At 41.7% G+C, this 60,948-nt stretch overlaps 5 protein-coding genes across 5 annotated transcripts; 4 read left to right on the plus strand and 1 right to left on the minus strand.

The window, feature by feature from the left end:
• Nucleotides 1–22,828: 22,828 nt before the first annotated feature.
• Nucleotides 22,829–23,779, plus strand: LOC136668729 (odorant receptor 131-2-like). The gene has a single exon (XM_066646411.1). It carries the CDS (start codon nt 22,829–22,831, stop codon nt 23,777–23,779), a length of 951 nt encoding a protein of 316 aa, XP_066502508.1.
• A 10,747-nt stretch (nt 23,780–34,526) lies between these two features.
• LOC136668730 (odorant receptor 131-2-like) lies at nt 34,527–35,477 on the plus strand. The gene has a single exon (XM_066646412.1). The coding sequence runs from the start codon at nt 34,527–34,529 to the stop codon at nt 35,475–35,477; it is 951 nt and encodes a 316-aa protein (XP_066502509.1).
• Nucleotides 35,478–37,712: 2,235 nt separating this feature from the next.
• On the minus strand, nt 37,713–39,214 carry LOC136668884 (antifreeze protein Maxi-like). Its single transcript, XM_066646626.1, has 2 exons — nt 38,513–39,214; nt 37,713–37,900 (listed from the first exon to the last, which is right to left on the minus strand). The coding sequence occupies exons 1-2, from the start codon at nt 39,155–39,157 to the stop codon at nt 37,760–37,762; spliced, it is 786 nt and encodes a 261-aa protein (XP_066502723.1). The 5' UTR covers nt 39,158–39,214; the 3' UTR covers nt 37,713–37,759.
• A 1,404-nt stretch (nt 39,215–40,618) lies between these two features.
• LOC136668731 (odorant receptor 131-2-like) lies at nt 40,619–41,461 on the plus strand. Its single transcript, XM_066646413.1, has one exon. The coding sequence runs from the start codon at nt 40,619–40,621 to the stop codon at nt 41,459–41,461; it is 843 nt and encodes a 280-aa protein (XP_066502510.1).
• Nucleotides 41,462–45,017: 3,556 nt separating this feature from the next.
• LOC136668732 (antifreeze protein Maxi-like) lies at nt 45,018–46,369 on the plus strand. Its single transcript, XM_066646414.1, has 2 exons — nt 45,018–45,317; nt 45,836–46,369. The coding sequence occupies exons 1-2, from the start codon at nt 45,018–45,020 to the stop codon at nt 46,367–46,369; spliced, it is 834 nt and encodes a 277-aa protein (XP_066502511.1).
• The last annotated feature ends 14,579 nt before the right edge of the window (nt 46,370–60,948 follow it).

The raw sequence follows: 60,948 nt of genomic DNA on the forward strand, positions 1-60,948 counted from the left end.
TCTTAAACTCTAGAGAAGGGCAGTTTTAGCAATTCTCATAAATTATGGGCATATGGTGGTAATAAAATAATTAAATGTTTAAGATAATAAATGAAAAAAAAACTTTTTTAAAGGTAAATAAATGAGTGCATTTGAAATAGGAGCATTCTAAATGTTTTAAGCAAGTATAAATATTCATCAAAACAATTAGTTAATGATCTGAATGAATTGTGAACAGAATTTATGTTTATGCTTGTCTCAATTCCTCTAAAAGCTTTAGAGTCTAACAGACTGTTGATCGATAACTCTAGCAACCTCCCCTCTGCTTTTTATGACAGTTTATTCCCTCTGCATCATGGTGAGCTGGCCACTCCTGAGCACACTCGTGTGGCCGTGGTGCTGGTGTGGGTCCTGGGCTCCTTCAACGTGCTGACTGATGTCTTGGTGCTCTTTATCATTGCAGAACCTTCCTTCTAAGTGTCACCTTCTGTGTGCACAATTGAGCAGCTGCTGGTGATGCCGTGGCAGCAGGTCAAAGGCATGGCCATCAACACTGTCTTCTTCACAGCAGTTGGGGTCATACTACTTTACACCTACGTGGCCATCCTGAGGCAGGCAAGAGCAGCCTTCACTGACCACTCCTCAGCACAGAAAGCCCTGAGAACGGTCCTGCTGCACACAATTCAGCTTGGCCTTTCACTCATGTCCTTCCTTTATGTCCAGCTGGAGATACTACTGAGCAACCTACCATTGCCAGTGTTTGCACAGCTGCGCTTCCTCATTTTCTTTATGATTCTTATCCTGCCTTGCTGCCTCAGTTCCCTTATTTGTGGCCTGAGAGGAAATAAACTCAGCCCTTAGAATATATAATATATAATATATATATATATATATATATATATATATATATATATATATATATATAAACATAAAAATAATAAATTAATAAAGTATCTTCGGTCACTGAATATCCTTTTTAAGAAATCATACTTTTTTTAAGGGAAAATTGGACATTTCTTCCTTTTGGTTTTGTCATTGCTCGTGGAGGAAATGAGAAATAACTTTTACAGTTTCACAAACTGATCATGAAATTAAAGCAGAGGCGATTGTTCTAAGACTGCAAGGGAAGCTCAAATGCTGGTCTTTCAAGGAGGTGAAGCTCATAAAATTTGTCGGTTTATTTATACGTAAATTCTACCCTCCGTTTCTTTTCAAGAAAATGATCTATTACCCTGTCGTACCAACAATGCGTCTTTTCCAGGGACTTGACTAGTGTCCTCTCAATGGCCAGCAGAACTAGGCTGCTTAAACGGCCTTGGCCCATGTGAACTGTGTCCGCCTGTGAGTGCTTTGTGACGGTGGAGGGGCTCGGCAGCATCCGCTGGACAGAAATAGTCAGAAAGAGTGATAGAAGTCAGTCTCCAAACACAAGCAACTACAAAAAAAAAACACCAGAAATTGAAGCTCGATTTGTCGCTAGTCATTTTTAACAAAGAAAATGCATTTAGAACTAGAGCCGCTAGCGGCTATCTGCGGGTTCAAGCACTAACTGGCTTAATACGGCAGTCAAGTCAAATCTGACAACTCCTGTAGTATGAATTGATCGGGAGAGGATGTATTGACATTTGTGGCTATGGCAAAATTGTTAGACATTGAGCCAAGTAGGTATGTGCAGTGTCAGATTATTTGTAATAGGTGCTTATGTTTGTGACTTGTGTTCTACAGTCTCTGAGGTGTGTTTGTTTCTGAGTGATGTGTGTGATGTAAGAGGGTCTTTCTGTGAGGCTATTATGTGCTATATAATGAGCAGTGCTTACTATAAACTTGAATATTACAGGTGTTGGTCATAAAATTAGAATATCATGAAAAAGTTGATTTATTTCCGTAATTCTATTCAAAGAGTTAAACTTGTATATTATACTCATTCATTACTCACAGACTGATATATGTCAAGTGTTTATTTCTTTTAATTTGATGATTATAAATGACAACAAATGAAAACCCCAAATTCAGTATGTCAGAAAATTTGAATATTGTGAAAAGGTTCAACATTGAAGACAACTGGTGCGACACTCTAATCAGTGAATTAACTCAAAACACCTGCAAAGGCCTTTAAATGGTCTCTTAGTCTAGTTCTGTAGGCTACACAATCATGGGGAAGACTGCTGACTTGACAGTTGTCCAAAAGATGACCATTGACACCTTACACCAGCAGAGCAAGACACAAATGGTCATTGCTAAAAATGCTGGGTGTTCACAGAGCTCTGTGTCCAAGCACATTAATAGTAAGGAGAAGGGAAGGAAAAGATGTGGTAGAGGATTGTTAAATAAAACCCATTAAAAAATGTCAGGGAGATTCTCAAAGACTGGACTGCAGCTGGAGTCAGCGCTTCAAGAACCACCACGCACAGATGTATGCAAGACATGCATTTCAGCGTCGCATTCCTTGTGTGAACCCACGCTTGAACAAGAGACAGCATCAGAAGTGTGTGGCTTGGGCCAGTGTAAAGTTTCCACAGTTAGTGATGGTTTGGGTTGCCATGTCATCTGCTGGAGTTGGTCCACTGTGTTTTCTGAGGGCCAAGATCAATGCAGCCGTCTACCAGGATGTTTTAGGGCATTTCATGCTTCCTGCTCTGACCAATTTTATGGAGATGCAGGTTTCATTTTCCAACAGGACTTGGGACTTGCACACAGTGCCAAAGCTACCAGTACCTGGTTTAAGGACCATGGTCTCACTGTTCTTAATTGGCCAACAAACACGCCTGACCTTAACCCCATTGAAAATCTACAGGGTATTGTGAAGAGTAAGATGCAATACGCCAGACCCAACAATGCAGAAGAGCTGAAGGCCACTATCAGAGCAACCTGTGCTCTGGACAGGCTACTATAGAGTAGTTATATATAAATCTAAAATATTAAAATGCAGGTGGGCATTTAAATGCAGGAGGCGGTGTGGGGGAGGAGGTTGCCTCACACTACAGCCAATCAGAGTGCAGCTCTTGCCTTTTAACATGTCAGGCATTAAATGGGACACTGTACTCTGTGAGAAACAAGTGTAAACATCAGAAACTCAGTACATCAGAGTAAAACACACAATAACAAAGGGTATTTCCTGACTGGTGAGTGTAAATGGCCACTTGAAGAGGTATAGGAGACTTTATAATTTTTAATTATGATAAATATTCATATTCATATGGTATGACCATTAACCTTTGTAGGTGAATAGGATCTTAACCTCCATATAGATCAACAAAACAATATTTAGTTTTGTAGTTCTATCTGGTGGTGAAATAATTTACTACTGTAACATAGTGTTGCTAAGCATTTACAGTCTTTCATGTTAGAACTGTTTAAGGGAGTACTACTCTATGGATATTTTCCTAACATGGACATATGTGGTATCAGTGGAATCTTAAAGACCTGGCCTATAAGAATTATCAATAAAATGTTGAACGTTCATCACTATGTGGCTTACAGTCCCCTCCAAATAATAGAGATCCAGCATGAATTCTAGAAATCACAGATGCATCTATAACTCAAAAACACTTTCCCCAAAAATTTCAAAACTGCACATGCTTGATCAGTATGAGGATCAGATGACATGATTAAATTGTGGTGCCACTGCAATCCTAGATGGCGCTATAACACAAAAAAGCTCATTTAATCAGTTATTGTCCAATTGTAGCGCCCCCTTTTGGTGGGTTGGAGTCATATTGTACTTCTTCATAGTAAGGCCCTACATTTGATGTATGTCAAATTTAGTCTTGATTGGGCTTAATTTGTTTGAGTTACAGCTGAAAGAATGTTTAAAGCTCCACACACTTCGATTTATTGATTTAATTACAACAAAAGTTTGTCCAAATGTTGAACTTTTTTGATAATTATTGACCTACAGGCTCTGCAGATTCTAACAAGGTCAATTATTTGGGAATAGAGCAAAATTCCACGGACTAGTTTGAAAAGGTTCAATTTTAAACAACTGGCGATTGAGAAAATACAATGCATTTTTAGACAACACTTGCAAATATAAAGTCGTGAGGCCCTCTGCAGAGTATACAGAGAAGTAAACTGCGTGTCGATACGCTTAATTTTCGCTGAGAAATATCATATTTTCTTGATATAGCGCCCCCTAGTGGCTATCGTTACGAACATTTTTATGGACTTAGGAAGTGCTCCCAGGAACATACCAGTCAAATCCCATGATGATAGGACCTTGTTTAGGTAGTCAAACAGGTGCTAACATCTGATTGGCCGATGACGATCACAATTTTGCCCGAATCTAATTGTCCTTAATTTTCCACTTATAGCATTGCCCAGAGAAGCAGCATGCCAAACGACGGTCCGATCCGCCTTGCGGATGCTGAGATATACACTTGTAGCATTTACAGCGCTCCCTATATGAACATTGTCTCCTCATTTGATATGCTACCTCAGAATCATATCTGGAAGTAGAATATGAAATTTGAAGACATTGGAGTAAAGTATGAAATTGTTATAAATTTGTAAGTAAAACATACGATAAGCCGAAGAGGTTCATTTGCATATGGTGGCCATATTGAATCGAAATTTAAACTTTTTTTTGATAATTATTAACCTTCAGACTCCTGCGAACATTTTGGCACCAAGCTCAAGAGAATTGGACAAAAATCCCCGTACTAGTTCGCAAAAGTAGATTTTGCAAATTAGCGTGATAATAACATTGCAAAAATGAAATTTTGACTAACCTGTTTTTGATTTGTCAGGACCCAAAAAATCAGTGGAAAAAAAGATTTTGTCTCTACGCCTCACGGTGTAGGAGATATGAACCTAAACGCGTTTCACTTCGCTATAGTGCCACCATTAGGCCAATCAGTGTAATTTTTGTTGTCCTTCGAGATGCACACAAACTACATCTACCCTCCAAGTGGGAAGTCTGTACGACCTACGGTCTCTTCCACACAATGACTTTTACAGGAGAAAAAGAATAATAAGAAAAACTGGTACAAAAACAATAGGGTGCTTGAACCCTAATTAAGAAAGTCTCCGGTTCAACTCAGAACAGAATGAAAATGTAATCACTACACCAAAGGATCGCTGATTCGCTCATTTTGCTGTCAATCAAAAAGGGATTCAGCCTCAGACAGATCATCCAATCATCATGCAGAAGCTGAGCGTCTGGGCCAGCCGAGACCAGCCCACTGCCCCATAGACCCCCAGAGACGCTGAGCGTCCGATGGGCGGGACAAAGCCCAGCATTTATCCAATGACTCGTCTCGTTTCGCTGCACCTCGCTGCTTCACTATTGAACTCTGAGCGTCCACACTGTTTAAATCACTGTGAGAATGATTGAGAGGAAAGCCACATCTTTACCAGGGATAAGAAGATGATTCTGAACAAAAGCTGAGCGCGTTATAGTGCATATTTATTCAATGACATGTACACTGAGGTATATTTAATCAGAAGGCCTCATAAGGCAGTATTAAGGAATGTTCACTGTGTTTTTCATGTTCAGCTCCATGTCTGTGCTCCACAGAGAGGAATGTTTAGGATAAGCTGTAAGTGAGGGCAAGAACTATAAATTTTACCCCTCCCTTAAGAACATGCGAATATTAACCAACCTCTAGATTACCACATTTGGAAAGGTGGGAGAATCTTATAGAGCAGGGTCCTAGCCAGGAGGGGAGAGAGAATTTAGACATGGTAGAGAGACTCTGAGCGCTGAATTGAATACTCCTCTCATGGGATCCTTTAGAACCCGTAAGACACTGTTTTGGTAAATAAAGATTTACACTTTTAACCGTGTCTGCGGAGATTCTTTTCCATCACCTGTCTTCACAACACAGCAAAGGTTAACAACAAAGATGATGGTGTTGGATAAAGTTTCTCCGTTCTAAATTTTAACTATAGTCATAGTAATAGAGAAATGAAAGAAATAAAAGGGAATAATGAAGAAACAGTAAAAAGGAATAGAAGAAAAAGGTTAAAAAGAAACGGAAAGGAAAAGTTAAAGTGTAGAATAGCTGATGATGACATGCACGTTTGGGTAAACAGGGCCTTATTTTTGCTTGAAACTGTAAGACATGAATCACAGTCATTGCGTGAAAGTAAGCTTTGAGGTATTGTAGAATTGGAATATTTTGAAATAGTGAGAAGCCCTGGGCCCAGTGGCATTTGGTTAAAATTTATTTAAGGTTAAAAGGAAAAGGAATATAAAGGTATTTAAGGTTTAAAGGAAAAGGAATATAGATAAATTTAAGGTTTAAAGGAATATAAGGAAAAGGAATAAAAGGAATATATGGAAAAAAGAGGAAAAGAGACAATAAGAGAGTTAAATAAAGAGAGGACGCCCTGATTAGGAAAAAGCCCTCGTGGAGGCGGGGATAGACCGGTTGTAAATCCTGGAAAATTCACTAGGTGATTTTTTGGGTCAGTTTGATGAGAAACTGGAGGTGTGATGCAGAGATTTAATTAGGGGTGCCCACTCGAAACACTGTTGACGAACACTGTATTGATGCTGCCTCTTTTTGAATTATTACACCTCATAAGGTAGCATTAATTAAAAATAAAGGAATAAGGAAATAAAAGGAAGGGCGGCAATAAAAAAGCATGCTGTTAATGTGTGAATGAGTCGATTATGAGAATTGTGTTGAAAGTGATGGATGTGTGTAAGCGCTGTTTGGGGGATGTTGGATGCTGTGTATGTATGTGTGTGCTTAGTGAGTTAAGAAAAAAGGAGTGTCTTGCTGTGGGTGTGTGTGTGCGTCAGTGTGAGTGTGTTTGTCTCACCCCCTCCCTTCTTTGGTTGTTCATGAGTGTGTGTGCGCTGTAAAGAGCCATACATTTTCTGTGGGTGTGTTTAGAGAAAGTAGGGAAAGGACACCTCTGCCCAGGGAGTGTCAGAGAGTAAGACTGTCAGAAAGAGTGACGAAAGTGTTTGAAGAAAGTGTTTAAAGAAAGTGGGAAATGTGATGAAGAATGAGAGATTTAGAAATTAATAGGGAAAGAATTTTGTAATGGTAAAAATTATGAGCTTTGTTCAAGGACAGTTATTTAAAGGATTATGAACCTCAATAAAATGAGGGGTTTGTATATTTATGACAATGAGCCTGAATGGAAGACGTTTTTAAATTAAAAAAAATATAAAGTAAAAATAAATGAGCTTTCTGGGAGACTATACATTAAGAAACTATAGACAATGGGCTGCAGAAAGACGTTTTTAGATGCTGAGAATAGGAGAAAGGAGAGCGAGGTTAAAGCTGAGTAATTAATAGGGCACATTGGGGAAACTGTAAGGTTTAATCATGGGAATTAAAGGGAAATTTGTTATTGAAGAAAAAGGAGAAAAATTTTGAAATCTCCATATGATGGCTTTTATTGGGAGAAAACAAGAGATCACAAGTTTAAAGTTCCTCTCATTTTGTTGAATCTTTGAGATCTTATGCTTTGCAGGGGGGTCTCTTCCGATAAGTGTGTAATGCCTAAAATTCACTCTTGAAAAAGAGAGAAATGGCCGGACTTTGATTTGAGACGTACTGATAAAAGCCACGTTGATTTGATTTAAATAGAAACTAATAGTTATTTGGGCAAATGAAAAAATATGGATGTATAGTGCTGTGCAGGGGTTTGGAACTCCTGAGAATGGGTGCATTGGGTGAGTTTTTATATGGGTGTGGTGCTTGTGTTGTGCTTATGATCTAAAATATAAGGGAATTGGTGGAGCAGTAATTTGTTTGGGTTCTCTTTGAATGCAATAGTTTGATGAAATTGAGACACATTGAATGGGGTAATTGTTTTAGGCCAGTGGAACTGAGGAATGGCCTTATATGTTAAGTTGGAATGTTGAACTTTAATGTTGCTCATTTGGGTTTAAGGAATTAACAATTGTTGCTCAGAAAAAGGGGTTGAATCTTATAGTCTCTGGTGTTCAGATCTCTGTGAAGTACTGTTACTTTATATGAAAAATTTTTTTTAGCTGCCAACTGATAAGTGAAAGTACTGCCAATGTGTGAATATTGGAAAATTTTGAGTGTTTGACATTGGTGCTTTCTGGGGTTTAAACATACCACTGCAATGGTTTATATGTGAAGATTACAACATAGTACATTAATCTTATCTTAGTATATAAGTTTGAAGAACCAAGATGCAGGGTTGAAAATTTACTATCATGTGGTCATAAAATAGTACCGTATTTTCCGCACTATAAGGCGCACCGGATTATAAGGCGCACCTTCATTGAATGACCTATTTTAAAACTTTGTCCATATATAAGGCGCACCGGATTATAAGGCGCATACAATAGACGCTACAGTAGAGGCTGGGGGTTACGTTATGCATCAATTAGATGGAGCTGCGCTAAAGGGAATGTCAACAAAACAGTCAGATAGGTCAGTTCAACTTTATTAATAGATTACAACCCAGCGTAGTTTAAGGTAAAGCATGTAGTGCAATGTTAATATACCCCACATAGTGTGTGTGGGGGGGACTTTTCCTCGATTCAGTAATAATAATAATCACAATATAGTAACACTCGAAATAGTGCAAAGCGATAACAATATATCAATAACTCAACGTTGCTCAAACGTTAAAATCACACAACACACAAAATAAACACGTAAAGCTCACTTTACTAAGTTATTCCTCTATTCCCGTGTTCTTCTGCGTGACTGATCGCCTTGAGTTTAAACTCTGCGTCATATGCGTGTCTCTTAATAGGAGCCATTTTGGGGTCTTTACATAAAAAACAAATGGAAATGAAATATATACCGGTATATATCCAGCATGCACCGCGCGCGGAAGAAAATGAAGTAGGCGGCTGCTTACCGTAGTTGCGAGACCTGGCTCAATATTGGTCCATATATAAGGCGCACCGGATTATAAGACGCACTGTCGGCTTTTGAGATAATTTGAGTTTTTTAGGTGCGCCTTATAGTGCGGAAAATACGGTATGTGACATGTTTATGTTAAACTGGTTAAGCCGGACCAGATGTTAAAGGAAGCTGTATTGAGGATGGACTTAGTTTTGCCATCAATCACTTTAGACCCTTTCTAGGGGGGTTGAGAAAAAGGTCATATAGGCTTTAAGCCAAAGAAGAGATTTGTTGGAGGTGTTTACAATATTGAATGAAGGGTAAAAATGTTATGAATTAACTAAATGTTGGTAAATAAAATACAAATAAGCATATTGAATGTTTAATTACTAAGAAGAAAGCTGAATGTATTACATTTCTATTTGTCTGTTTCTTTTATCCTGTGGGGTGTGTGTGTGTGTGTGAGAGAGAGTCTGTTCCCCTCATCTGTGAGGGTGCGTGAGATGGTGAGACGAGGAGCTGGTTGGGAAAAAGGGGGGTCGAAGATACCCAGAGCAGAGCAGACTGCACAAAGGCCAGTCATTTTATCCACAAACTTCTTTCACAAACACCTGCATTGATACATTTAGATTAAATCATTAATAGGTCTCATTATTAAAAAGTAATAATTGGAAATTCATTGATTTGTTCATCTATTTGCATTTAGTCCATTATTTGTGCTATAGTACATGACATAGACTTCTTCAAAGAAAGCTTGGCAACAGGTTGTTCAATTTTAAGATAATAATTTGATTATAAAGAATTAACAACGAGGTTTATGAAGAAAAATTATTATTTGGAAAGGGGTTTCTGATTTAAGCTTTGCTATAAGTGTGGGGTTAGTATATATAAGTATAAGTGGGGTTGCAAATATTTAGTGATAATCATATTTAGAAGTGCTTGTTGAGCCTTATATAAAGTTGTATATTCTTTAATTACAAGGTAGTTATTGAATGTTTAATAAATCTAAGTGTATGGAGCACTTAGTAGTTATATCACTTATTAAAGGAGATTTAGTGGTGTGAATTGTATTGCATATTAAGGTTTGATTTCTCTGAAGTTGGCAAATTCAATTGGGGTTTAATTTTTATTGATTGTGGTAATATAGTGGCCTATAAACAGAGGAAAAAGGGAGAGAAATAATTAATAAGTCTAAGTTGGGAACATATTTAGTCATTATTATGCCAAAAATGGCACTAATGTTTCAAATAGACCAACCATGGCCGGTAGAGGGGACACTTAACCCATATGTAATTAAAACAATAGAGGTACTTGTATCAACATATAAAGCAAGACAGAAGAATCAAGGGCATCAAGGAGAAAAGCGAAAGGAAAAAAGAGAAATAGAACTTGGCATTCTCCAGTTATTTGAACAAGAGAGTCAGAAACTGATGAAGGCGGCAAAGGAAAAGAGGGAGAAAGGTGCAGAAAAACAGATGGCAGAAGTTAATGTGTCTTCTCCACATGTGGGCTCAGTTAAGACACCACCACCTTATGAGAAGGAAGTGAAAGCTGAGAAAGTCTATCCTCAGCTTCCAGTGATTAGTCAAGGTGGAAATTGTCACATTGAAGACGAAGATGAATGCATCATTGAAACAGGACAAGCAGAGACAACGATAAAACTGTATCTGAGTTCCAAAAACAAGAAGAAAACTCGACGACTGCAGACTAGAGGTGAACTGAGAATGAGAAGGAGGACCTGTCACGGGGGTGTGATGAGAGGACTTACGGAAGGCGGACACACTCGCTACAACACAGACAGTTTAATGTGTAAATAACACAACAAACACGAAATAACATGACTAATAAACATGGGAAAGAGAAGGAAACAACACTAGAGGACTCGGGCAGGAAACAGGCAAGAGAGACGGGTAAGAGCGAGGACAAAAACACAACACATGACAACGAAAACAAAAACAAACAAACAAAATGACCGATACCAGGAAGTGAGGGAAGAGGGCTTAAATAACAGAACAAACTAGACACACCTGACACGGATAACGAGGGACAATGACAAAGAGGCGGAACAAAAGGTGGAGCTAGAGTGAAATGAAGGCGGAGCTAGGAACAATGATAGACGGAAAGAGCCACAGAAGGAGAAAATAAACAAGAAAGTGCCAGGATGTGACAGGACCATTGGAGATGATGATCTGAGTGACCAGGAGGAGGCCATGGGTGGATAAGACCCAGCCATCAGACAAATGCTGGCTAAAGCAGAAAAAAGAGGAGATGTGATTAGAAGGAAAGAGGACTCAAGAGATGGAAGTTCTGATGAAACAGAGAATGAAGAAAGTGATGATGGATGGAAGAGTAAGTTACCGTTCCCAGGTCTGGTCAGATGATTTGGACAATCGGGTTTGAGGGAGTAAAACAGCTGATTCCTCTCACAGAACCAATTGAGCTCTGCTATAAACATCTGAAGACTACAATACCCATACTGGTATCAGAACATACACCTATTGCACTTTTGGGAAGAGATGCTTTGTGCAGACTGAACTGTACAATAAAATGCACACCAGACGGCTGCCTGGTGGAAGTGCCGAGTGAAATGATTGATCAATTGATGATGAAAACAGAGACTGAAGCTTCTTCAGTATTTTGGATTGGAAATCTTAGTGAAGAATTCTTGGAACCAGCCAAGATGTGGGAGAAGTTTATTGTAGCAAACATGCCTGATGCAAAGACTCCAGAGTATCCATTTCATTGCACTGAAAATACACTGAAATACTTTAAGGACGTTGAGCAATCAGTTGCAGAACGATGGCTGAGTCATCAACCAAAGCAAGTTGAATTACGCTCATGTTGCATAATTTTGGGACCACAAGGAGCTGCTATGAAGATAGACAAAAATGATTACTTGCATAAAGAGTTTGAGATGGGAAAAAGTGTACCACATGTGACTTTGATGGTGTCTGAAGATTGTGAGCAGAAACAAATAGGTGAAATGATGGCAGAAGCAGAAGAAGTTGTCTTTAAACCGCTAAAAGAGAATCTTTCCATCTGGAGGAGTGAAGATCAGGGATTCATTAAGATTATGATTACTGCTCAAGGACAAGGACAGCCACAAGTTGTCAGGATGACACATGAATCACTTTACAATGAGAAGATGGATTCAAACTCTCTGAAAGAGGAAATGCTGCGATATGTTCCAAAATGATTATGGTCACAACATAGCACTGACATTGGATTTGTGAAGTCAGCTCAACCAGTGAAAGTTGAACTCCGACCAGGAACAAAACCTCAGTGGAAGTATCCTTTGAATGAAGAAGCAATCAAAGGGATTGAACCACAAATTGAAGGTCTTGTGAAGGCAGATGTTCTGAAGATAACACAGAACTCGCAGAGTAACACACCTTTGTTGCCTGTGAAGAAGCCAGATAACCCTTATCGTTTAGTACATGATTTGAGAGCAGTAAATGAAGTAGTAGCAGACTTTCCAGCAGAAGTCCCATCCGCAAAGTCAAGGGATTTGTGAAAAAATGAATGGTGTCTTGAAAAATCGGATTGTTAAAATCTGTCAGCACACAGGGTTAAATTGGATAGCAGCACTTCCATTAGCATTAATGGTGTGTCGCTCAAGTGAGCTGCGTGATTTACACATGACTCCTCATGAGTTGATGACAGGCAGACGAATGCCAACGCCATGTTTGCGTAAAAGTGGGAAAGGTCCAAGTTTAGCTCTTTTAGAAGATGACATGAGAGCATATGTTTCATACTTAGCTAATTTACATAAAATAATATCCACATTAGATTAGATTAGATTAGATTAGATCGTTTCAGAAAAGCAAAGAAAAGAGGAGGAACAGGAGAGGCTGGATGAGCAAAGGAAGAATACAGTGCAGCCTGGAGACAAGGTGTTTGTAAAGGTATTTAGAAGAAAATGGTATAACGAACGCAGAGAAGGACCTTTTGAAGTTGTTCACAGTACTGGAACAGCAGTTCAAGTTAAGGGGTTTCCAACGTGGTATCATTTATCTCACTGTGTTAAAGCACCGAGTGAAGAGAAGCCTTTCTCAAAGGGAGGAGAGGTTGCAGGTTCAGGAGAGGTTGCAGGTTCAGGAGAACCAAAAGAACATGAGGGAGAACAGGTTGAAAATAACATGCAAGACACAAACCAGAGTAGATCTCCTGAAGAGGAGATTGTCCCTGGTTTGGATGACGCTGTGTATATTTCTGACGATGCTAGACATGACACAGCAGATTGTAAACAAGAGAGTTTGGAGAAATTGAATTTCAATATGTCCCAAAAACAGCAGGTCCCATTCCAGAAAGCAGTAATTCCATTTCAAAACAGTTCAGAGACTTGGATCAAGAAGAGTCCAAGACCAGTTTGAAAAAAGGTTAGACCTAAACGGTATGAGAACTAAAGAGAATGAAACTTTAGAGGATTTTACTTTTCCGGTACTGAAAGTTAGTGTGGAGGTAAATGGATCACATCTAACTACACTAGTCCCTTTGATAATTTCAACAACGTCATCACCTTTCAAGACAGTAGTTAAAGCTAAATTAGGTAAATCAGTTCATCTTCCCTGTAAATGTGGAAGATTTAATACAGGAAGTAATAGTCCTCCTGAGTGGAAAAATAGTCGTGGTGAAGAAGTGGTGTTAACAGGACCTGAAGTTGATCATTTGCCTCGTGACCAGAGAAACACGGCCTGATGCGATGGAAGTAAAATCTGTGGAGACTAAAGACTGTTTTTGTTCCAATGATGCTCACAATGGACAGGGGATGTTTATGGGAATATCTGATTGTGCTCATTATAAGAAGAATTTTAAAGAGCTTAAACCTAAGGATTTTTTGTTTAAAGTGAATTTTCATACACCAGATAGGAAACAGAGTAGAACATTAATGGTGCAGTATGACATTTTGCCTGTAAATGTGACTATAGGAAATTTTAAGGATATTTGGTGGGTTTGTGGAGATAAAGCATACATATTTCTACCATATGGGTGGACAGGCTGTTTTTATATGGCAACATTAAAGCTTCCTTATGAGGTTTATACTCTCCAAAATGTTGAAGCAACTGATGAAGGGAATTCTGAAGGTAATTCTGTGAGAAGAAAGAAAAGGGAAATGGCTCAGTTTCATAGCTTGGAAGCCTACCATTGGAGAATCAGTATAGGAGAAAAATGGGGTATAGGATTATTCCCATGGTATGGTGTGACATTTTTAGCGGATCATATAGATAATATTACGTACACTTTACAAGGGTTTGCCAATGAGACAATAAGAGGGTTTCAGTATTTGTCAAATACACAAAAAAGTCACAGATTAACATTGTTGAAACATCACATGGCTCTGGATTACATTTTAGCTAAGCAAGGAGGTTTATGTGTGGCTTTGAATCTAACAGGGGATGCCTGTTATACTTTGATTCCGGATAATTCGGATAATATGACTAGTGTTATAGAAGCATTGAAGCTTATAAGGGAGGCGTTTGGTCCATCAAAAGGAGCTGGATGGTCTGTGAATGCTTGGTTATTGGAGAAATTAGGACCACTTGGAGCAATGTTGGCTCAAGTTTTTGGAGCAGCTCTTTTAGCAGTGTGTATAATGTTTTGTTTTTGTACACTGTTATTAACTTGTGCAAAAGCTATGATTTTGAAATGGGTTGGAGTTGTAATGCCTGGAGATCAAGTACAGATGCCATTATTAAGTAGAACCGACAAACATGAGGAGGGAATTTTGGAAAACAACCTGGTGGAAAAATATCCATTATCAAATCAAATCAAATTTATTTGTATAGCGCCTTTTACAACTGACGTTGTCACAAAGCAGCTTCACAGTTTCAAAACAGAACATTTAAATCAAAGCCCAATGCAAGCATGCTGAAGGCGACAGTGGCAAGGAAAAACTCCCTGGAGGCTGGAGGAAGAAACCTTGGGAGGAACCAAGACTCACAAAGGGGACCCATCCTCCTCTGATCAAACTATAGATTGAATTTTAAATGATCACCAATGAAGTGTCATTGTGCTACATAATAATAATAAGGTGAGCAGCTGGTCTGGTCTGGTCTGGGTCGCAGGAGAATCCAGCAAACAATTTTCCATCAGTGGGCCACCATTTTCTCAGAAAACAGTAAAACAGTAAAGGGAAGCAGTTAGTTTAGTTGAGTGCAGCAGAGAATAAGAGCATGTGAATATTTTCATTAATGTAGTGACGGATCTGACTGTAACAGGCTGGGAGGAGGGAAACCAGAAGGAGCTCAGGCAAAGACATCCTTTCGCTCCAAACAAGAGAAATTGTAAGCACATCATCCGGGTTTACCCTGATTCTCCATGTCCATGAGTTCCTGAAATGACAATCTTAAACTAGACATAGGTTAGTTGTCAAAGGCTAAACTGAACAAGTGTGTTTTGAGCCTAGACTTAAACATAGTGACTGTGTCTGCGTCCCGAACACTAGCTGGAAGATTGTTCCAGAGCTGAGGGGCTTTGTAGGAGAAGGCTTTCCCCCCTGCTAAAGTCTTATGAATTCTGGGTACTAGTAAGAGGCCGGTGCCCTGAGATCTGAGTAGTCTTGGTGGTTCATAGTGTGTGACGAGGTCTTGCAAGTATTCAGGGGCGAGACCGTGTAGGGATTTATACGTGAGTAAAATAATTTTGTAATCAATACGGAATTTAACTGGAAGCCAGTGAAGGGCCGATAAGACTGGCTGATATGATCAAATTTTCTAGTTTTAGTGAGGACCCTGGCTGCAGCATTTTGAATTAACTGGAGTTTACTCAAGTTTCTACTGGAGCATCCTGATAAAAGTGCATTGCAATAATCTAATCTTGATGAAATAAAAGCGTGAACTAATTTTTCCACATCTGGGAGGGATAAGGAGTTTCTTAACTTAGTGAGGTTTCGAAGATGTAGGAAAGCTGTTTTTGTGATGTTACCTATATGCTGATCAAATGATAGATCTGAACCAATTATAACACCCAGATTTTTAGCTGATGAGCGAGGGAGAACAGGGAAGTCAAAATTATATATTAAGTCTGATACCTTATTTATAGCAGGTTTTGGACCTAGAGGGAGAACCTTGGTTTTGTCGCTGTTTAGCAGAAGGAAATTGTATGACATCCAATGCTTCACTTCTTTAACACAGTCCTCCATTTTCTTTAGTGTAGGTTTGTCATCTGGTTTGGCTGATATGTATAACTGTGTGTCATCTGCGTAACTTTGGAAGGTAATGCCATGCCTGCTAATAACTCTGCCCAGTGGCAGCATGTATAATATGAATAGTAAAGGTCCTAAAATGGAGCCTTGGGGAACTCCAAATCTAATTTTTGTATGAATAGAAGAAACATTATTTACGTTTACAAACTGATAGCGATCTGTGAGGTAAAACTTAAACCATGATAGGGCTGTTCCTGTTATTCCAACCATGTTTTTTAATCTTTCTAGCAGAATAGTATGATCAATTGTATCGAAAGCTGCACTGAGGTCTAGTAGAACTAGCATGGATACGCAGCCTCGATTAGAGGCGAGAAGAAGGTCGTTTATTATCTTAACTAAAGCCGTTTTGGTGCTATGGTGTGGCCTAAAACCAGATTGAAAATTTTCATATATGTTATTCTTATGCAAGTATGACCTAAGTTGTTGGGCCACAACTTTTTCTAAGATCTTAGATATGAAGGGAAGGTTAGAGATGGGTCTGTAATTGGGTAGTACACTAGGATCAAGATTCCGTTTCTTGATCAGGGGTTTAATAACTGCTAGTTTAAATGCTTTGGGTATGTGACCCAGTCTAAGGGACGAATTTATGATTGTTAAAAGGGGATTTATTATGACTGGTAATACTTCTTTAAATAGTTTTTTTGGTATTGCATCAAGTGTGCAGGTCGTACAATTTGACAAGTAGATGATTTTCTCCAGTTCTAGCTGTGGTAGTGGGTCAAAGTCCTCTAATCTTTCTTCTATGTTTTGTTCTATATCATCCACACCAGATGACAGACAGGCTGGATTTAGTAATATGGTATTTATTGTTTGTCTAATATTTTCAATCTTATTGTTAAAAAAGTCCATAAAAGCATTGCTGGTGTGAATGGCTGGGATCTATGGATCAGTAGCTGCCCGATTGTTTGTAAGTTTAGAGATTACATTAAAGAGTGCCTTAGGATTGTCTTTATTATTTTCAATCAGTGAGGACAGATGTGCTGAACGTGCATTGACGAGTGCCCTTCTATATTGGATAAGGCTGTCTTTCGAGGCACAGTGAAATACTTCCAGTTTAGTCGACCGCCATTTCCACTCTAATTTCCTTACAGTTTGTTTTAGGATGAGTGTTTCTTCATTATACCAGGGAGCGAGTTTTTTCTGTTGTAGCTTTTTACGCTTAAGTGGTGCTACACTATCTAAAGTTGATCGAAGTGTGTTATCTAAGTAGACCATCCAGCTCCAGTGGGTCTGCTGGACTACTGACTGAGGTCAATAAATCAATGATGTTTTCAGTAAATTTAGGGGCTGTAGATGGGGTTAGTGAGCGCTTTAGATAATAATGTGAGCATGTACATTTTTTAACATCTAAACTCAGTTCATATGAAATTAGGTAGTGATCTGAGACCATGGAAGACTGAGGGAGAATATTTAGGTTTTTTATGTTCGTGCCCAGGGTCAAAACCAAGTCTAGTGTGTGATTACAATAATGAGTAGGACCTGATACATTTTGTGTGAAACCAACAGAATCTGTGATTGATGTGAATGCCTTTTTAGGGGATCATCACTTTTCTCAAAATTAATGTTAAAGTCTCCTACAATTATTATATTATATTATATTATTATTTATTATACTGCTAAATTAGCAGCTAGTTCACCAAATTCTTTTATAAATTCTGAATAGGGCCCTGATGGTCTATAAATGTTTAATAAGGAGATTGTGTTCTTATTTGTGGTGGGGTTAATTATGTTAATGTACATAATTTCGAAGGAAGTACAGTTGTAACCATGTTTTTGGTTAATAATTAAATTATTTTTGTAAATTATACATAATCCACCCCCTTTGCCCGTCAGTCTGGGGCTGTGTACATATTTATAGCCTGTAGGAGTGGCTTGAATTAGTGCTAAATATTCATCATTTCTGACCCAAGTTTCAGTAAGGCATAAAACATCAAGTTTCTGATCCATTATTATTTCATGTATAATGACTGCTTTAGAGTTAAGTGCTCTTATATTGAGTAGGCCAAACTTTAGGTCTGTGGGGATGATACTACCCTCTGTTTCTGATGGTTTAATAGTGATTAGGTTTTGTGGCACGCTGTTTGATATTTTCTGGGTTTAAGTTTGATTCGGGGGACAGACACAGTCTTGATACTGTAACAAATTTTTATATTTCTTAGAGCAAGCTCTGTAGATATACCCTTACTATTGGCAAATAAATGGCCATTATCTGTAAGTGTATCCTTAAAATCACTTACCTGTTCGCTGTGTAATCTACTTGCCTGGTTTGTGCTGGTGGGTGGGGTTAGTCAAGCCTGGCAAAGAACATCCTTGATGTTCCCAGAGAGAACTGAAGAACCTAGACGACTACGGTGAAGCCCATCCCGGCGGTAGAGGGCAGGACGTTCCCAAAAACACTCCCAGTGGTCGACGTAGTCCACGCCGGCAGTGCCACACCAAACCCGGAGCCAGGAGTGGAGTGCGAAGAGCCTGCTGTACGCCTCACATCCTCGTCTGTAGGTGGGTAGGGGGCCGGAGACGACGATCCTGGCGTCTGTCTTCTTCCGAGCGGTATCCAGAAGTGAACGGTAGTGCTCCTTCAGGACCTCGCTGCGGTGGGCGGAAGTGTCATTCGTCCCCACGTGGAGAACGACGGTGCCGAGTTCCTCACGCTGCTGCAGCGCCAAGGGAAGTCGCCTGGCAACATCCAGGACACGAGCACCTGGAAGACAGGACACAGTAGCGTTACTCTTTGTGCCTGAGACTCTTAAATGTCTGACTATAGAGTCGCCGATAATAAGAACACTGCCCTGTTTAGCTCTTGGTGCCAGTTCCGGTGCAGGTGAGGGCCAGAAGCTGAGCACCTCAAACCGGTTAGTAGAGGTGAAGACTGGCTGTGGTAGAGGGGGAGATGACCTCGGCTTCCCATGCCCACGCTGACACTCCCAGCTCAGGGCTGGAGTGAAGATGGCCGTCCCGGGGAGCCGCCGCGACAGAGGAGCTGGCGTGCCAATGGCCGCGTAGGAAGCATCGCGGGCGGCCTCGAGCCTCGTCTTCTCCCGCTGGAGCTCCGTCTGCTTCTCCAGGAGATGCTGAATTCGGCGGCCCAACTGCTCGATCTCTGTGCTGAGCCTGGAGAGAGATCGTTCGCCATAATCAGGAGAGAAGGAGTTATTAATTGAGAGAAGTTATTAATATGAAAACAACAATAATAAAATGGTAGTGGTATTAACAGTGTACAACTAACACTAAGTACAACTAATAAGGATATGTTAGCAAGGTATTAACAGTAAAGACTTTAAGTAAAGAGCTTAGGAACAGTACTAAACAGCAGCAAGCAAACAAACAAACTGAGCGCGCGAACTGTCAGCCGGAAATGACGACACCCGAAGAGGGTTTGAGATCCTTCCAAACACCCTTATATATTTTTCTATTCAATTATGTCATTGTTCTTTTATTTTGTTAAGTTTATTATTTAGTAATCAATTATAAAGATTGTAGGATGAAGTATACACTGTAGCTTATAAAACGTATTAATCCATTAGTATTACTATTATTAATATTTTATTTAATGTTTATTTGCATCTGTCATTTTTGCAAAAGATACTGGCTGTTGTTTCTTTCTTCCAGAAAGAAAAAAGGGGGGAAGATCACTGTAAGGGTGGATGGTTGTTTGAGATTCCTGAAATGCTACAGGGATCCAAAAACTCAAAAGAGGACAATAAAACAGAAGGACTTTCATACAAGAATGGTGAAGACTTGCTGAAGCTCAATATGTCATCAACATCACATCAGAAGACAAAATTGCTGAAAAGACAATATTATGTCATATGTTCCTATTGAATTGTTTATTATTAGTAATTTTGATATTGATAAACCATTATATGAGGGATATTAAAAATTGTAACAACTGTATATTATGAAGATTTATAGACTGATGAAATGTAATCTGTGTAAGTGTATTGAAATCTCAGAGTTTTTTGTTTTTATCGATGTTAGGGTCAAGGGGTGTGTCAGGTAGGGACAGGTCCATTGGAAGGTCCGATGGGTCGACCAGCCTGAATTTGGACATTTGTTTGATTTATTTTCTTAGATTTTCATATACATTTACTTAAGTCAACTCCCTACACATATAGAATAAATTTAATTGGACTGGAGTACAGTTTGTGATTGCCTAGGCAGAAGGGATCATGAGGGAATTTTTCCTGTCTAAAGTGTTTGAAGGATTTTCAAGAAAGATGGCTGCCTTCTTTTTTCGCCCTCACAATCCATGAAATTTTGTTACATCATAATGCAAGTTATGTTAAAATTGTGTGCAGGAAGGTATCACTTATTTGTTATGACATTAACAGGTATGGGTTGCTTAATTTAACGAGACTTTAACAGTCTCGAAGGGAGGAAATTATGAGGTTTATTTAATCAGAAGGCCTCATAAGGCAGTATTAAGGAATGTTCACTGTGTTTTTCATGTTCAGCCATATGCTCTGTGTCTGTGCTCCACAGAGAGGAATGTTTAGGATAAGCTGTCAGTGAGGGCAAGAACTATAAATTTTACCCCTCCCTTAAGAACATGCGAATGTTAACCAACCTCTAGATTACCATATTTGGAAAGGTGGGAGAATCTTATAGAGCAGGGTCCTAGCCAGGAGGGGAGAGAGAATTTAGACATGGTAGAGAGACTCTGAGCGCTTTGAGAGAATTGAACACTCATCTCACGGGATCCTTAAGAACCCGTAAGACACTGTTTTGGTAAATAAAGATGTATTTACACTTTTAACCGTGTCTGCGGAGATTCTTTTCCATCACCTGTCTTCACAACACAGCAAAGGTTAACAACAACACACAACAGTATTTATTTGATCACTTATTTTTTGACATTTTAGGAGAAACTGAGCTTCCCTTGCAGTCTTAGAACAATTGCCTCTGCTATAATCCTACTCCCTCAGAAATAAAAAATGGTACCATATAAGTCCATTATTGTTCTCAAGGTATAAACTGTGTAAATGTATCTTTAAAAGGTACAACAGTGGTGGTGAAGTCCAGTTGTATTCACTATTACATTCTCTTCTTCAGAAGAATAAGTGATTATTTGTAAACCTTGTAAAATAAAAGAACATAAGACCTGGAGATGAGACGGGGAGTATGAAATCAACACAATTTCCAAATCTACAAATATAATAGAATATGGTACCATTATGCTCCCAAATATATCCCATTGAGTGTATCACCAAAGATCTAGGCAGTGGGCATATATCGGCCCACTGACGTAAAAAGGTTGGCACACCACTGACTGTAGACCACTGCTGGTACACCATCGGACCACTCAGATTACTGTCCTGTACAGGATATAACTCATTTATAATCTCCTCAAACAGATTTTAAATTCACAGAGACTTTTATTCTGGAAAACAAACTAATGCAAATATTACCAACAACTATGAGTATGCCTAATATAAAATGATTGTGTTGAAAATGTTGACATTGTGCTTTATTAAAATTATTTACTAATCTCATTTATAAAGAATAACAAAAGAACCTAATGAAGGGAAAAAATAAATAACATTATGAATGAAAAAGTGCTTAAATATGTCATTGTGTATAAAATTCTGTTTAATCACCAGCTGCCTACCCAGAAAAAAATTCAAAATGCCAGCGGACCTCCAACTTTGCCCTCAGTGAACCAACCGTGGTCCACTATCTCCTTGCTATAAAGATTTTTCTGACAGTGTACTAATCGATTAATTAAAGACAAAAATAGACAGAATAATAAACAACATTAAAAAAAACATTGAGTTCCATTTCTATATTACTGTCTAAAATAAGATTTCATTACACTTCAGTATATGTTCTGTTTTTTATTTTACATATTTGTGACATGAGTGAGAAATATTAGAGAAAAGTGTGAAAAAGAGCATCTGATGGTTGCTAATAAAAACGAACAAACAAAAGACACATCATTAACTTGAACTAGTCAGACTCAGGGGAAAGCGTTGACTGGCAATTAAAATCCTCAAGGCTCCTATGATGTAAGAGAGAGACTTTATCTAAAAAGAAGTTTTTATTACCCAGAGACTCACCTGGGCTTCAATTCTTTCAGTTCTAAAGTTTATTAAAGCCCGTTAACGATACTGTATGTGAATTCTGTGTTCTGCAGTGACTGCTAGACAAAGCAATTGATGTGATTAACTTAAATACAAACTACACCCCAAAATATCATTTAAAACTTCTCTTTTAATGCCTTTAATCAATTGTTTTAATGCGTCTGTTGTGTTTGTATAATGGTAGGAAAGCTGTGGTTTTGTTTTAAATGCTCTGTTATTTCTTGATGTAGAAAGAATAATAGGATCAAATATACATTTTTATTTGCAGTTTATTTAAGTTTATTTAAGAATAAGACTCTGAATGTTATCAGTGTACTTTTTTTAAATAACATTTTAAAGGATCTAATTACTAAATTATAGTCATATGGCTCTAATAACAATAATAGAGTTTAAGAGGTTAAAATGAAAAGAGAACAGGTTGGTTAGATAAAAGAATGCCTTTGAAGTGTCACAGTCATCTACAATAATATGTTAATAATATGAATGAATACTGACCAGAATTTGTGTTTGTGTTTGTTCAGAAACTGTCTAGTGCACCTAACATCAGCAGAGACTGGAACCACACAGTTGATCTGTAACACTAGGAACATATTCTATACTTTTTTTCTGACACAGTTTGAGTTTAAGCAGCATAAGGACCTTTGCATCAGCACTGTTTGCTTGGTCAGTTAAAGTCTTTAGACACTGGTCTAAGCAGCACCAGAGAGGGGTATACTATCATTGTGTGTATTCAAGTCCTGTTGTAGTCTGTTTCTTTCTCTGCAAGACATCTAATGATGGACATGACAAACATGTCTCGACCATTGACCTTAGTGGAGATGCAGGCCATCCCGGTGGCCTTTACAGAGGAGAGAATCCTCAAGATGTTCCTGGCATTGTCCACCCCCACTCTATTCATTTACATCAATCTGGTGATGCTGTTCACACTCAGAACCAAGGTCATTTTCCGAGAGACATCCCGCTACATCCTGTTTGCCCACATGCTGATTAACGACACAATCCACCTAGTGTTGAGTCTGGTGCTGTATGCAGTTGGGGGATTCGTTGTGGTGATTATGAGGGCAGCATGTGCCTTCATTGTGCTGATGACAGCCTCAACTTTCATCAATGCACCTCTCAACCTGGCTGTCATGTCTCTGGAGAGGTACACTGCTATCTGTTTCCCTCTGCGTCATGGTGAGCTGGCCACTCCTGAGCGCACTCGTGTGGCCTTGGTGTTGGTGTGGGTGCTGGGCACCTTCAACGTGCTGACTGATGTCTTTGTGCTCTTTATCCTCACAGAGCCATCCTTCTACTTATCACCTTCTGTTTGCACCTTTGAGCAACTGCTGGTGATGCCATGGCAGCAGGTCAAAAGCATGGCCCTCAATACCCTCTTCTTCACAGTAGTTGGGGCCATACTGCTTTACACATATGTGGCCATCCTTAGACAGGTGAGGACAGCCTCCATTGACCACTCCTCCGGACAGAAAGCCCTTAGGACCGTCCTGCTGCATGCAATTCAGCTCGGTCTGTCTCTCATGTCGTTCTTTTACTCCCCACTGGAATTTCTAATTGCCAAACTTCCATTGCCTTTGTACAAAAAACTGCAAGTCTTCAATTACTTTATGATTCTGGTCCTGCCTCGCTGCCTCAGTTCCCTCATCTATGGCCTTAGAGACGAGACCTTCAGGCCCCTGTTAAAACAATATTTCATGTGCTGCAGAGGAAATAAGGTCAGCCCTTAGCAGATTTTCAGTACATGTCGAATAACCCCAAACAAACAGGAAAACGAGGTATTTTTTATAGATTTTTTTGTTATTGTCAATGGAGAAAATGACAAAAACTTGCGTTTTACAGTATCAGAAACGGATTATCAGAATTTTAAATGTCCTTTATCTTCAACAGCATAGGTAGCAAAACTTTATTTCAAACGCATACACTCCTTGGCACATGGTGGAACATTTTAGGTGTGTGTTGTGGGCCCATGTATATTCTGACAATTGGGTGTTTTATTTTGTATCTAAAAATGAAATAAAGAATAACATTTTCTCTACTGATGTGAAACAAAACAAAAACAGCTGGATATTCGATTCACAATGTTCTTAAAATATGTGTAATGTTAAGTAAATCTCTTTGTTTTTGTACCTGCTTGTTGCACAATAAATGAAAAAAAGTACTTCAGATCAGAAGTACTGAAAACCTTTGTTACAGTTTCTTTTGTTTTCATCTTATCAACATAAAGTTTTTTTATCCAAGCAGGTTTCATTAGCTTAACCTGTGAGTCTTTTTGCCAGACATATATTTCTTACTGTAAAGGCCCAATAATCTCACATTGTTTGAAGTAGTATATTTATTGAATCAATTAAAAAGTATTCAAACTTGAAAGTACATTAAGGGTAGCCCACGATTTAAACTATGCTGAGCAAATCAAAAAATAATTGTATAGTAAAAACTACTGTCAACATAGTTACATCAAGTAACATAGTAACATCAAGCTGTAAATGTTCATTTTATTTCCCAACTTTTCATTTAAACATATATTAATAATGCATTCTATTTGTAAAATATTTTTTTCTATTTCAGGTTCAACACTCTGGTCTTAGAGCACTCCTGTCTTGCATATTTTTTGTGTTTTCCTTGACCTGTCTGATGCAGCTAATGTAATTAACAAGACCTGAGTAAAAGCATCACTAAGTGAAAATTCTTACTTTTGGCCCTTAACTTTTGTTCCCCCGACATTTGCAGAGTATAATTCACATATACAGTACTGTCCTAAAATGAAGGGTGGGGGGTAGATTCTTACCCTCCTCCCAAATTTACATAGTGCTATTTCTGCAGTTCTGTGACACGGTTAGCGGGACAGACTGACGGAGGCGGACGCACTTGATAAAACACTTACTTTTATTTACAACCCAAAGAAACAACACGACTTGAACAGGAAACAAAACGGCATGACTTGGAAAGATCACGACATGACACGACTTGGACTTGGAATAAAGAAAAACCACACGACATGACTTAGGGAGTGAAACGAGAGCGAGAACGACACAGAAACAGAAACAGACGTGGCGGGGACGCTGCCTTCACAGGGACAGGAGCGGCTGAAGAAGCCGCCTTCTCAGGAGCACGAGCAGCCGGGGTAACCGCCTTCACGGAGACAGGAGCGGCTGTGGAAGCCGCCTTCACGGAGACAGGAATGGCGGGCGCCGTGTTCACAGTGACAGGAGCAGCTATGGAAGCTGCCTTCATGGAGACAGGAGCAGTGGGCGCTGCATTCACGGTGACAGGAGTGGCGGGTGCCACATTCACAGTGACAGGAGCGGCAGGCGCCACCTTCTCGGGGACAGGAGCGGCAGGGTGGCATCGCCTTTGATAGACATCCAGAAATGCATAGAGGCTTGCTAAGTGCTCCTGGAGGTCAGGAGGGAGTGCAGAGAGGTCCTTAGGAGCTGAGGGCCCTGCGGCGACGTTCACGGAGGCAGGAGGCCCTGCGACGATGTCCACAGAGGCAGGGGGCCCTGCGACGAAGTCCACGGAGTCAGGGGGCCCTGCGACGACATCCACGGAGGCAGGGAGTCCTGCGACGACGTCCACGGAGGCAGGGGGTCCTGCAACGACGTCCACGGAGGCAGGGGGTCCTGCAACGACATCCACGGAGGCAGGAGGCCCTGCGACAAAGTCCACGGAGGCAGGGGGCCCTGTGACGACGTCCCGCACTGGAGCTGTTAAGGGTTTAGGGGGTCTGATGGGCGCACTCTTGAGGAATTTCTTTAACCATGGATCCCCCAGAGGTGCGCCCCTGTTAGCCTCACTTCCCTTGTCCTGAAGTCGGAGGCTAACAGCCCCCATTCTTACCCCCCCCCCCAAAAAAAATTTCCCTGGACCTGAGGGGGTAATCCACCAGCGAGGGGGTGACTTCAGCACGCTTCTTATGCTGGCTCCTTCGATTCACACTGGAGTAATCACTCAATACATGGGTCGACTCCTCTTGAAGGGGATAAGGAACCGCGCCGGGCATGAGCTGGAGCCGGCTACTCCATTCCGAAGCCGCCTTTAAAACACATTACACAGGATCTTTGGGGCCTGTACGGAATGGCGTCCGGCTAATAACACACCTCGCAAAAGGATTGTCTGTGTTAGCTGCGTCCTTACTTGGGTCGGACATTCTGTCACGGTTAGCCGGACGAACTGACGGAGGCAGACGCACTTGCTAAAACACTTACTTTTATTTACAACACAAAGAAACAACATGACTTGAACAGGAAACAAAACGACACGACACGACTTGGATTTGTAATAAAGAAAAACAACACAACATGACTTAGGAAGTGAAACGAGAGCGAGAACGACACAAAACGACCTGACTTGGAAAAAGGGAGAAACAACACGACTAGGAAAGAGCAAAACAAATGTGAAATGTCCGACCAGAGGAAGTGAGAGAAGGGGGCTTAAATACAAAACACAGACGAGACGCATCTGAGACAGATAACGTGGGGGCAGGGTAACAAATGAAACACAGACGAGGAGGCGGAACAAAGGCGGGACATGGGAGGAGACAAGGACAACAACAGACAGAGCCATATGCAAAGAGAGCACATGGCGAGGAAAACAGGCATGACAGGACGTGGGAGTGACATTCTGAGCCCACAGTAGAAAAGACTGTAGCGTATGTTGGTCATACGCCGATAAATATAAATATTTTTCTATATTTATATTTATAGTTTGTGTTTATAGCGTTGACCTTATCCAAACTCTTATGATCTCTGATATTGACTTAATGATATTAATTAAAGTTTATAATTAGCTTAAACAATTAAAACGTTAATAATTAGTTTGAGAATGGGTAATAATCAAGCTAAGTGAGTACTTCAGGATTTTCAGGAAGATTAATGAACAAACTGCATACACTGTGATTTCAAATAATAAAAGTTTTATTTAACAAAAGAAGGATATTTAATTAACATAGCATAACCTTGTAATCTCACGGCATCACTGCAGGGGAAACCGATTTGACCTTAAGGTGAGCTAGGCACTTCTGGCTTGTGACTAAAATGTTGCTAACTAAGGTTTAATTAATGGTAAATTATAAAGGGACTGAATTAGGCATCAGCTCCTTGAAAAGTGTGAGAGTTGCTAGCTTACTCGTTTGCCGTTTCACCGAGCCGTCGCGTCCTGCTGTTTTAACCTCCGTGTTCTGGGGTTGTTTCTCGTAGTTTCCACGTCGTGAGAGACAGGCCCGCTTGTGAAGGAGATTCCCTTCTGGTTGAGTTAGAAGCTCTCGGCCTCAGGCGGAGCGGCGTCGATCGAGATTTACCCTTTTCGGAGAATTGCAGCCGTGGCTGGTTTCTCACCGGAGTGGAGTGGCTTTTTTCAGAGTGTTAGCTCGTCTCGTTGTTCGGTTTTCCAGAAGTAATGCCCTCAGAAGTCAGCTTATAACGTTAATATATCTGCTATCAACTAATCAAAAAGGTTGATATCTTATTCTGGCCACGAATAAGTTTCGCCTACTTTGATCACTCGTGAGATCACACTTTGATGGGCAATAAAACAAAACACAATTAAAAGAAAAGAATATATTCAAATCACTCGAAGTATTAGTAAGGCTTTATACTCTAGCTAATTCAAGACGTCTCTTGTAAGCTTTGATGAAGTCCCTTTAAGGTTCTTCTTTGTTTCTTTCGTCGGCGTGAAGGAGAAAGCGTCTCGCTTTGGAGAGGTTTTGGAGCTTGAAGCGATGTTCTCTGCTGATCTCTTTGTTGTTTCAAAGTTAACTCTCTTCACTTCTTTTTCAGCTCGCTTCTCTTCGTTTTTCAGAGTCCGTCACTCTGCTCACTGTGCTCACTGTCTGTGTGCCGAGCTGAACTGTTTTTCAAAGCCAGCGCGGTCACGCCCTCATGGGAGGCGTCCTTTTCCGATTGGATGCGAGCTCGAGGCTCACGTGACTCTCACGAGAGAGAGAGAGAGGAGGGGGAGTTTGAATCAGCGATTCACAGAAACGGAATATAAATTTCGCGTATTGAAATTCCTTATATATGTTAGTAATATACAACAATGAGCGTACTGGATTATTAATATCAAACATTTACATAAGATTTCATCTTGGGTACGTTGTGTTTACGTCCCGGTTACAATAATACGTTAGAAGTATTAATTCTGGTGTTAATTCACTTTTCTAATCAGAAACAGAACTTCTTTTCATGGTTGACAACAGCAATACACATCATTTCATTAGTAGGTGGGCGTTCATCTGAGGACACAGAAAGTGACATTAATACATTTGTTTATACACATTAATCAGAATTTGATTTCATTTCCGCTATTGTTTAGGCGACCCCGAGCGAGGCGTAGTTTCGCCAGTGTCCATTTGGGGTCGCTGTTGGTCCATGCCGTTGGTTGTCGTGTAGATGAGTCAACGGAGGTTCAACCGAGGTCACTTTTGGTTAACCATTTGTTGATCCTGTAAGCGATAACAAGCGAGACCCTTAGACGCCCCTGTCGTAAAAGGGGGCAGTAAAAGCTCCCTTCTTTGTTCTGTGTTCCTGTTTCTCACAAACATCATAAACTGGTTATCTCTTTAGTTCCTGAAGAGAGAAAGGGGGTCGGGGCCATGTGTCCCAGTCCGTCTTTTGATGTTTAGATCTTATGCGTGTGCATAAGGTTCTGTGAGTGTGTGGGGGCTGCAGGATCTTTGCATCCCTGTGGTTTGTGGAATGTTGGTTTCGGGACCAGACGAAGGTTCTAGTCAGAGTGAGAAAGATTTAATTCAAAACTTTTCATTTCTTTATTTCTTCATTTTGATTTTTCATTGTCCGGTCCATACTCCACTACAAGACAGAGGCTCTATTCTCCCTTTTAAAAGTCAGTAAAGCATCACAATTATTCTGCAGCTGTAATTGAAAAAATAATTAAATAATAAAAAAAAGGTATTGCCTTGTTTAAATATTCCACAGTCAACTGTCAGTAGTGGAACCAATTGGGAATGACAGAAACAAAGTCGATGCTAAGGGGCATTGTGTGCAGAGGTCACCAAATTTCTGGAGTCGACCACTACAGACCCCCAAACTCATGAGGCATAAAGATTCGCAAATTGAGATTACCATTAGTGAATGTCACTTTTCTATCTGCACTGCACCAAGTGCAAAGTTTGGTGTATGGTTTATTATGGTGCAAGGTTGTTTTTCAGTTGGATTCAGCTCCTTAGTTTCAGTGAAAGGAACTTTCAATGCTTCAGCACACCAAGAGATTTTGGACAATTTCATGCTCCCAACTTGTGGGAACAGTTTGGGAATGACCCCTTCCTTTACCAACTTGACTGCACACCAGAAAATATGGCCCATAAAGACATAGATGAGTGAGTTTGGTGTGGAAGAACTTGACTGGCCTGCACAGAGTCCTGACCTCAACATGATAGAACAGCTTTGGGATGAATTAGAGTGGAGAATGTGAGACAGACCTGAAAATATTATCAATAGATGAATCCATTCTAAAAGAAAATGAATGAGATTAAATGAAAATGAAATGAAATGAAATGAAATGAAAATAATCTTTATTGTCAATGCACATTATACTTGAACAATGAAATTGGGTTACAGCCATCCCCCGTCCACTTCAATTTAGAGAACATTATCTTTAGTTGCATTACTACATCACTGCATATGACTTACAGGACTTTATTACACTTTATGTACTTTCAATTTCTTATATTTGAGAAATGTGACAGAAAAGCATTTTGAATAATCTTTCTTGGGCAATTTATAAATAGACATTAACCATATTCCTAACAATAAACAGACAAGTAACAGGCATCGTTAACCTGAACTACTCAGACTCATGGGTAAAAGTAGATTGACACAGAGACCTGAGGCACCTGACACCCCCAAGATTCCATGATATCAGTGAGAGAAATTATCTATTTAAAAATAGATTTTTTTATCACTCAGAGACTCACCTGAGATTAAAGCTTTTCAGGTCTAGAGCTCATTAAATCACACTAAAATATACTGTATGTATGTGACTTCTGTGTCCCTTGATTACAGCATTGACTTCTTTACAATGCAATATGTGTGATAACAAAAGCCTCTGCTCTGGGTTGGGTTTGGTGTATTCTCCCATCATCCACTTTCCAACCATTAGGGTTACAGTCCGCTTATGGAGCCACTGTCAAGCCCAAATGAAATGTGGAGGTTGCAACAGGAATGGCATTGTGCGAACTTCAGCTTATGGATCTTCAGCTGGGTTAGCAGGTGGTCAGCTGTGGCTAGCCAATGCACGAGGAACTGAAAGTGAAAAAAAAACATTTGCAATTGCAATTTCTTGTCTCACAAACATAACATTTCAAATACTGAGAGATCTATGAAGGGTCTATATAGGAATCATACTCAAAAAAAGGCCTTTAAGATCATAATGGATATCCAACACCCAATGCCCTTGTCAGGAATCACGGATGTCGGATGCACACGCTAATAACACAGACGTTTATTTTAACAAGATATAACAAAACCAACGAGACTGACAAGGATGAGGGCGGAGACACAAACAATAACAAACAGAGCCATGTGCTAAGAGAGCACATGGCGGGGAAAACAGACACGACAGGGCAAGGGCGTGACAGATGCCCCCCCGAATGCGCAACTCCCGGGGCGCGTACTCCTAAACCCCCCCAGGAGTTGGCGCAGGAGAGGGCATGGAAAACGAGACAGACCAAGACAAGACAACTAACCTACGGGTGACAGGACTCAGGACAAGAGGAGGGGACTTGACAGGACCGGAAACTGGGGACTGGACTTGGGACAGGACAGGAGACTGACAAAGGGTAGCAACAGGAGACTGAACAAGAGACTGGACAGGTGACTCATAAATTGGAACAGGAGACAGTACTAGGGACTGGAACGGACTAGACAGGACAGGAGTAGAAACACTTGACTTGACAGAAGACTGGGGTTGCACACTGGGCAGGAACTGAGGCAAGACTGGGGACTGAACATGTTTAGGAACCGGAGACAAGACTGAGGATTGGACAGATCCAGAGACAGAAGATTGGAAAGGGGCATGTGACAAGACAGGGTGTTGGACATTGGACTGGATACTGGACGGGAATCGAGACTGAACAGGCATAGACAATGGAGACAAGACTGAGGACCGAATGGGACTAGAGACAGAAGGCTGGACAGGAGCAGGTGACTGAACAGGGGACAGGACAGTGGACCAGAAGGGAGACAAGATAGGTGACTGAACAGGGGACAGGACATAAGACTGGACACTGGGTGGACACAGGGACTGGACATGATTAAAGACTGTGGACTGGAATGGAGACAGGACAGGTGACGTGACTGAGGCTTGAGACAGGACAGGTGACTGGACTGAGGCTAGGTGCTGGGACTGGACAGGAGGAGAGACAGGTAACGAGACAGGATACAAGACACTAGACTGAAACGGGGACTGGACTGGATTAATAGGGGACTGGACAGGACTTGGCAGGGGAACAGGGACCAGAATGTTTACAGGGACAGACACAAACACAGTGACAGGGACAGAGACAAATGCAGACACAGGTACAGGGACTAGGACAGAAACAGGAACTAGGACAGGGACATACATGGGAACCAAGACAACTGGGAGGTGCACCAGGAGTGGCAAAAGTCTGTGGGACCAGCCTAGGCACAGTTCTGGGAATCGCCTGGAAGTCCTTTGGGCTGATTTAGGGACACAAACTGAAGCGGCCGAAGCCACAGTCACAGGGGCAGAAGCAGCCGACAAGACAAGGTCGAGGGCGGAGACACGAACAATAACAAACAGAGCCACGTGCTAAGAAAGCACATGGTGGGGAAAACATACACGACAGGACAAGGGCGTGACAGATGCCCCACCCCCCCCCCCCCCGAACGCGCAACTCCATAAATGAAGCAGTTACAGGGGCAGAAGTGATGTGGTTTGTCGCCTTCACTGAAACTGAAGTGGCCGGGGGACACCGCCGGCACAGGAACAGAAGCGGCGGGGGACAACGCTGGCGCAAGAACAGAAGTGGCAGGGGACACTGCCGGCGTAGGAACAGAAGCGGTGCGGTTCGCCGCTGTCACGGGAACAGGAGCGTCGGATGTCGCCTTTGTGGGTACAGAAGCGCCGTGGCTCGACGCCATCACGAGAACAGAAGCGGCGGGGGATGCCACCTTCACAGGAGCAGACGATGCGGGGGACGGCACCTTTGCAGGAACAGACGCAGCAGAGGACACCTCCATCGCTGGAACAGAAGGGGCGGGAGATGCCGCCTTCGCAGGAGCAGGTATGGCGGACGGCGTCTTCTCTGGAGCAGGAGTGGCTGAGAAAGCCGCCTTCACGGGGACAGAAGCGGCCTGGGTGACCGCCTTCACGGGGACAGGAGTGGCCTGGGTGGCCACCTTCTCGGGGACAGGAGCAGCCGTGAACGAGGGCGGAGAAGCGAACAGGAACAGAAGCGGCGGGGGACACCGCCGGTGCAGGAACAGAAGCAGCGGGGGACAACGCCGGCGCAGGAACAGAAGCGGCGGGGGACACTGCCGGCGCAGGAACAAAAGCGGCGTAAGACACTGCCTGCACAGGAACAGAAGCGGCGCCGTTCGCTGCCGTCACGGGAACAGGAGCGGCGGATGCCGCCTTCGCGGGGACGGAAGCGCCTCCCATGTCCAACAGCTTGAGGCTAACAGCCGCTACCCTCAACCCCACCCCAAAAAATTTCCCCGGACCTGAGGGGGTAATCATCGGGAGCAGAACGGGAGAATCTTTCGTTTAAGAATTCTAAAAATGTTTCTACAGTAAGATCCTGGGCCTTTTCCTTAATTAATTTTTCTGCCCACTGTAATGCCTCTCCTCTAAGGAGAGATTTAACAAACACGACCTGGATAAAGTCAGGAGGAGTAGGAAAGGTCAAATATTCAAAATAATTTTTGCACTGCAGTATAAATCTTTTACAGTTGGGACCTCCTTCAAATTCCGTAGGTACTCCCAAGAAGGATAGCAAAATAGCAGGTAAATATGGCCAGTAATTCCTCTGCTATTTTAATGGCTTTACACCTTTAAGTAAGTACTAGTGTGGCTCATGTTTACTTCTTTTCCATTTTATCTTCTATTTTGTCTCAACTTGCTCTAATTTGTCTGAAAGTCCAAACCATTCAAGAAGTGCTTTCACAGTGCATATGAACCGAGCCATGGTTCAGTTTGATCCAGACAGAGACCACCTCTTTTGACCACATTTTGGTGCTTTGGTCCAGATTGTCTTTTGAGGCATATTTCACACCTGCATTTATATTTCAGAAACAAAACTGAAAAGTCCGAAAGTCCAAACCACACAAGGTAGGTGTGAAAATGCCCTAAATGTACCTTTAAAGGTACAACCCTGGCTGTAAAATCCAGTTGTGTTCCCTATTTCAATCTCTTCTTCAGAAATAGAGGTAAATACATTTCAGTATACATTCTGTTTTGTATTTTTCATATTTGTGACATGAGTGAGAAATATTAGAGAAAAGTGTGAAAAAGAGCATCTGATAGATTGCCCAAAAGTACTTGTTCAGAAATCAAACATATTCCTAATAAAAAACAAACAAACAAAAGACACATCATTAGCTTGAACAAATCAGACTCAGGGGAAAGCATTGAATGACACAGACAGAAGGCACTTAAAATCCTCAAGGCTCCTATGATGTAAGAGAGAGACTTAATCTATTTAAAAAGAGGTTTTTATTACCCAGAGACTCACCTGGGCTTCAATTCTTCCAGTTCTAACGTTTATTAAAGCCTGTTAACTATACTGTATGTGAATTCTGTGCTCTGCAGTGACTGCTAGACAAAGCAATTAGTGTAATTAACTTAAATGCACACTACACCCCTAAATGACACTTAAAACTTCTCTTGTAATGCCTTTAATCAATTGTTTTAATGTGTCTGTTGTGTTTGTATAATGGTAGGAAAGTTGTGGTTTTCTTTTAAATGCTCTGTTATTTCTTGATGTAGAAAGAATAATGAGATCAAATATACATTTCTATTTACAGTTTATCTTAAGTATCAGCCTCTGAATGTTTTAAATAATCTAATTACTAAATTATAGTCATATGGCTCTAATAACTATAATAGAGTTTAAGAGGTTAAAATGAAAAGAGAACAGGTAGATTAGATAAATGAACGCCCTTGAAGTGTCAATGTCATCTAAAATAATATGTTAATGATATGAATGAATACTGGCCAGAATTTGTGTTTGTGTTTGTTCAGAAACTATCTAGTGCACCTAACATCAGCAGAGACTGGAACTGCACAGTTGATCTGTAACACTAGGAACATTTTCTATACTTTTTTTCTGACACAGTTTAGGTTTAAGCAGCATAAGGACCTTTGCATCAGCACTGTTAACTTGGTCAGTTAAAGTCTTTAGACACTGGTCTAGGCAGCACCAGAGAAGGGTATAATATCATTGTGTATATTCAAGTCCTGTTGTAATCTGTCTCTTTTTCTGCAAGACATCTAATGATGGACATGCCAAACGTGTCTCGACCATTGACCTTAGTGGAGATGCAGGCCATCCCGGTGGCCTTCACAGAGGAGAGAATCCTCAAGATGTTCCTGGCACTGTTCACCCCCACTCTATTCATTTACATCAATCTATTGATGCTGTTCACACTCAGAACCAAGGCCATTTTCCGAGAGACATCCCGCTACATCCTGTTTGCCCACATGCTGATTAATGACACCATCCACCTAGTGTTGAGTCTGGTGCTGTATGCACTTGGGGGATTCTTTGTGGTGATTATGAGGGCAGCATGTGCCTTCATTGTGCTGATGACAGCTTCAACATTCATCAATGCACCTCTCAACCTGGCTGTCATGTCTCTGGAGAGGTACACTGCTATCTGTTTTCCTCTGCGTCATGGCGAGCTGGCCACTCCTGAGCGCACTCGTGTGGCCGTGGTGTTGGTGTGGGTGCTGGGCTCCTTCAACGTGCTGACTGATGTCTTTGTGCTCTTTATCCTCGCAGAGCCATCCTTCTACTTGTCACCTTCTGTGTGCACCATTGAGCAACTGAAGGTGATGCCGTGGCAGCAGGTCAAAAGTATGGCCCTCAGCACCCTCTTCTTTACAGCAGTTGGGGCCATACAGCTTTACACCTATGTGGCCATCCTTAGACAGGTGAGGACAGCCTCCATTGACCGCTCCTCTGGACAGAAAGCCCTTAGGACCGTCCTGCTGCATGCAATTCAGCTCGTTCTGTCTCTCATGTCCTTCTTTTACTCCCCACTGGAATTTCTAATGGCCAAACTTCCATTGCCTTTGTACAAAAAACTGCATATAATCAATTACTTTTTGATTCTGGTCCTGCCTCGCTGCCTCAGTTCCCTCATTTATGGCATAAGAGACGAGACATTCAGGCCCCTGTTAAAACAATATTATCTGTGTTGCAGAGGAAATAAGCTCAGTCCTTAGCAGACTTTGTGTAAATGTCCAAAAAAAATAATTATTTTTTTGGTTTTGTTATCTTCAATGGAAAACAAAACATAAATAATTTTGTTTTACAGTTTCATATACTGATCATAACATCAAACAACAAACATATAAATGGAATTAAAAGGTTCGTATCTTAATTATAATAATTTTAATTATCTTCAACTGCATAGATAGCAAAACTTTATTTCAAATGCATAAACTCCTTTGCATCTTGTGGAACATTTGGGGTGTGTGTTGTGCGCCCATGTATGGTCTGTGTACATTTGGTCATTCTATAATCATTTTAAAAACAGATATTAAAAAAAGAAAGACTGACGGTTATTTGTTTTTCATTTCATACTCCAAGTCCATATAATGTAAAGACAAGCAATATTTCTTTTTTCTTTGAAATCAAAACATAAATTCACAAAGAATAAGAAACAGAAAAATAGTCCATCTCTTTATTCTTCTCAAACCGAAGTTTAACAATGTCGTCAAGGCAATTCAAGGCACATATATACAATTCGTTCACTTTGATGTTTTTATGTTTGATATTGTACGTTTACCGATTTCAGAGATGTTAATTACCAGGATGGTTTTAGAGCCACACTCTGAAGCAGTTGTATACATGGCAAGGACCTACAGCTATCCCTGCAGGTATTTTGAATTGTTATGGAACTGAAGTTTAACACTGTTGTCAAATAATACATGTTGTTCCAATGGTACAATATATGGAAATACATGAAATAAGCAATGTGTGTTTTGACTAATTAAAGTGATTTGAAATGAAACCTACCCTCTGTGTTCTCTGTAATATGTACATTCAGATATCTAGCATCTTTTTGACCATCAGTTTCCAAAGCGCACATAGCTTGAACACAGTGTATAAGCTCGGGGAAATCCCCTTCTCCATAACAATGAAAATAGAAGATAGTCCCCACCTGCCACGTGTACATTTGTTTCAGAGTGTTTTTCTAAAGCCATCCTGGTAACTAACAGCTCTGAAAACAGTAAACTTACAAGAACTAAAAAACTTCTTTTATAAACATTTGTAAAAGAATGGGTTGTTTTCAGGAGCTCAATGAATTCCAGTGTGGTGCCATGATAGGATGCTACCTGTGCAACAAGTCCAGTCGTGAAATTCCTTGCTACTAAATATTGCTCAGTCAATTGTAAGAGGTATTATTACAAAGTGGATCAGATTGCAAACAATAGAAACTAAGCGGATGCTAAGGTCCAATGTGTGCAGAAGTCACCAAATTTCTGGAGCCGACCGCTACCAACCCCCAAACTCATGTGGCCTTCAGATTTGCAAATTGAGATTACCATTAGTGAATGGTACTTTTCTATTTGCATTGCACCATATGTGCAAAGTTTGGTGGAGGGTTTATTATGGTGCAAGGTTGTTTTTCAGGAGTTGGATTCAGCCCCTTAGTTTCAGTGAAAGGAACTTTTAATTCATGCTCCCAACTTTGTGGGAACAGTTTGGGAATGACCCCTTCCTGTTCCAACATGACTGCACACCAGAAAACAGGGTCCATAAAGACATGGATGAGCAAGTTTGGTGTGGAGGAATGTGACTGGCCTGCACAGAGTCCTGACCTCAATCTGATAGAACACCTTTTGGATGAATTAGAGTGGAGACTGTGAGCCAGACCTGAAAATAGTATCAATAGATGAATCCATTATAAAAGAAAATGAATGAAATGAAAAGAACCTTCATTGTCATTGCACATTCTACTTGAACAACAAAATTGGGTTACAGCCATCCCCAGTCCCCTTCAATTTAGAGAAAATCATCTTTAGTTGCATTACTACATCACTGCATAAAACATACAGGACTTTATTACACTTTCTGTACATTTCTTATATTTGAGATATGAGAGAAAAGCACTTTGAAAAATTTTTCTTGGGCAATTTACAAAGAGACATTAAACAAATTCCTAACAATAAACAGACAAGTAACAGGCATCATTAACCTGAACTTTTCAGACTCAGGGATAAGAGTAGATTGACACAGAGACCTGAGGCTCCATGATATAAGTGAGAGAAATTATCTATTTAAAAAGAGATTTTTTATCACCCAGAGAATCACCTGAGATTAAAGCTTTTCAGGTCTAGAGCTCATTAAATCACACTAAAATATACTGTATGTATGGGACTTCTGTGTTCCTTGATTACAGCAGTGACGTCTATACAATGCAATATGTGTGATAACAATAGCCTCTGCTCTGGGTTGGGTTTGGTGTATTTTCCCTGCATGCACTTTCAAACCATTACGGTTACAGTGCACTCCTGGAGCCACTCTCAAGCCCAGATGAAATGGGGAGGTTGCACCAGGAATGGCATTGTGCCAAGTTCAGCTTATGGATCTTCAGCTGGGTTAGCAGGTGGTCATCTGTGGCTAGCCAATGCACGGGCAACTGAAAGTGGAAAAAAAAAACATTTGCAATTGCAATTTCTTGTCTCACAAAAATAACATTTCAAATACTGAGAGATCTAGGATGGATCTATATAGGAATCATACTCAAAAAAGGCCTTTAAGATCATAATGGATATCCAACACCCAATGCCCTTGTCAGGAATCACGGATGTTGGACGCACACGCTAATAACACAGACGTTTATTTTAACAAGATATAACAATAGCAAAGACAAACAACGGTGAAGATAGACTCGATAACAACAACGGAAAACTGCGGAGACCGACAAACTAGACTGAGTAACTTGACAAATGAAACGAATAATAGTAAAGACAGACTAGGCTTTGATAACATGACACGGGAAAACAAAACGAGAAATAGCAGAGACAGACTAATCCTAAACACGAAGAGCTAAACCAAACAGGACAGACAGACTAGAGGGCTAAACAACATGACATGGGAAATGCAACTCCCGGGGCGTGTACACGAAGCAGTTACAGGGGCAGAAGCGATGTGGTTTGCCGCCTTCACTGGAACTGAAGTACAATACAAATGACCGACAAACAGCAAGTGACACAAGGGAACTTAAATACATGACACAGCCAAACCACACCTGGAACAGATAACGAGGAGGATGGATTACCAACGAGACCGATGAGGACGAGGGCGGAGACACGAACAATAACAGGGTGACCGCCTTCATGAAGACAGGAGCGGCCTGGGTTGCCACCTTCCCTGGGACAGGAGCGGTCTGGGTGGCCGCCTTCACGGTGACAGGAGCGGCTTGGTTCGCCGCCTTCACGGTGACAGGAGCGGCTTGGTTCGCCGCCTTCACGGGGACAGGAGCGGCCGTGGAAGCCACCTTCTCGGGGACAGGAGCGGCCGTGGAAGCCGCCATCACTGGAAAAAAAGCGGCAGGAAATGCCACCATCACAGAAACAGAAGCGGCGGAGGACACCATCGGCGCAGGAACAGAAGCGGTGGGGGACAACGCCGGCGCAGGAACAGAAGCGGTGGGGGACAAAGCCGGCGCAGGAACAGAAGCGGTGGGGGACAAAGCCGGCGCAGGAACAGAAGTGGGGGGAGACACCGCCTGCACAGGAACAGAAGCAGTGCGGATCGCCGCCATCATGAGAACATAAGCGGTGGATGCCGCCTTTGCAGGGGCAGGAGCAGCCGTGGAAGCCGCCTTGTCAGGGACAGGAGTGCCTGTGGAAGCCGCCTTCTCAGGGACAGGAGCGGCGAGGTTCCCCGCCATCTCAGGAACAGGAGCAGAGATGTCCACAGAGGCAGGGGCTTGTGCTGAGGGGGTTATCCTCGGGAGCAGAACGGGAGAATCTTCCGAGTTCTAAAAATGTCTCTACGGTAAGATCCTGGGCCCTTTCCTTAATTAATTTTTCTGCCCACCGTAATGCCTCTCCTCTAAGGAGAGACTTAACAAACATGACCTGGATAAAGTCAAGAGGAGTAGGACAGGTCAAATATTTAAAATAATTTTTGCACTGCAGTATAAATATGAAAACGCCCTAAATGTACCTTTAAAGGTACAACCCTGGCCGTAAAATCCAGCTGTGTTCCCTATTTCAATATCTCCTTCAGAAATAGAGGTAAATACATTTCAGTAAGTTCTGTTTTGTATTTTTCATATTTGTGACATGAGTGAGAGCATCTGATAGATTTACTAAAAGTACAGAAATCAAACATATTCTTAATAAAAAACAAACAAACAAACAAAAGACACATCATTAACTTGAACTAGTCAGACTCGACTGACACAGACTGGAGGCACTTAAAATCCTCAAGTCTCCTATGATGTCAGAGACTTTAACTATTTAAAAATAATTTTTTATTACCCAGAGACTCACCTGGACTTCAATTCTTCCAGTTCTAAAGTTTATTAAAGCCTATTAACTATACTGTATGAGAATTCTGTGTTCTGCAGTGACTGCTAGACAAAGCAATTGGTGTGATTAACTTAAATGCACACTACACCTCTAGATATAATTTAGAATTTCTCTTTTAATGCCTTTAATCAATTGTTTTAATGTGTATTTTTTGTTTGTATAATGGTAGGAAAGCTGTGGTTTGCTTTTAAATGCTCTGTTATTTCTTGATGTAGAAAGAATAATGAGATCAAATATACATTCCTATTTACAGTTTATCTTAAGTATCGGCCTCTGAATGTTATCAATGTACATTTTTTAAATAACATTTTAAAGAATCTAATTACTAAATTATAGTCATATGGCTCTAATAACAATAAGAGAGTTTAAGAGCTTAAAATGAAAAGAGAACATGTTGATTAGATAAATGAACGCCTTTGAAGTGTCAATGTCATCTAAAATAATATGTTAATGATATGAAAGAATACTGGCCAGAATTTGTGTTTGTGCTTGATCAGAAACTGTCTAGTGCACCTAACCTCAGCAGAGACTGGAACTGCACAGTTGATCTGTAACACTAGGAACATATTCTATGCTTTTTTCTGACACAGTTTAGGTTTAAGCAGCATGAGGACCTTTGCATAAGCACTGTTAGCTTGGTCAGTTAAAGTCTTTAGACACTGGCCTAGGCAGCACCAGCGAAGTTATAATATCATTATGTATATTCAAGTCCTGTTGTAATCTGTCTCTTTTTCTGCAAGACATCTAATGATGGACATGACAAACATGTCTAAACCATTGACCTTAGTGGAGATTTACATATATTTACATACAAGATGTTCCTGGCACTGTCTACCCCCACTGTATTCATTTACATCAGTCTGATGATGCTGTTCACACTCAGAACCAAGGCCATTTTCCGAGAGACATCCCGCTACATCCTGTTTGCCCACATGCTGATTAACGGCACCATCCACCTAGTGTTGAGTCTTGTGCTGTATGCAGTTGGGGGATTCTTTGTGGTGATTATGAGGGCAGCATGTGCCTTCATTTTGCTGATGACAGCCTCAACTTTCATTAATGCACCTCTCAACCTGGCTGTCATGTCTCTGGAGAGGTACACTGCTATCTGTTTTCCTCTGCGTCATGGCGAGCTGGCCACTCCTGAGCGCACTCGTGTGGCCTTGGTGTTGGTGTGGGTGCTGGGCACCTTCAACGTGCTGACTGATGTCTTTGTGCTCTTTATCCTCACAGAACCGTCCTTCTACTTGTCCCCTTCTGTGTGCACCTTTGAGCAGCTGCTGGTGATGCCGTGGCAGCAGGTCAAAGTCATGGCCCTCAATACCCTCTTCTTCACAGTAGTTGGGGCCATACTGCTTTACACCTATGTGGCCATCCTCAGACAGGTGAGGACAGCCTCCATTGACCGCTCCTCCGGACAGAAAGCCCTTAGAACCGTCCTGCTGCATGCAATTCAGCTCGGTCTGTCTCTCATGTCATTCTTTTACTCCCCACTGGAATATCTATTGGCCAAACTTCCATTGCCTTTGTACAAAAAACTGCAAATCATCAATTACTTTATGATTCTGGTCCTGCCTCGCTGCCTCATCTATGGCCTTAGAGACGAGACATTCAGGCCTCTGTTAAAACAATATTTCATGTGCTGCAGGAGGAAATAAGGTCAGCCCTTAGCAGATTTTCAGTACATGTCGAATAACCCCAAAAAAACAGGAAAACGAGATATTTTTTTATAGATTTTTTTGTTATTGTCAATGGAGAAAATGACAAAAACTTGCGCTTTACAGTATCAGAAACGGATTATCAGAATTTTAAATGTCCTCTACCTTCAACAGCATAGGTAGCCAAACTTTATTTCAAACGCATAAACTCCTTGGCACGTGGTGGAACATTTTAGGTGTGTGTTGTGGGCCCATGTATATTCTGACAATTGGGTGTTTTATTTTGTATCTAAAAATGAAATAAAGTATAACATTTTCTCTACTAATGTGAAACAAAACAAAAAACAGCTGGATATTCGATTCACAATGTTCTTAAAATGTGTTTAATGTTAAGTAAATATCTTTGTTTTTGTACCTGTTTGTTGCACAAAAAATGTAAAAAAAAAACACTTGGAATATCAACTGGAGTTTGTTTTATTTACAAAACTCTGGGTATCTAAATGAGCCCTGTCTGTGTATGTCCATTGTCACTGCTGTCAAGTGGCACTAACCCAACTGTGTCCTGTGACACTAGGAGCTGATGTGAGACAGCTTTTGCAGGGGATTAATGTCGTATGACAGCAGGGATGCTGGGCTTATGGCAGGCACTGACAGGGCACATTGGGCTCACAGACTTATAGATCCTGATTTCTTCTAATGCAAAATCAGCATTAAAAGTAATGCACTATTGCCTTTGTTTATTCATTATATATTATGTTTTGCTGAGGTTGTATCTGTTGTAGATGAATAAAAACGGAATGTAAGACTCTTTTTTTCTTTCATTCTCAGGTATGGCATATTGAAATTGCATTACCCTTTGTAATGTATGTTGAACATATATCTACAAAGGAATATAAAACTGTAGTTTTCAGACCACAAGTACCATGTGAAATCCTTTGTTACAGTTTCTTTTGTTTTCATCTTATCAACATAAAGTGTTTTTATCCAAGCAGGTTTCATTAGCGCCCCCTCCAGGGTGTATTCCCGCCTTGCGCCTGATGATTCCAGGTAGGCTCTGGACCCCCCGCGACCCTAAATTGGACAAGCGGTTACAGATAATGGATGGATGGATGGTTTCATTAGCTTAACCTGTGAGTCTTTTTGCCAGACATATATTTCTTACTGTAAAGGCTCAATAGTCTCACATTGTTTGAAGTAGTATATTTATTGAATCAATTAAAAAGTATTCAAACTTGAAAGTAAATTAAGGGTAGCCCACGATTTAAACAATGCTGAGCAAATCAAAAAAATAATTGTATAGTAAAAAGTACAACAATCAAAATTGTTACATCAAGTAACATAGTAACATCAAGCTGTAAATGTTCATTTTATTTCCCAACTTTTCATTTAAACATATATTAATAATGCATTCTATTTGCAAAATATTTTTTTCTATTTCAGGTTCAACACTCTGGTTTTAGAGCACCCCTGTCTTGCATATGTTTTGTGTTTTCCTTGACCTGTCTGATGCAGCTAATGTAATTAACAAGACCTGAGTAAAAGCATCACTAAGTAAAAATTCTTACTTTTGGCCCTTAACTTTTGTTCCCCCTACATTTGCAGAGTATAATTCACATTTACAGTACTGTCCTAAAATGAAGGGTGGGGGGTAGATTCTTACCCTCCTCCCAAATTTACATAGTGCTATTTCTGCAGTTCTGTGTCACGGTTAGCGGGACAGACTGACGAAGGCGGACGCACTTGATAAAACACTTACTTTTATTTACAACACAAAGAAACAACACGACTTGAACAGGAAACAAAACGACATGACTTGGAAAGATCACGACATGACACGACTTGGACTTGGAATAAAGAAAAACAACACGACATGACTTAGGGAGTGAAACGAGAGCGAGAATGACACAAAATGACCTGACTTGGAAAAAGGGAGAAACAACACGACTGGGAAAGAGCAAAACAAAGGTGAAATGTCCGACCAGAGGACGTGAGAGAAGGGGGCTTAAATACAAAACACAGATGAGACGCACTTGAGACAGATAACCACGGGGGCAGGGTAACAAATGAAACACAGACGAGGAGACGGAACAAAGGTGGGACATGGGAGGAGACAAGGACAACAACAGATAGAGCCATGTGCAAAGAGAGCACATGGCGAGGAAAACAGGCATGACAGGATGAGGGCGTGACAGATGCCCCCCCCCCCCCCCCCCGGATGCGCAACTCCCGGGGCTAGGAACTGGATGTGTGAAAGGAGCAGGTGACAGGACAGGGGACTGGAATGGAGACTGAACATGTGGCAGAACTGGGTACTGGGACTGTACAGGAGCAGAGATTGGTGACAAGACAGGGGACATAACTGAGGACAGGACAGAACCAGAGACAGAAGATTGAACAGGGGTATGTGACTGGACAGAGGCTGGGTGCTGGGACTGGACAGAAGACAGGACAGGTGACAGGACTGGGTAATGGGTCTGGACAGGAGACCGGACAGAGGGTTGAAAAGGGGACTGAACAGAAGCGGCGGGGGACAACGCCGGTGCAAGAACAGAAGTGGTGAGGGACACCGCCGGCGTAGGAACAGAAGCACCGTGGCTCGACGCCATCACGAGAACAGAAGCGGCGGGGGATGCCACCTTCACAGGAGCAGACGACGCGGGGGACAGCGCCTTTGCAGGAACAGAAACGGCAGGGGACGCCTTCATCACTGGAACAGAAGCGGCGGGAGATGCCGCCTTCGCAGGAGCAGGTATGGCGGACGGCGTCTTTTCTGGAGCAGGAGTGGCTGAGAAAGCCACCTTCACGGGGACAGGAGCGGCCTGGGTGACCGCCTTCACGGGGACAGGAGTGGCCTGGGTGGCCACCTTCTCGGGGACAGGAGCAGCCGTGAACGAGGGTGGAGACATGAACAATAACAAAGAGAGGGCGGGGACACACACACACACAACAGGACAAGGGCGTGACAGATGCCCCCCCCCGAACATGCAACTCCCGGTGCGCATACATGAAGCAGTTACAGGGGCAGAAGTGGTGTAATTTGCTGCCTTCACTGGAACTGAAGTGGCCGGGGGACACTACCATCCCAGGAACAGAAGCGGCGGGGGACATCGCCAGCGCAGGAACAGAAGCAGCGGGGGACAACGCCGGCGCAGGAACAAAAGCGGCGGAAGACACTGCCTGCACAGGAACAGAAGCAGCGCCGTTCGCTGCCGTCACGGGAACAGGAGCGGCAGATGCCGCCTTCCCGGGGACGGAAGCGGTGTGGGTCGCCGCCATCATGGGAACAGAAGCGGCGTGGGATGCAGCCTTCACAGGAACAGAAGCGGCGGGGGACGCCGCCATCACTGGAACAGAAGCGGAGGGAGGCGCCACCTTCACAGGAGCAAGTACGGAAGACGCCATCTTCTCTGGAGCGGGAGTGGCTGAGAAAGCTGCCATCTCAGGGACAGATGCGGCCTGAGTGACCGCCCTCACGGTGACAGGAGCGGCTGGGTTCTCCGCCTTCACAGGGACAGGAGCGGTCGTGGAAGCTGCCTTCTCGGGGACAGGAGCGGACATGGAAGCCGCCTTCTCGGGGACAAGATCGGCCATGGAAGCCACCATCACAGGGACAGGAGCGGCCGTGGAAGCTGCCTTCGCAGGGACAGGAGCGGCCGTGGAAGCTGCCTTCGCAGGGACAGGAGCGGCTGTGGAATCCGCCTTCGCAGGGACAGGAGCAGCTGTGGAAGTCGCCTTCTCAGAGACAGGAGCGCCTGTGGAAGCCGCCTTCTCAGGGACAGAAGCGGCGGAGTTCCCCGCCATCTCAGGAACAGGAGCGGAGACGTCCACAGAGGCAGGGGCTTGTGCTGCTCGCCAGGCATGTGCTGGAGTTTAGGGAGACTGTTGGGCGCACTCTTGAGGGACTTCTTCAACCGTAGTTACCCCGGAGATGCACCCCTGTTAGCCTCACCTCCCATGTCCAACGGCTACCATCAACCCCACCCCCAAAAATTTCCCCCGGACCTGAGGGGGTAATCATCGGGAGCAGAACGGGAGAATCTTTCATTTAAGAATTCTAAAAATGTCTCTACAGTAAGATCCTGGGCCTTTTCCTTAATTAATTTTTCTGCCCAGTGTAATGCCTTTCCTCTAAGGTTAGATTTAACAAACATGACCTAGATAAAGTCAGGAGGAGTAGGACAGGTCAAATATTCAAAATAATTTTTGCACTGAGTGAAAAATGTCATTTGTAATGTAATGTGTTTATAGGTACAAAATACTATCGAAATCTTCAGTGAAAACACTAGAAATATTTCTATAACTAAAGCTTCAAGGTACAAAGTTTCAGCACAAACCCCTGCCTCTGTGGACGTCTCCGCTCTTGTCTCCGTGAAGGCGGCACCAGCCGCTCCTGTCTCCGTGAACGCGCCACCCACCGTTCCTGTCTCTGTGAACGCAGCGCCCGCCGCTCCTGTCTCCGTGAACGCGGCGCCCACCGCTCCTGTCACCGTGAACGCGGCGCCCACCGCTCCTGTCACCGTGAACGCAGCGCCCGCCGCTCCTGTCACCGTGAACGCGGCTCCCGCTGCTCCTGTCACCGTGAACACGGCCCCCGCCGCTCCTGTCCCAGCGAAGGCGGCTTCCCCCGCCGCTCCTGTCCCAGCGAAGGCGGCTTCCCCCGCCGCTCCTGTCCCAGCGAAGGCGCCATCCCCCGATGCATCTGTGGCTCCGGCCGTTTCGGCACCTGTGACGGTGGCTCCGGCCGATTCTGCACCTGTGATGGTGGCCCCGGCAGCTCCTGGTCGTGTCTGTAGGTCCCCAGAACTGTGCCCAGGCTGGTTCCTCAGACTTCCCCACAGACATTTGCCAGCCCTGGGCAACCCTGTTTTAATTCCCATGTCTGTTCCTGTCCTGGTTCCTGATCACTGAGTCCTGTCTGTGTATGTCCACCCTCACTGCTGTCATGCGAGATCTTGTGAAACTGTCTCCAGGAAAAATGTGCTGTGACACTAGGAATAGATAGGATACCGTACTTGCAGTGGGTGTAGTGTAGTAAGGTACACCACAAATACATATACATATAATTTTATAATTTGTTTTATAGCCTTGACTTTATTCAAACTCCTTCAACCTCTGATATTTGACTTAATGAAATTAATTAAGATTTATAATTGGTTTAAGCAATTAGAACATTAATAATTAGTTTGAGAATGAATAATAATCATGCTAAATGAGTTCTTCCGGATTTTCAGAAATTCTAATGAACAAACTGCACACACTGTGATTTCAAATAATGAGAGTTTTATTAATAAAGAGAAGTATTTAATTAACATAGCACAACCTTGTAATCTCACTGTGTCCGGCAGGGGGAACTAATTCGAACTTAAAGGTGAGCTAGGCGTTTCTAATTTGTGACTGAAGTTACTAGCTAAGGTTTAATTAATACAAAATTTATCAAGAACTTAATTCGGTTTCAGCTCTGGAAATGCATAAGTTTAGCTTACTTTTTCGTCGATTTTCACCACTCGTTTGGATGCAGAGGCTCTTTGAAGTCCTGGGAATGGAGGCGTCTCACTTAGTCTCGCGGTTTTTACCGCCGAAGTATCCAGGCTGGTTTAGCGTGGAGGTCTTTCTTCGTTGATTGAGTTGTCTCGGGCTTACCCGGAGTGTGATGACGCAGGCGGCAGGATCCTCTCTTCGGCCTTCGGTCCGGAGTGGGAGAGTCCAAAATATGGACGTTTTGGACGAGCGGTTCGCTAGTTATGGCAGCTCCAGAACTGAAACCGCTTCAATAAACTCACTTATTCTAAGACTTCTGATGTATCGGCAGTGTTTCCTTACTCTGGCCACGAATAAGTTCACCTGCTTCGATCAGTTGTGAGATTAAACTTAGATTGGGTTATAAGACATAAACACGATTAAAAGAAAAGAAAGATATTCAAATTACTCGACGTATTAGTACAACTTCATACTCTTAGCTAATTTCGAGACGTCTCTCGTAAGCTTTTTCTGAAGTCTGAGAGGTTTTTCTTTGTTTGTTGTCGGCGTGGAGACGAGAGCGTTTCTTTGTTGTTTCAAAGTTTCTCGGATCTCCTCGTGGTTGTTGTCGTCGGCGTCCTCTCTTTTCAGCTTCCTTTCGTGGTCCGTTACTTCTGTAGAGTCCTCGCAACTCTTCAAAACTTCGAACTGGATGTGAGCAGTCGAGCTGCTATTTTCAAGGCTGGCGCGGTCACGCCCTAATGGGAGGCGTCCTCTTTCTGATTGGACGCGAGTTCAGTCTCACGTGACTCTCGCTAGGGGGAGAGAGTCGAAGGGAGTTTGAATCATTGATTCTCACATAAAGAATATGAATTTCTCATATCAAAATTCTTATACCCGCTATCAACATATAACAATGAGTACATTGGACTATTAACATCAGACAGTTACATAAGGTTTCATCTTTACGTCCCATTTATGATGCTTTGCTGGGAAAGTATATTAGTTCGTTTAATCCTATTCAGAGGTAGGATTTCTCTTCATGATAGAAAACAGTCCACAATATACACATTTCATTAGGAGGTAGGCATTCATCTGAGGGTACAGAAAGTGACATCAATACATAGGTTTAATACACAAATAATCAGAGTTTGATTATTTTCCGCTATTGTTTTCCAGCGACTCCGAGCGAGGCGTAGTTTCGCCAGTGTCCATTTGGTGTCGCTGCTGATTCGTGCTTCGGCTGGTGATTCACGGGAGTTCACTCGAGGTCACTTTGGTTTGAACATTTGTTGACCCTGTTTAGTGGGCTCGAGATAAGGAGCCGACATTTAGGTGCCATTTCGTCATAAACGGCCGTAAAAGCTCTCTTCTTTGTTTGAGGTTCCTTTCTCTTTAGAGTATTATAAAATAGTTATCTCGACAGTTCCTGTTAGTTAAAAGAGAGACGGGGTTGTTGGGGCCATGTGTTACTTTAAAGGGTTCTTTGATGCTCTTAGCTTATGAGTGTGCGTGTGTGTGGGGCTTTGCACTCCCGCGGGCGCAGACAGTCCTCTGGAATGTGACTTGGTCGCAGAGGAAAGGTTCTATTCAGACTGGAGAAGTTTTAATTCAAAACTTTTCATTTCTTCATTTCAATCTGTCCAAATCTGTCTTTGGTATTCATATTTGTCCATACTCCACTACATGGGTTAGTGGCATATGACAGCAGGGCTGGTGGGCTTGTTACACATGCTGACAGGGCTCTTTAGGGTTGCAGACCTATAGATATTGATTTCTTCAGTGATGCATAATATTTCCATATTTTCATATACAGAGGGTGATTGCACTTGTTCATCACAAGAAAAGATTTATGCATTTGATTTTGTTTCAGTGTTGACGTGAGCTGAAGCAAGTCACAGTAAGTTGTGGACAAAACTGTCCTGCGTGTTTGTTGATGCAAATAATTGGAACAGAAGAGGTTAACACAGAGTTTGAGTGAACAATCAAAACAGTTTATTATACAGAATTCTGGGAAGAACAGTGCAGCATGCTTCTTCTCCCTTAGCTGGTCTGTTCTCCGCCTAAGTGACCTCTGACTCCGTGTATTATAATAATGGTAGTCCTTCCCCCTAGGTATATGCTTCACCCTGATTGGCTCCCAGATGAGTCAGTCGTTGCTAGGGTGTTGCTAAGGCTTTCCAATGACTTAGTGACCTCTCTCCTAGAAGACCCTGTTTTTTACTGCTGAGTTCAAGCAGTTAATCACACACACCCTTCACACACACCTTTTCCTGTTGCCCTATTGCGCAGATTATAAAGTTAATACTGTTTCTTAAAAATAATAAAAGTATCAAACTAGCTGAAAAATATAGTGATTACTGAATCAATTTCCCACAATTCCCCCTTTTGACCTGTCCCAATGACAGGTCAACATTACACATATACTGTGAGAATCAGTGGTGATAGCGGGCATTTACACCACCCCCTTTTTAAGGGAGAGGCAACCTCAGTCCTACACACCACTTCTTTTCTAAATGGTTTTATTGCCCTCTATGTGTATGTGTAAAAGTGTAAAGTCTTCTGTCTTCTTATGGCGAGCAGGTCTGCGCTGGGAGCAAGGGTAGACTGCCCTTGTTGTGCTCCTGCCTCAGGGGATTATCCTGCCCCTATGTTGGTTGAGGCTACCTGATCTGCCTCTTCTGAAGTATTATTTTCCTTCAGTGAATAGTTAATATTGGGTGCCGGTGCAGCTCTGCACTGTGTGAGGTAGTACCACTGTGAACCTTTACCCCTCAGTCGGACTGCGCAGCTGGTTCTCTCCGTCACCTGATAAGGCCCTGTCCAGCGCGGTTCACACCACTTCCGCTTAATGACCTTCAGGAGCACCCAGGGTGAGACTGCCACTTCTGGATCCTTCTCCTCCAGTTCTTCTCCTGCTCTCCTTTCCTGCACCTGTATAGAGAAATCTTTACAAACAGCTTTTAGTTCTTCATATAACTGTCGGTACTCTGCTTGAGGTAGTTTCTGGGGGGACGCAAGCGCATTGTTGGGGCCCGGAAATGGCATGCCCCTCACTAATTCAAAAGGAGTGAACCCTGTATTTCTGTTCATTGAAATATGGACACTAATTAAAGCAATTGAAAGGGCATCAAGCCAATTCATGCCCGTGGCCAGTTTGATTTTTGCTAATTTGGTTTTCAAAGTTTGATTTATCCTCTCCACCTGACCTTGTGAAGCCAGATGGTACATACAACCGTAGCTATGTTTCAATCCTAGTGATTGTTCTACCCACTGCAGGGGTCTTACTAGTAAAATGAGTTCCATTATCGGAGTGAATCTTTTTAGGAAACCCATGTTGAGGGATTTAGTGGTTGATCAACATTTTGCAGACTGATTTGGCATCCTCCTTAATAGTGGGGATTGCCTCGACCCATCCTGAATACCTATCTACTACCACTAGAAGGTACTTATATTTGCGTATAAGATTGATCATATCTGTATAATCAATCTGAATTTCTTCCCCGTGGGTTAATGACCGTGGAAACCTTCCCTGTGTTAATTTGTATGCCTTTCCTGTGTTATAAATGAGGCAAATGTTACAGTTAGCTCGGAAATCAGACACTAATGCTCGCATAAATGGATGCCACCACTGTTTAAGATTTTCCATAGTTCTAGTGTAGGATCACATTTCCTGTCTGGAATGTGTGTGGGGGGCGTCCCTGCCTCCAAGTTGTGCTGAGTGCTCTGCCCCTTCTGGGTCTGGTCACATACATCAATGTCAGCAGCTGGTGAATCAGTATTAGGTGTGGAATGTGTAATCATATCAAACAAATTGCCATTATAAGCACATTTCAATCTTTTCAGCTTAACTATTTTAGCAAGTAATTCACATTGTTCTTTTACAGATTTCCATTGCCATTTCCCTTCCCCAAATCTGAAATTAAATTCTTTTTCTAAATGCCTCTTATTTGAGTCTGCCATATTGATCAAAGACTGGACTCACCCTCAAATTCTTCCAGTGGGATCTTCACTCCTACTCACTCAACTCCCGTGCTTTTGTTGTCACCGTTAGGTCTCCGCACGGGAGGAGATATTTTCGGAGAACATGTTTTCCTTTACTGCAGTCCCTGATGTGCAGACCTCGGTCCCTGACTCGAGGCTTTTCCTTTCTCGGTCCCAGACACGAGCCCCAGTCCCTGACTCAGGGTTTAGGGAAGGCCACTCCCAAGGAGACCCAGTCTCCTAGCCTTTAATCTGAGTGCTCGTCAGCGGATCAGAGGGGTCCACCACCACCCAGCCAAAACACAATTAGTACACACAGATTCACACGAAACTCACTTTTTCCTCTAACTTTGGGACTCTATACCAAAGACCTTGGTCCCTGACCATCAGGCTCTCTTACTCTGGGACTCTAACCCAAAGACCTTGGTCCCTGACCATCAGGCTTTCTAACTCTGTTTTATATTGTTCACACCTACTTCCCGCCTAAGAGGGATTACCTACCATACCCCAGCATTCATCCCTTTTTAACTATATTCAATTTGCAGATTTTATGTAAATAGGCTTCTGCTTACCTTTTGAGGAGGCGCCTGAATGAATGCTAAAGTATTTCAGTCCCTCTGATACCTCCTCAGCTCCTTTGCATTAGCTGGTCTGTTTTCCGCCTAAGTGACCTCTGACTCCGTGTATTATAATAATGGTAGTCCTTCCCCCTAGGTATATGCTTCACCCTGATTGGCACCCAGATGAGTCAGTCATTGCTAGGGTGTTGCTAAGGCAGTTAATCATACACCCCCTTCACACACACCTTTTCCTGTTGCCCTATTGCGCAGATTATAAAGTTAATACTGTTTCTTAAAAATAATAAAAGTATCAAACTAGCTGAAAAATATAATGATTACTGAATCATTTTCCCACAATTGCACTAGCTCAGCCTCAGTACACCATTAAACTGGGCCTTCAATAGAGATATATGACCAGGGGGGTCTGGGGTAATTGCCTCATAGAAGCAGATTTCTTTAATGAGGTATAAAATAATCAAAGCAAGGAGCTGCTACAAAAAAAATAAATAAATACATAAATAAATAATTGTACATAGTATACTCATTATATAAAAGTATCTGTAAAATATACAGTCATAATGTCAGGAAAGAACATGAACATCAGTTCAGTCTGCCCTAAATGCTGCAGTGTTTAATGCATGGATATTTTAACTGACTTTTTCAGCAGGCTTACTTTACCTTCATGAATAATCATGTTTCCTCTACTAGCATAATGCTATAAATCTACTCCCTCAGAACCAAATAAATGGTACTGCATAGGTCCATTATTGTTCCTCAAGGTATAAACTGTGTAAATGTACCTTTAAAAGGTACAACAGTGGGCGTGAAATCCAATTGTATTCCATATTACATTCTCTTCTTCAGAAGGATATATGATTTTTGTAAACCTTCACTATAGAACTGTGCAAAATGAAAGAACATAAGACCTGGAGATGAGATGGGGAGTATGAAATCAACACAATTTCCAAATCTACACTTATAATAGAATATGGTACCATTATGCTCCCAAATATATCCCCTTGAGGGTATCACTAAAGATCTAGGCAGTGGGCATATATCGGCCCACTGACGTAAAAAGGTTGGCACACCACTGACTGTAGACCACTGCTGGTCCACTATCGGACCACTCAGATTACTGTCTTGTACAGGATATAACTCATTTATAATCTCCTCAAACAGATTTTAAATTCACAGAGACTTTTATTCTGGAAAACAAACTAATGCAAATATTACCAACAACTATGAGTATGCCTGATATAAAATGATTGTTTTGAAAATGTTGACACTGTACTGGATTAAAATTATTTACTAATCTCATTTATAAAGAATAACAAAAGAAATTAAGGAAGAGAAAAAAATGTAAATTACATTATGAATGAAAAGGTGCTTAAATGTGTCATTGTGTATAAAATTCTGTTTAATCACCAGCGGCCTACCCAGAAAAAAATTCAAAATGCCAGCGGACCTCCAACTTTGCCCTCAGTGAACCAACCGTGGTCCACCATCTGCTTGCTATACGGATTTTTCTGACAGTGTACTAATTGATTAATTGAAGACAAATATAGACAGAATATTTAATAATATTTAAAAAACATTGAGTTCCATTTCTATATTACTGTCTAAAATAAAATTTCATTACACTTCAGTATACGTTCTGTTTTGTATTTTTCATATTTGTGACATGAGTGAGAAATATTAGAGAAAAGTGTGAAAAAGAGCATCTGATAGATGCTAATAAAAACAAACAAACAAAAGACAGATCATTAACTTGAACTAGTCAGACTCGGGAAAGCGTTGACTGGCACTTAAAATCCTCAAGGCCCCTATGATGTAAGAGAGAGACTTTATCTATTTAAAAAGAAGTTTTTATTACCCAGAGACTTACCTGGGCTTCAATTCTTTCAGTTCTAAAGTTTATTAAAGCTTGTTAACTATACTGTATGTGAATTCTGTGTTTTGCAGTGACTGCTAGACAAAGCAATTGATGTGATTAACCTAAATGCACACTACACCCCTAAATATCATTTAAAACTTCTCTTTTAATGCCTTTAATCAATTTTTTAATGTGTCTGTTGTGTTTGTATAATGGGTAGAAAACTGTGGTTTTCTTTTAAATGCTCTGTTATTTCTTGATGTAGAAAGAATAATAGGATCAAATATAAATTTATATTTACAGTTTATTTAAGTTTATTTAAAAATCAGACTCTGAATGTTATCACTGTACATTTTTTAAATAACATTTTAAAGAATCTAATTACTAAATTATAGTCATATGGCTCTAATAACAATAATAGAGTTTAAGATGTTAAAATGAAAAGAGAACAGGTAGATTAGATAAATGAATGCCTTTGAAGTGTCAGTGTCATCTAAAATAATATGTTAATGATATGAATGAATACTGGCCAGAATTTGTGTTTGTGTTTGTTCAGAAACTGTCTAGTGCACCTAACATCAGCAGAGACTGGAACTGCACAGTTGATCTGTAACACTAGGAACATATTCTATACTTTTTTTCTGACACAGTTTGAGTTTAAGCAGCATAAGGACCTTTGCATCAGCACTGTTAACTTAGTCAGTTAAAGTCTTTAGACACTGGTCTAGGCAGCACCAGAGAAGGGTATAATATCATTGTGTATATTCAAGTTGTAATCTGTCTCTTTTTCTGCAAGACATCTAATGATGGACATGACAAACATGTCTCGACCATTGACCTTAGTGGAGATGCAGGCCATCCCGGTGGCCTTCACAGAGGAGAGAATCCTCAAGATGTTCCTGGCAATGTCCACCCCCACTGTATTCATTTACATCAACGTGTTGATGCTGTTCACACTCAGAACCAAGGCCTGTTTTCGAGAGACATCCCGCTACATCCTGTTTGCCCACATGCTGATTAATGACACCATCCACCTAGTATTGACTCTGGTGCTGTATGTACTTGGGGCATTCTTTGTGGCGATTATGAGGGCAGTGTGTGCCTTCATTGTGCTGATGTCAGCCACAACATTCATGAATGCACCTCTCAACCTGGCTGTCATGTCTCTGGAGAGGTACACTGCTATCTGTTTCCCTCTGCGTCATGGCGAGCTGGCCACTCCTGAGCGCACTCGTGTGGCCGTGATGTTGGTGTGGGTGCTGGGCTCCATCAACATGCTGACTGATATCTTTGTGCTCTTTATCCTCGCAGAGCCGTCCTTCTACTTGTCACCTTCTTTTTGCACCTTTGAGCAGCTGCTGGCGATGCCGTGGCAGCAGGTCAAAAGCATGGCCCTCAGCACCCTCTTCTTCACAGCAGTTGGGGCCATACTGCTTTACACTTATGTGGCCATCCTCAAACAGGTGAGGACAGCCTCCATTGACCGCTCCTCCGGACAGAAAGCCCTTAGGACCGTCCTGCTGCATGCACTTCAGCTCAGTCTGTCTCTCGTGTCATTCTTTTACTCTCCACTGGAATTTCTAATGGCCAAACTTCCGTTGCCTTTGTACAAAAAACTGCACATCATCAATTACTTTTTGATTTTGATCCTGCCTCGCTGCCTCAGTTCTCTCATCTATGGCCTTAGAGACGAGACATTCAGGCCCCTGTTAAAACAATATTTTCTGTGCTGCAGAGGAAATATGCTCAGGCCTTAGCAGACTTTCTGTAAATATCTGTTAAAAAATATAATGAGGCACTTGTTGTAGCACTTACTACTAAGTTAGTTCTACAATAAGTTGTGTTTCTTTTTCATGGTCATCAACAATAAGACTTGTCTCAAATTGAATTCATGTGTCTTGTTTACGTTTTATATCTTTCCGGGTGTAAGCACTGATTCCTGCATAATAGGCTATTTGCACTGGCTAGGGTGCTTCTTCTGTGTATATAATATAATATAGTAATAAATCAAGTAAGTGGCTCTGGATAAGAGTGTTTGCTAAATTGCATTAGTGTAAATTAAATGTAAATAGATGTGTACTTGTATGTCAGAAAATTGTATGAATGTAATCATCAAGTCAAGTCAAACTAATGCCCTTTTAAAGACCACAGTGGCCTGCCAAAGTGCTATACCAGAAAAACCAAACAAAACTGTGAGATATACAATCTAAGATATAAAAATAAATCAATCAAACAAAAACTGAGATGATACTAATATTAATAAAATATTTAAGAATGTTTCCTGGATACAGAACTAAAAGCTATACAGCAGGTAACCAGTGAAGAGATGACAGAACAGGTGTGATGTGTTCCCTTTTCCTGGTTCCTGTTAAAAGCCTATAGCAGCCACGTGCTAATCGCTAACCACTGCATTAATTTTTGTGTCAAATTTAAGCTCAGAGTCAAAGATAACACCAAGATTTCTAGTTTTACTTTTTATATGCAAAGAAAGTGGCTGCAGACACTCTGGTATAGAATCTGACTGTCCAAAGATTATTGCCTCTGTTTTTTCATCATTCAGCTTCAAGATGTTACTGGACATCCATTATTTCATATCTTGGAAATAGTCATACAGTGCTTGAATCATTTAGTTTGAATGGGCGATACAACTGTGTATCATTTGTGTATAATTGATAGGACATTTTATGTTTACGAAATATAGAATCTACGGGAAGCATGTACAAGGAACAAGAGCAAAGAGAAGCTAATCAAGGCTAGTTTTGCCAGGCCGCCATTAGCCATATAGCCATTGTCACATAGGTGTTTCTGGCATTTCAAAAACAGGAAAGCCCAAATTACATACTCTTGTCATTGGAAGGTCTGGAGAAGCTTTGGTGCATCCTATCTATGTCTTAGTTTACATGTGGTTTTATTTTGTGATTGTGTTATACAGAAAATGTGGAAGGCAAGACTAATAAATGCAGAAATGAAAAAAGGAGCACAAAGTTTTGTTCATAATATGTAACACTGGCTTCAGTGTTTTCTTGTTCATTTTATTTAAAAATAAGTACTAGATGATCTACCACCAAAGAACAAAACTGACCAATAACATTCTGTTATTGGCCATTTTTAACTACAATTACTTATTTATTCAATTTATGTTAACTACAATTACTTATTTATTCAATTTATGTTAACTACAATTACTTATTTATTCAATTTATGTTAACTACAATTACTTATTTATTCAATGTAACAGGTTAGAGTAAAGCATGAGAAGTTTAAAGAGGCAGTGTGCAGCTATATGAAGTTTTATAAACAGAGTAATGCCACAAAATGTCTCCCCACAACTTCCTTTTACAATATTTCATGCAAAGACACACACTCACATGAAATAAGACAAATACGACAGCCCTCCTCTCTCTGTGAGATATAATACATTTGTATATGTTGCAGAGTTCCGAGCTGTTCTGCTGAGCTTGAGAACAGTGGAGAAATGTACCTAACCAATGCTGAGCCGCGGCTCTGGTCAGCACGTGGTGTCACACCAAACAAAGCCCCTGAAACACAAACAAACGGAGAATGTTCCTGCCTTATTTCCTATCATTCAGCCACAGTTCCTGCTGAAGAACATACTCGTCTTTGGTTCAAGCTGGGAACTAATTTGTCTGGTCCACAAACCAGTTTATATTGGTGGAAAAACACAGAGCAGGTCCCAAATTAAGTTCACAAACTGGAATTATTCCGGTTCTGGAATTATTCTGGTTCTGAGTCAGTCAATAAGAGGAAATGCCTTTTCTAGTAGGGTAGGCAGTCTGGCAAAAATGACAGCTAACCACCAGAGGGCGTTCCCAAATGAATTCTCAATGAATGGGAGTGAATGGCGCTAACCGGATAAAAACTCAAATTAAAATAAATAGTGTCTAAACACTTGACCAAGATCTTCCTCTAATTTTGAAAAGAAGGCTGTATTTCATTAAGAGATCTCAGAAGAGAACTTACTGGTAAATTTCCTTTTTTCTACTGTATTTTCTACAGTACACGGCTTTGGTGAAGATTACTACTGATTCGCACTCACTGATGTCATCATCACAGATGAAACACTTTATAGTCTTATAACTAGAGTTTAAAAGCTGTCGCAGTAGTGATCAAACATTTACTGTTGTACTGCATTAAGGGAATGGGTGCATTTTTTCAGTATTAAAATGACCGATTATTTATAAACAATTATTTTGCTCATGCTCCATAGATACAGAATCAGATTTGTGCCCCCAAAGAATTATGCAAAAAATGTTTAAAAAGCGAAACAATTTTAAAAGTAAAGTTTAAATTGCAAACAAAATATCCAGCCCTGACATTTGTGCTCCATGACTTGTGCTGCTCTGTGTTCTGTGCCAGCTGCACCAGTTTTGTGCACAAGTGCATAAGCTCTGTGTGTGTAATCGCTAAATTTTTTGATCAGATTTCAATCAAACCACTCTCATGAATGGGCTTTCTCGGGGGGGTTTCCTCTATTTATATCTACTTTATAAGCTCCACTGACTATGCAGGAACACTTCAATTACAGACCTGTTTCTCTGCATACCTATCCCCTTTTCTTTTTGTTCTTCAAATAGCCAGGACCCCCACAAGACCACCACAGGGCAGGGATGTTTGGGTAGTGGATCATTCTCAGCACTGCAATGACACAGGTGTGGTGGTGCTGCTTGAGTGTTTTAAAACAGTGTCCACTCTATTGCACACCCCTACCTCACTGGGCCATTTTCATTCATTCATTGTCTGTAACCGCTTATCCAGTTCAGGGTCATAGTGGGTCCGGAGCCAGAATCACTGGGCGCAAGGCGGGAACACACCCTGGAGAGGGTGCCAGCCCTTCATAGGGCAACACGCACTCACACATTCACACTTACGCACACTTTCAAGTTGCCAATCCACATACTAATGTGTGTTTTTGGACCGTGGGAAACACATTCAGACACAGGGAAAACACACCAAACTCCTCACAGACAGTTGTAGTGGAGTATGGATCCAGATCAAGCAATGAAAAATTAAGACTCTGACTCTCCACTCTGATGATAAGATTTGGACAGGACCTGCATTCCATAGAGTGTGTGTGTGTGCTGAAAGACTCTGCAACCTGCATGGACAGCAGCATGGACAAACAGTGCCCCCAAGTGGACATTTGCGAAATCATTTTTCGCCTTCTCTTCTCCTAACAAATCACCTCGGATGACTATAATTCTTTGTTACTAAAACACGCATTATGCAATATGTTATTAATGTTATCCTCTGTTATTCTCAGGTGACTGTCTACTAACTAACCGAGTGATGTGAATTACTGTTTTAATCACGAGGAAAAATTCCTGTCTCAATTTAGAAAAATGAATTAATCTCCGACATTTGGAATAGTTGATAATATACTCGAGATATATATATATATATATATATATATATATATATATATATATATATATATATGTGTGTGTGTGTGTGTTTATATATATATATATATATATATATATATATATATATTTATATTTGATAAAAATACTCCAGTATACTCATTATGCTATATTCAAGTATGTATGAAGTATTTTTGTTCAATTAAGGTTATGTATCCGTCCAGAAAATGTGAATTTTCGGAGAGGTGAAACTGGAGACCCAGGATCCAATCAGAGAACGGAGACCTCCCAAACGGGCGTGACCGCGTCACCTATGAAAAAGGGAGCCGCAAAAAATCATTTACTCTCTTGGCATACCTCTTCGCATACTCTTCTTGAACTCTCTCTTTTTCTACGCTGACAAGACTCTTAAAGAAAAAGACTTTCATGCAACTTACAGGGGATGCCTTGTGTCAGTAAGCATTGCAATACAGAAACTAAAAGAGTAAACGGTCGATTAATTGTCAGCAATCTTTTCTTTGCTCATTTGTGTTCGTTGTTTGTAGCCCAATCCAAGTTTAATTTTACGACTGATCAAAGCAGGTGAAACTTGTTTTGGCCAGAATAAGGGCCACCGCTGGAATAGAGTGAAAATCGTAAAATAAGTATTAGCTAACTAATTCGTAAAGCAGCTTCTGAAGATTTTTATTTCTTTTAGAAACTTTATTTCTGACGCCTTCCCTTTGGAGGAAACTACCACTCCCGGAAAACCAGCCAGTTCCCTATCAGTCGATTCACTCGGTACAGCACAAGCTGTATGGGATATTATGCCTCTTCCATATCTGGCTGAAGACACCTCTAATCACGCCTGCAAGGCAGATGACGCATAGTGACGAGGGTAGGTGGGCCCGCCCCTCACCTATAACCTCTGGACACTAGTGTCTCTCTTCAGTTCTTATGCTCTTCACCTCGCTAAGAACACCTTACACTTCTCTGCTAATCTAGCTAGCTAGTTTGCTCTTTTCCTTAGCAAAGACGTTCCAAAACGCAGCTGAACTCAAGGACGACTATCCTTTTGATCTCGGGTTAGATGAGCACGGTCTCTCCGAGGACGAGCAGGAGGACCTACCGGCTCCTCTCGTTGCAGCGGCTTCAGGGGGGACACAGGACGAGGCGGACACGTCCTTTATCTCCCTTTATCGCCGTGCTGCTCAGAAACTGGACGTCCAGTGGCCCGCTCCTCACACAGCCAAAGCGGCTACGAGATTCTCTGGGTTTTTCCTTCTCCCGGTCCCGACAGCGGTGAAACACCGTCTCCCGCTGTTTCCGGACTTCATCGCCGAGCTAAAGTCCTCATGGGCTAAACCACTGTCGACCCACACGGCGGTTCCGGGTTTCGCTCCATTTCTCGACATAGAGGGGGCGGAGGAGACAGGTCTGCTGAACCCCCCTCCCATGGAGCCATCACTAGCAGCTTATCTCACCCCATCACACAACCTAGGGGTAGCAGGGCCAGCCGTGCTTCCCTCTAAGCCCTGCCGTTTTTCCTCCTCGCAGCTGGATAAGGTTTACCGCACTCAGGCAGGCACAGCTAGGGCTATAAATTCGGTCACCCTTCTCCAAACATATCAGGCGATGTATCTGGCCAAGCTCGGAGAGCAACTGCCGGCGGAGAGCCCGTTAACCGCCTTGCTTAACGAGGTCAGAATTGCCTTGGATTACATCCTGCGCATGTCCCGCTGTGCTGCACTGCCGGCAGAGGAATGGCGTCAACGGTGGTGGCTCAGCGCCACTTGTGGCTGACTATGTCCGATATGTCGGAAAGAGACCGAGTGTCTTATTTGGACGAACCAGTTTTATCTGCAGGTTTGTTTGGTCACTCTCTCGAAGCCATTCAGGCTAAATTTGAGATCAGGAAAAAGCAGACAGAGGCACTGCACTCTATTCTGCCAAGAAGGGAGGCTAAGCAGAAGCCAGCGTGGGTCGCTCGTAAGCCTGCCACTCCATTTCTCACTGTGAAGAGGTCTGCACCAGCAGTCCTTCCGGGGAACCCCACTCCTAAGCAGCAACCACAAAAACAGGCCCCGCGTCACTCCGCCTGGAGCAGGGGTCCTCCACGTGGACTTCTGAAGGATTCAGCGGTGAGGAGGAAGAAGCCTAACTCATCCTAACCTTCAGTTCAGTGTGGGAGAGGTCTCCGAGGCTCGGAGACACCGCAGCCTCTCCCCTCAGGCCCCTCAAGAGGCGCCACCC

Source organism: Hoplias malabaricus, chromosome 15 (genome assembly GCF_029633855.1).
Source record: "Hoplias malabaricus isolate fHopMal1 chromosome 15, fHopMal1.hap1, whole genome shotgun sequence".
NCBI classification, from domain to species: Eukaryota; Metazoa; Chordata; class Actinopteri; order Characiformes; family Erythrinidae; genus Hoplias; species Hoplias malabaricus.

What these genes read in the sequence shown, in the direction of transcription:
- LOC136668729 (XM_066646411.1), top strand. Translation starts at nt 22,829, where the DNA reads ATGGACATGACAAACATGTCTCGACCATTGACCTTAGTGGAGATGCAG.
- LOC136668730 (XM_066646412.1), top strand. Translation starts at nt 34,527, where the DNA reads ATGGACATGCCAAACGTGTCTCGACCATTGACCTTAGTGGAGATGCAG.
- LOC136668732 (XM_066646414.1), top strand. Translation starts at nt 45,018, where the DNA reads ATGGAAGCCGCCTTCTCGGGGACAAGATCGGCCATGGAAGCCACCATC. An exon ending in GGGCTTGTGCTGCTCGCCAG is followed by an intron (nt 45,318 to 45,835) that starts GCATGTGCTGGA and finishes GTCTCCGTGAAG; the next exon opens with GCGGCACCAGCCGCTCCTGT.
- LOC136668731 (XM_066646413.1), top strand. Translation starts at nt 40,619, where the DNA reads ATGTTCCTGGCACTGTCTACCCCCACTGTATTCATTTACATCAGTCTG.
- LOC136668884 (XM_066646626.1), bottom strand. Translation starts at nt 39,157, where the DNA reads ATGGCGGGGAACCTCGCCGCTCCTGTCCCTGAGAAGGCGGCTTCCACA. An exon ending in CTCCTCGTTATCTGTTCCAG is followed by an intron (nt 37,901 to 38,512) that starts GTGTGGTTTGGC and finishes TTCCACTTTCAG; the next exon opens with TTGCCCGTGCATTGGCTAGC.